This window comes from Rutidosis leptorrhynchoides, chromosome 7 (genome assembly GCF_046630445.1).
Source record: "Rutidosis leptorrhynchoides isolate AG116_Rl617_1_P2 chromosome 7, CSIRO_AGI_Rlap_v1, whole genome shotgun sequence".
Taxonomy (NCBI): Eukaryota; Viridiplantae; Streptophyta; class Magnoliopsida; order Asterales; family Asteraceae; genus Rutidosis; species Rutidosis leptorrhynchoides.
In genome coordinates, this window is record NC_092339.1 from 343,375,321 (window position 1) to 343,447,409 (window position 72,089).

Genomic DNA, 72,089 nt, shown 5'->3' on the forward strand with positions numbered 1-72,089 from the left:
TCTATCCACTTCAATTCCTTCATTTGAAATTTTATGACCAAGAACAATGCCTTCTTTAACCATGAAATGGCATTTCTCCCAATTAAGAACTAGATTTGATTGTTCGCATCTAATTAGCATTCATTCCAGATTAACTAGACATGTTTCAAAAGTATCACCGAAGACTGAAAAGTCATTCATGAAAACTTCCATGCATTCTTCTATCATGTCGTGAAAATCGCCATCATGCATCTTTGAAAGGTTGCAGAGGCGTTGCAAAGTCCAAATGGCATGCATTTATAAGCAAAAGTACCATAAGGGCACGTAAACGTGGTTTTCTCTTGGTCCTCGGGTGCTATTGGAATTTGAAAGTATCCGAAAAAACCGTCAAGAAAACAATAGTAACTATTTCCGGCTAATCTTTCTAACATTTGATCAATGAAAGGTAAGGGAAAGTGATCTTTTCTGGTGGCGTCATTTAATTTTCTATAATCTATACAAACACGCTATCCTGTTACAGTCCTAGTAGGAATAAGTTCATTTTTTTCATTTGTGATGACAGTCATGCCACCCTTCTTAGGTACGCATTGAACTGGGCTTACCCATGGACTATCAGAGATTGGATAAATTAAACCTGCATCGAGCAGTTTAATAATTACTTTCTTAACAACATCTTACAAATTAGGATTTAGTCTTCGTTGGCGTTGCACATATGTTTTATGACCTTCTTCCATCAGGATTTTATGTGTGCAATACGAAGGAATTATTCCTTTAATGTCATGAATCTTCCATGCAATAGCTGGTTTATGAGTTTTTAGCACAGAAATGAGTCAAGATTTTTCATTTTCCGTAAGAGAAGACGATATTATTACAGGTAATTCAGATTCACCATCTAAATAAGCATATTTCAAATGATTTGGAAGTGGCTTTAACTCTAATGTCGGTGGTTCTTTATCGATGATTTGTATCGATATCTGTCTTTTTCTTTTAGCATTTGAAGTTCTTCTGTTGTTGGTTCGTATTCATTAGCCATGAGTGCGGCTAATATTTCAGCTTCATCACTTGGTTCTGTTCCTTCTCCTAAAGAACATTCTCATGTTCCTTGTAATTCTGGAAATTCTTCTAACAATTCTGCATGTGAATCTATAGTTTGAATATAATAACATGTATCATCTGCAGATTGCGGTTGTTGCATGGATCTATCAACAGAAAAGGTAACACTCTCGTCCTCTATACTTAGGGTCAGTTTCTTACCGAACACGTCTATTATTGCTTTAGCCGTGTATAAGAATGGTCTTCCTAATATGAGAGGAACTCGAGAATCTTCTTCCATGTCCAGAATAACAAAATCTACTAGAAATACTAAAGTACCAACTTTAACTAGCATGTTCTCCATTATCCCTCTAGGATATTTTACTGATCGATCGGCTAGTTGTATGCTTATTCGTGTTGGTTTCAATTTTCCAAGGTCTAGTTTAGCGTATAGTGAATACGGCATTAAATTTATACTAGCACCTAAGTCTGCCAATGCTTCTATTGAACTAAGACTACCCAGAAAACATGGAATTGTGAAACTTCCTGGATCAGATAATTTTTCTGGTATCTTATTCAACAGCACTGCAGAACAATTAGCATTCATAGTAACAGCCGAGAGTTCTTCCATTTTCTTTCTATTTGTGATTAGATCTTTAAGAAATTTAGCATATCTAGGCATTCCTGAAATCACATCAATGAAAGGAAGATTTACATTTATTTGTTTACATTGTGAAAAACTGCGTTTGAGATTCAACTAGATTTGACATCATATCTTCTAAATTTGGCTTTTTATCATCGGTTTGTGGTGATTTGTTTTGAAAAATAGGTCTTTGCTGATTGTAAGTATTGTTGGATACTTGTTGATTGATAGGACCTTGTTGGTTGTTGTATGGAACATTTCGGTTATAATTCTGGTTTTGATTATAGATTGGTCTTGGCGGTTGATAATTATTCTGATAATTATTTCTAGGCCTTTGGTTCATGTATGAAACATTCTCTCTTTGTTCCATTGTTTGTTGAATACTGAGACAATCTGTTGTCAAATGTGGTCCGCCACACTGCTCACAACTAATTCGTATTGAGTGAATATCTTTAGTCATCTTTTCCATTCGTCTCTCGACAACATCTATTTTTGTGAAAATGAAATCAAAGTCATGGCTAGAATCGGCTCTAGCTGCTTTAGAAGATCTAACGATATCTTTTTCTTGATGCCACTCATGTGAGTGGGAAGCAGTGTTATCAATAATTTTGTAAGCCTCAGTTGCGGTTTTCTTCATAATGGAACCACCAGCTGCTATATCGATGTCTTTTCTTGTAGTGATGTCGCATCCTTGATAGAATATTTGTACTATTTGATAAGTGTCTAAATCATGTTGCGGACATCCTCTCAATAACTTTCCAAATCTTGTCCACGCCTCATATAGAGTTTCATTTGGCTTTTGTGTGAACGTAACAATTTCTCCTTGAAGTCTTACGGCTTTAGATGCTGGAAAGAATTGTTTAAGAAATTTTTCAACTAAAACATCCCATGTATCAATCGCCCCTTCAGGTAACGATTCTAACCAATCTTTGGCTTCTCCCTTTAAAGTCCAGGGAAATAACATGCGATAAATCTGTTCATCCTCAACTTCTCGGATTTTAAATAGAGTACAAATCCTATTAAAAGTACGAAGATGTTCGTTTGGATCTTCCTTCGGCGCACCACTAAATTGGCATTGATTAGTCACCATGTGTAGGATTTGTCCTTTAATTTCATAATCTGGCGCATTAATGTCTGGTTGAGTAATTGCGTGACCTTGGCCAGTGCGTTTAGCTCTCATTCGGTCTTCCATACTTAGAGGTTCCAGATTTTCCATGATTGAGTTTGTTGAATCTGAATCACTAGAGGATTCTGATTTAATGGTTTGTTCCTCGACAATCTCTGGATGAGTGATTGGTGGTTCCGGAGGAAAGATTAATGGTTCAGGATCTCTGAATTGTCCCTGAATATCCTCCGGATTCTCAATTGTGAGGTCGGGTTTAAAAAATGGATTATCGGAAATTTGAATTGGAGTACTTGGCCGACTTGACGACGATTCTAAAGAAAAATCAACGGCGACAATATTGGCTAGATGTCTTGATCGAGTTACAGGTGGTGAACGTATAAAAGGTGGTGAACGTTTTGCTCGGTGCATTCACTGAATATCCTATTAGTTATAAAAGATAAAAATTATATAAGTTATCAAATTAATAGACTTTTCTGATTTTGCCCACGTTTCGAATAGCCAATAGATGCAGCAGGTAGCCAGGACCCTTTAAATCGGAAGCCCACAACTCGCCACTAACAAATCCAACTATTACTACGAACCAGAAAATTTTGGATGTCTATCAATTTAACCGCTTTAAATAATTTTTCGTCGAAATTTAAAGAAATAGAAAATTCTATATCCTAAAAACTAGAGCGTCGAGAAATAAGAAAGAAAAAGAGCGCGTCGAAAAACGTCGAAAAATAAAAGGTCGAAAAATAATAATAAAAAAAACGTAGTGCGTCGAAACTTAAAAGTCTAAAAACTAAGAATTAAAAGTTGCTTCTAAAGGTATTAAAGCTTAAATAAAATTCTATATCCAAAACGGCAATAACTTAAAAAGTACTAAAATATTAAAAAGGCGTCGCAAAATTCTAAAGCACCTAAATCTTAGTCTAAAGAAAAAGTACTTAAGGGATTTTACGGCAAAGCTTAAAAATCTAAAAATATAAATAACTACGGCAAAAACTATAACTTAAAACTAATTACGAGCGAAAAATATAAATATTACGAATAAACGATTAAAAAGATATAAATATAAAAAGAAACTTAAAGTTATAAAAATACAATTTTTATAAAAATATTATTTTTATATTATTTATTTTATAAAAATAATAAGTTTATATATTTAATAAAACTAATTTTAACTTAAAATACAAATTAATTAAAAACTAAAACTAAATTATTATAATAAATAACCCTAATTAGGGTTTAATAATAATAATAATAATTAATACACCGTAATTAATGCAGTACCAGGTTCAGTTAGACGTGTCAGAACCTCTCATTCGATCGCATGAGGTTTCTTTATTAATTCCATGCGGTCGCATGAATTAGGAAACTGGGCCAGATTATTTGGGCTGCTACAGTGTAGCCCGTTTACAATTTTAATTATATATATATTTTTTCTGTTTTATATTAATATAAAATATTTATATAAAATAAATAAAAACTTAATTTTAAAAAAAACTACTTATTAGTTTTTGTAACTAAAAGAAAATACAAACTTTTTAATTTTTTTATATTTTGAACAACTCTTAAAAATATATATATATTTTTTTTATTTTTATATTTTTGTATTTTTAATATTTAAAACGTATTTTCACAAAAAGAAATTAAAACTTAATAAAAATCTCTTTTATTTTTATATATAGCGTTTTGCTTTCGGCGTTTAAGCAGTCCCCGGTAGCGGTGCCAAAAATACTTGATGTGCGTAGAGGTGTATACGAAATAGTGATATTTTTACAAGGAAATACTATTAAATACGATACAATTTTACACAAGTTATTTAATTATTTATAGATTGGAAATACCTAAACCTTGCTACAACACTTATAGGCAGTGTACCTAATCGTACAGTAGTGTAGTTTTTAGTAAGTCCGGTTCGTTCCATAGGGAGCTAGCCAAGTTTAACGCTATATTTTTAAAACTATATTTGTAAATAAATAAATATATATAAATATAAGTAGTATTATTATTATAAAAGGGGGATTTTACCATTTAATGACCGGTTTGTCGATTTTAAAACTTTAGTCGCAGTTAAAACCTAATGTAAAATATTAAAAATAAAACTTAATTTAAAGCGTAAAGTAAATGACAATAATTAAAGTGAGATAAATAAAAGTGCGATAAATAAAATGATAATAAATAAAATTGCGATAATTAAAAAGTACGATAATTAAAAGTGCAATTAAATAAAATGACAGTAAATAAAAGTGCGATAAAATATGAAATAAAGGAATTATGCTTATTTAAACTTCCGTAATCATGATGTTTGACGTGTTGATTTTAGTATTAACCCTTTGTCCTAAATTATTCAATATGTCCATCTGGTTTTTGTACATAACAGTCCATCAGTCATAAATATAAAGTGCGAGTGTCCTCGTCAAATTATCCTTATATCTGAAGTCAAATATTCCAACTAATTGGGGACTTAAACTATAATTACACCAATTTTTCTTGTATATAATTCACCCCTGTTTTAATAAGTCCATTGACTATTAATCCATTCACGTGTCTGGTTAAATGAACGAATATTAGTATTTATAAATATCCCGCCCATCGTGTCCGATCGAGTGTATGTGGTTATTTATAAATACATCCAATTGTAAATCTTTATATTAAATTAACGAACTATCATTCAATTAAACAAATATAAAGCCCATTAATAGCCCATAGTCTAATTTCCACAAGTGTCGTTCTTTTGTCCAAACCCCAATTATGGTACAAAGCCCAATTACCCAATTTTAATATTTAGCCCAACATCACGATTACTTCGGCTTAAATAAGCATAATAATAACTTAGCTACGAGACATTAATTTAAAAAGGTTGAACATAACTTACAATGATTAATATTAGCGTAGCTTTACACGGACAGAATTTCGACTTACACACTTACAACATTCGCTAACATACCCTTATTATTATTAAATTAAAATTAAAATTAAAATTATAATATATATATATATATATATATATATATATATATATATATATATATATATATATATATATATATATATATATATATATATATTACGTGAGAGATAGAGAGAAAAAGGTGTGTTACATTCGACCAAAATACGCGAAATTTATAGGATGTCAGCTGATACTGTTCACCATGCGATCGCATGGGTTTATAACTGCCAGGCCATGCGATCGCATGGCCCCCTGGGATAGCTCACATTTGCTTATTTTCTTCTTGCCGACGGTTTTAATATATAATATAATATATATTTAATTTTTAAGAATTAATTATATATTATATTATATTCATTTGAATATTTGACTTGTAAGTTTTAGTCCGTTGCGTCGCGCGTTGAGAGTTGACTTTGGTCCCGGTTCCGGATTTTCGAACGCCCTTTCGTACTATTTAATATCTTGTACTTTGCGTTTTGCGTCTTGTACTCTTGTAATTTTGAGACGTTTCTCATCAATAATTTGAACCACTTTGATTGTACTTTGTACTTTTGAGCTTTTTGATAATTTGCGTCTTCAATTCATCGAATCTGTCTTTTGTCTTCACCTTTTATTATTTAAACGAATATCACTTGTAAATAGAACAATTGCAACTAAAAGCTTATCTTTCTTGAGGGATAATGCTATAAAATATATGTTCGTTTTTAGCATTATCATCCACTGACAATGTAAAATTCATGCGAATTGAGATTGTGTCAGATTTGATTGATCGATTAAAGATAGCACAATTAGAATCCTAGAAGGATGAACATTTGAAATCCGAGATATTAGTAAAGCGAAAAGTGGATTTGATTGATGATTTTCGTAGATTAAAGACTTTGAGTAACAGAATTTGGGTTCCTTTGCTCGGAGGATTGAGGGATTTAATCTTAAATGAAGCGTACAAATCGAGATTGTCTATCCATCCTGGAAGTACGAAGATGTATCATGATCTGAAACCTTTATATTGGTGGCCAACAACGAAGAAAGATATCGCGCATTACGTGGAAAAGTGTCATATATGCGCTCAAGTAAAAGCTGAACATCAGAAACCTTACGGGTCATTACATCAACTTGAGATTCCTCAGTGGAAGTGGGAACACATAACGATGGATTTTGTAACAAAGTTACCCCGAACCCAGAAAGGTCATGACATGATTTGGGGGATAGTTGACAGATTGACTAAAAGCGTGCATTTTCTGGCCACAACTAAGATAACTTCACTCAGCAAGTTAGCCCAATTATATGTGAATGAGATTAAAGTTCAACATGGAATACCATTATCTATTGTATCATATGTAACATCCCGCCTTTTTCCATTTACTTTTCCGTTATACTAATATAAAGTCCGTTATATGTTTATAACATCTCCCGTTGATACGCGTTTTAAATTATCTCGTTTAGGTAATTCCCACACCCGAACGAAAGTTGAGGGACTAAACTTGACAAGGGATCAAACCCTTGACTAGGTCAAAGGGTCAAACCCCTTTCACCCATTCATTTCATCTTCATCTCTCTCTCTCTTTCTCTCTAGCAAGAACACACACACCCAAAACCATATTCATTCAATCATCATCTAAATTCGATCTAGGAGGCTTACAACAAAATAAATTACATATTCGTGATCCTCTCTTCATCCTCTTCGTTTTGGTACCAACTTCATCTCATTTGGGTAACTTTCTAAAATCACTAGATTTTGTGTTCTTGATGTTTTTAACTTATAAAAGTGTTAATTAGTGTCTATGGCTCAAGTCTAACATGAATATATGATTTATATGCTCGATCTCGTTGTTTTAGTGTAACTAGCATGAACTTGAATTTTGGTGTGTTGTTCTTGAATTTTGGATGATCATATGTTGTTAGATGTTAAAAGTTGATGTTTTAATTGTGTTACTAGTATCACTAGCTTCTTTTTGATGCGTAGGTTGATTAAGAAAACTTCAAACACATGATTATTGATTTTTGTGAATTTTGGTTAGGGTTTGATAGACTTTGAAATGAACTTTTGTTGCGTTGAATGCTTGTTAATGTTGTTAGTAAGTGTTTAGACACATTGTATGCTTAATTACCTTCGGAACGGCATATCGTATGTGTAAATTGGATTCCCGAATCATAAAATACGTTTTACGAACTTGAAACTTTGAAAATGGACTTTTATTGATCACTTGATGAGATTTCGGCTATTGTAAATGATGTTTGTGATTGATGAATTGTGTTTAGTTGTATTCCTTGTAAAAATACCTTTCCGATGATATAAGATACATGTTCTAATTGTTTGCGGATCATAAAATGTGATTGTTTGCATTTTGGTTCGTGACTTGGACCATTTTTCTGCAAACTGCATGTTTCCCAGGTATTGCGCGCCGCGCATATACCCGCGCGCCGCGCAAAACAGAAATCCCAGATATTTACCCCTTTTGGTTAAGTTCTGACCAGGATTTACACTTGGGTGCGCGCCGCGCAACCCATTGCGCGCCGCGCATATGCCCAGCTCATTTTTGTTTTTATTTTTCCTTTCACGAAATGTTTCCCGCTTAACCGTAACTCCGATTAACATGAAACTTGGCCATTCTGCTCATAAATGATTTCTCATCATGGGAAAATTGTCGGATACCCGACCCGACCCCGTTGACCTTGACTTTGACCAAGTTTGACTTTTAGTCAAACTTAACCAAACAATTATACGATCGTTCTAACATGCTTAGTTACTTGTATCGTGCATGAAACTTGACTAATTGATTCACATGCTATATTAATCGAGTCGTAACGAGCCATAGGACTAATTGAACATCTTTGACCGTTTGTGTTTACCGTTATTGATACAACCTATTTGTTTAGGTCAAGACTAGCATTGTTCTTTGCACACATTTACTTGTTGAAGTACTTTACTACTCGTGCATTCAAGGTGAGATCATAGTCCCACTTTTACTCTTTTTGAACTTATATTGGGATGAGAAAACATAAACGATTCTTTTGAACTAAGTGAACACAAGAACGGGAAAACAAACATTCTACATACGAGTTTAGAACAAAAATCCTCAATTCGATTATCATTAGTTACACTTGCCGGGTGTAAGCGAGAACTTATGTTATATGGCCATATGGGTTGACAACCCTCATCTTTGACGGTTCGCTACCGTCTACGGATGAAATATATTTTCGAGAATCAGTGTTTGTTCTAGCACTAAGTGATGGGGTATACAATGGAAGGAATGTTAAGCTTTGATAATTGGGTGCTCGTGAAACAAACTTTTGGAATGTATTACTATTATTTCATTGATGCAAATCTTGTGGTTCACTTGTACTTACTTACTTAAACCTATGATTTCACCAACGTTTTCGTTGACAGATTTCTATGTTTTTCTCAGGTCCTTGAACGATACATGATACATGTTTCCGCTCATTATTTGATACTTGCATTGGATGTCGAGTATATGTGCATTTCATGGAGCGTCTTTTGACTTTACTTTAAACCGTGTCGCCTAGATTTCATTCGTATTACAACGTTGTAACTTAACTATTGGTTGAACAATTCTTGTAAACTTTGGGAACAATCTTTATTTTGAAATGAAGGCGACATATTTTGGTCAAACTTTGTCTTAAAGACTTATGACCACGTAACGGGACCTAAGTAGACGGCGCCGTCAAACATGATTTGGTCGGGTCGCTACAGATGGTATCAGAGCGTTGGTTGTAGGGATTTAGAGTTCATTAGTGTCAACCCCGAGTCATAGGGTACATTGATGAGTCTAGACTACAACCGGCATATAGACTTGAAGTAGGAATTACTTGACTACTTGTGCATTTATACTCGAACGCTTCTACTCATATCTACTCTTAGTTCATCTTAATCTCACGTTGTTTAATTTGATTGACGCGCCACCTTGACTATATGAAATGATGTCGAATGCACATACGAATCAGGGTAATATAATTTCCGGGATTATATTACGGTGACTCATATGAACGTTCCGACATTATGACATAAAGAATTTAAGGCGAGTCGAGGAAAAACTTCTCTTTATCTTTATTCTATATCACGGTTAGTATTATTGAGAATACTAATCAATGATATTCTTGTGTCTTGAAGGAACAATGGCTCCTCGTCGTGTACGCCGCAATGAAACTCCCGAACAAGCTCTCGAACGGATGATAGCCACCGCCGTAGATGCGGCCATGGCCGGTCACTCATCCAACAACAATAATAATAACAACCACAACAACAACAACAACAACAACAATGGAGCAGGAAACTCAAACGAGGGATGCTCCTATAAAGCTTTCATGGGGTGCAAACCTCACACTTTTGATGGAACCGGGGGACCGGTCGTGCTCACCCAATGGTTTGAGCAAACGGAAGCCGTCTTTAGCATAAGCGGTTGTCGGGACCAAGACAAGGTCAAATACTCCACTCACACTTTCTCCGGAATTGCTCTAACATGGTGGAACACCTATGTTCAATCGGTGGGTACCGATGAAGCTCATGCCCTCTCTTGGGCCGATCTAAAGGAAAAGATGATTGTTGAATATTTTCCGCGCGAAGAAACCCGAAAGCTTGAGGAAGAACTAAGAGCTTTGAAAGCGGTCGGAAACGATCTTAAAGCTTATAATCAACGCTTCGCCGAACTATCCTTGATGTGTCCTAATCTTGTTAACCCCGAATCTCAAAGGATTGAGCTCTACATGCTCGGTCTTCCAAAAAGCATCAAACAAGGGGTGATGTCATCCAAACCCACTACTCATCAAGCCGCTATGAACATGGCTCGCCAACTAATTGAAACGGTTGACGAAATCGTAGTTCCGGCACCTAAGGCCGAGGATAAATCGGGCGGCAACAAAAGAAAGTGGGAACCCTCCCAATCAAGCAACAACAACTTTGCTAAGAAGCCTTACACCTCCGACGGCAAGAAAGGTTATGCCGGGAACCTACCTCTTTGCAACAAATGCAACAAACATCACTTTGGCGAATGTAGTAAGCTAATTTGCCATCGGTGCCAAGGAATTGGTCATAAGGCCAACGATTGTAAAAGTGCCACTCCCGTCGCTCGAAAGTGGCCCAATGCACCAAAGACGGGCACTTGTTACGAATGTGGCCAAACGGGCCATTATAGAAATGCATGTCCGAAGAGGAAAGATAACCCCAATACGCGCGGCCGAGCTTTCAACATCAACACCGAGGAAGCCCGGGATGACACTGAACTAGTCACGGGTACGTTTCTTCTCAACAATTCTTATGTCTCTTGCTTATTCGATTCGGGTGCCGATAAATGCTTTGTATCCAAGACTTTGACTCATTCTTTTAGCACTCCACCTCTTCCATTAGATACCACTTATACCATTGAAGTGGCTAACGGAAAAATATTAAGTGCCGACACATATTACCGGGGGTGTACGTTAAACATTTTGGGTAAGGAATTTGAAATTGACTTGATACCCATGGAACTAGGAAGCTTTGATGTAATAATCGGTATGAATTGGTTAGTCAAAATGAAATCTCACATCCTTTGTGATCTTAACGCAATCCGAATTCCTATCGAGAATGGTGAACCTTTGATTGTTTATGGCGATAAGAGTTGCACCAGACTCAACCTCGTTTCGTGCCTTAAAGTTAGAAAACTACTCCGTAAGGGTTGTTTTGCGATCCTTGCCCACGTTAAGAAAGTCGAGTCCGATGAGAAGCATATCGATGATGTGCCAATTGTTAGTGACTTTTCCGATGTATTTCCCGACGAATTGCCGGGTCTTCCACCTCATCGACCGGTTGAATTCCAAATCGATCTTATTCCGGGAGCCGCACCCGTAGCACGTGCACCATATAGACTCGCTCCATCCGAAATGCAAGAATTGCAAAGTCAAATCCAAGAACTACTTGACTCTGGTTTTATCCAACCTAGCCATTCACCTTGGGGCGCTCCGATTTTGTTTGTTAAAAAGAAAGACGGATCCCTACGAATGTGCATTGATTATCGTGAACTAAATAAATTGACGGTTAAGACCCGATATCCTCTTCCTCGCATCGATGACCTCTTTGATCAACTACAAGGGTCTTGTGTATATTCGAAAATCGATCTCCGCTCGGGTTATCATCAATTAAGGGTTAAGGGGGAAGATGTCTCCAAAACCGCTTTCCGGACTCGTTATGGTAGTTATGAATTCCTTGTCATGCCATTTGGTCTTACTAACGCACCGGCGGTGTTCATGGATCTTATGAACCGCGTGTGCAAACCGTATCTCGATAAATTCGTTATTGTGTTCATCGATGACATATTGATCTATTCTAAAAATGAAGAAGAGCACGAACAACATCTCCGACTTGTGCTTGAACTCTTGAGACAAGAACGACTTTATGCCAAATTCTCCAAGTGTGAATTTTGGTTGAAGGAAGTTCAATTTCTTGGTCATGTTGTAAGTGATCAAGGTATTAAAGTCGATCCCACGAAGATCGAAGCCATTAGTAAATGGGAGACTCCTACTACTCCTACTCACATTCGTCAATTCTTGGGTCTCGCCGGGTACTATCGTAGATTCATCGAAAACTTCTCTTTGGTTGCACGTCCTCTAACCGCATTAACTCACAAGGGAAAGAAATTCATTTGGGCGACCGAGCAAGAATCCGCATTCCAAATCTTGAAAACGAAGCTAACCATCGCTCCTATCTTGTCACTTCCCGAAGGCAATGATGACTTTGTTGTATATTGCGATGCCTCAAAACATGGTTTTGGGTGTGTATTGATGCAACGAACGAAAGTCATTGCTTATGCTTCTCGACAACTCAAAATTCATGAACGAAACTATACGACACATGATCTCGAACTCGGAGCCGTTGTCTTTGCACTTAAAATGTGGAGACACTATCTTTATGGAACCAAGAGTACTATCTTCACCGATCACAAAAGCCTTCAACACATTTTCGATCAAAAGCAACTAAACATGAGACAACGAAGGTGGATTGAAACCTTAAACGATTACGACTGCGAGCTTCGTTACCATCCCGGGAAGGCAAATGTAGTAGCCGATGCCTTAAGTCGAAAAGAAAGAGCGGTGCCTCTCCGTGTCCGAGCTTTAAACATCACCATTCACACCAACCTTAATAGCCAAATTCGGGTAGCCCAAGATGAGGCTCTCAAGGATGAAAACATCTCTCTCGAACACTTGAACGTCCTCACCTCTCGATTCGAAGTTAAAGAAACCGGACTCCGATATTTCGCCGGAAGGATTTGGGTGCCTAGTTATGGGGACCTACGAAGCCTTATTTTAGATGAAGCCCATAAGTCACGATACTCGATTCACCCCGGTGCCAATAAGATGTACCACGACCTTAAACAGCTATATTGGTGGCCGAACATCAAAAGAGACGTAGCTACTTATGTTTCTAAGTGTTTGACATGTTCCAAAGTCAAAGCCGAACACCAAAGACCGTCCGGACTACTTCAACAACCCGAGATCCCGCAATGGAAGTGGGAAAGGATAACGATGGATTTTATCACCAAACTACCAAAAACGACGGGCGGTTATGATACCATTTGGGTTATTGTTGACCGTCTCACCAAATCCGCACACTTCCTGGCCATGAAAGAAACGGACAAAATGGAGAAACTTGCACAACTTTACATTAAGGAGATCGTAGCCCGACACGGTGTACCTTTATCGATTATCTCCGACCGAGATGGCCGTTTCGTTTCTAGATTTTGGCGTACATTGCAAGAAGCGTTGGGAACGCGTTTAGACATGAGCACCGCATATCATCCTCAAACCGATGGACAAAGCGAACGTACAATTCAAACCTTAGAGGACATGTTACGAGCTTGCGTGGTTGATTTCGGAAAAGCTTGGGACAAGCACTTACCTCTCGCCGAGTTCTCTTACAACAATAGTTATCACGCGAGTATTAAAGCCGCACCCTTTGAAGCGCTATATGGCCGCAAATGTCGTTCACCTCTTTGTTGGGCCGAGGTAGGCGACGTGCAAATCACCGGACCCGAACTCATTCACGAAACCACCGAGAAAATCGTTCAAATCCGAGATAGGCTTAGGACGGCCCGAAGTCGTCAAAGGAGCTATACCGACAAACGACGCAACGATCTTGAATTTCAAGTCGGTGATCGAGTAATGTTAAAAGTCGCACCTTGGAAGGGGGTAATCCGTTTTGGGAAACGCGGGAAGCTAAATCCGCGGTATATTGGTCCTTTCGAAATCTTGGAGCGTATTGGAACCGTTGCTTATCGTTTAGATCTTCCGCCTCAATTGAACTCCGTTCATCCTACCTTCCATGTATCTAACTTGAAAAAGTGTCTTGCCGAACCCGATATCGTCATCCCTCTCGAAGAACTTACTATGGATGACAAACTTCATTTTGTGGAGGAACCGGTTGAAATTGTGGACACCTCCGTCAAGACATTGAAACAAAGCCGAATCCCGATTGTCAAGGTTCGTTGGAATGCCAAAAGAGGACCCAAGTTTACTTGGGAAAGACAAGATCAAATGCAAGGGAAGTATCCTCATCTATTCGTGAATTCGGAAACGCAAGATCTCGAGGAAGAAACAACGACTACTACGCCTACTTAAATTTCGGGACGAAATTTCCTTTAAGGAGTAGGTAATGTAACATCCCGCCTTTTTCCATTTACTTTTCCGTTATACTAATATAAAGTCCGTTATATGTTTATAACATCTCCCGTTGATACGCGTTTTAAATTATCTCGTTTAGGTAATTCCCGCACCCGAACGAAAGTTGAGGGACTAAACTTGACAAGGGATCAAACCCTTGACTAGGTCAAAGGGTCAAACCCCTTTCACCCATTCATTTCATCTTCATCTCTCTCTCTCTTTCTCTCTAGCAAGAACACACACACCCAAAACCATATTCATTCAATCATCATCTAAATTCGATCTAGGAGGCTTACAACAAAATAAATTACATATTCGTGATCCTCTCTTCATCCTCTTCGTTTTGGTACCAACTTCATCTCATTTGGGTAACTTTCTAAAATCACTAGATTTTGTGTTCTTGATGTTTTTAACTTATAAAAGTGTTAATTAGTGTCTATGGCTCAAGTCTAACATGAATATATGATTTATATGCTCGATCTCGTTGTTTTAGTGTAACTAGCATGAACTTGAATTTTGGTGTGTTGTTCTTGAATTTTGGATGATCATATGTTGTTAGATGTTAAAAGTTGATGTTTTAATTGTGTTACTAGTATCACTAGCTTCGTTTTGATGCGTAGGTTGATTAAGAAAACTTCAAACACATGATTATTGATTTTTGTGAATTTTGGTTAGGGTTTGATAGACTTTGAAATGAACTTTTGTTGCGTTGAATGCTTGTTAATGTTGTTAGTAAGTGTTTAGACACATTGTATGCTTAATTACCTTCAGAACGGCATATCGTATGTGTAAATTGGATTCCCGAATCATAAAATACGTTTTACGAACTTGAAACTTTGAAAATGGACTTTTATTGATCACTTGATGAGATTTCGGCTATTGTAAATGATGTTTGTGATTGATGAATTGTGTTTAGTTGTATTCCTTGTAAAAATACCTTTCCGATGATATAAGATACATGTTCTAATTGTTTGCGGATCATAAAATGTGATTGTTTGCATTTTGGTTCGTGACTTGGACCATTTTTCTGCAAACTGCATGTTTCCCAGGTATTGCGCGCCGCGCATATACCCGCGCGCCGCGCAAAACAGAAATCCCAGATATTTACCCCTTTTGGTTAAGTTCTGACCAGGATTTACACTTGGGTGCGCGCCGCGCAACCCATTGCGCGCCGCGCATATGCCCAGCTCATTTTTGTTTTTATTTTTCCTTTCACGAAATGTTTCCCGCTTAACCGTAACTCCGATTAACATGAAACTTGGCCATTCTGCTCATAAATGATTTCTCATCATGGGAAAATTGTCGGATACCCGACCCGACCCCGTTGACCTTGACTTTGACCAAGTTTGACTTTTAGTCAAACTTAACCAAACAATTATACGATCGTTCTAACATGCTTAGTTACTTGTATCGTGCATGAAACTTGACTAATTGATTCACATGCTATATTAATCGAGTCGTAACGAGCCATAGGACTAATTGAACATCTTTGACCGTTTGTGTTTACCGTTATTGATACAACCTATTTGTTTAGGTCAAGAGTAGCATTGTTCTTTGCACACATTTACTTGTTGAAGTACTTTACTACTCGTGCATTCAAGGTGAGATCATAGTCCCACTTTTACTCTTTTTGAACTTATATTGGGATGAGAAAACATAAACGATTCTTTTGAACTAAGTGAACACAAGAACGGGAAAACAAACATTCTACATACGAGTTTAGAACAAAAATCCTCAATTCGATTATCATTAGTTACACTTGCCGGGTGTAAGCGAGAACTTATGTTATATGGCCATATGGGTTGACAACCCTCATCTTTGACGGTTCGCTACCGTCTACGGATGAAATATATTTTCGAGAATCAGTGTTTGTTCTAGCACTAAGTGATGGGGTATACAATGGAAGGAATGTTAAGCTTTGATAATTGGGTGCTCGTGAAACAAACTTTTGGAATGTATTACTATTATTTCATTGATGCAAATCTTGTGGTTCACTTGTACTTACTTACTTAAACCTATGATTTCACCAACGTTTTCGTTGACAGATTTCTATGTTTTTCTCAGGTCCTTGAACGATACATGATACATGCTTCCGCTCATTATTTGATACTTGCATTGGATGTCGAGTATATGTGCATTTCATGGAGCGTCTTTTGACTTTACTTTAAACCGTGTCGCCTAGATTTCATTCGTATTACAACGTTGTAACTTAACTATTGGTTGAACAATTCTTGTAAACTTTGGGAACAATCTTTATTTTGAAATGAAGGCGACATATTTTGGTCAAACTTTGTCTTAAAGACTTATGACCACGTAACGGGACCTAAGTAGACGGCGCCGTCAAACATGATTTGGTCGGGTCGCTACATCATATAGGTATTCGAGGTTCGTGTCTAATTTTTGGCAGAGTTTACAGGAGAATTTGGGTACTCGAGTTAATCTCAGCACAGCGTATCATCCTCAATCAGACGGTCAAAGTGAATGTACTATTCAGACTTTAGAGGATATGTTAAGAGCTTGTGTATTAGAGTATGGAGGATCGTGGGTGTGATGACCCGAAAATTTCTGATCAAATTTAAACTTAATCTTTGTATGATTTACATTTCTGACGCGATAAGCAAAGTCTGTAAAACTGAATCTAAAAATTTTTGAACTACTTTTATATATTCAAATACCTTTCGGTTGTTTTCGACGATTCGCGAACAATTATATGTAAATAGATACATATATACTATAACTTGAAAAGGTAACAATGTATTAATTGTTTGATACCGTACATTAAACTTATTGGTTTAAATATCTATTTGAATATATATGATAAGTTGAAATATTTATTATTAAAATTTATTTATAAATAACTTCCAATGTGTATTTAAAAACTGATTTATGTATATTAAAAAGATATATACATATATATAATTTTAAGTTATTTAGTAAACGATAGTAACATTCGTTTATTGATTCGATTGATATTTAGATAAGTTAACTAAAGCATTTAAGATGAACCAGTAAAACACTAATTTGCTACAGTATTTTCAAATTGCTACAGTACCCAAAATGCTACAGTGTTTACGAAAATCACTATTTGCTACAGTGAATTGCTACAGTAAAAACACTATTTCAAAATGTAAATGTATATATTATATATATATTAACAAATAGCGAGATGGTGATTTATAAAAGTAAATGACCAAAACACTCAAATGTATAAGTTATACCTCGAGTGGTATAGTTTATGGATGATTTAAGACTATATTTTGACAAAGGTACGATTCACGAAACGTAAAGTACAAGTTTTCTCAGTATACGAAAGGACGTTCGAAAAACCCGAACCGGGACATAAGTCGAATGACGACGTACGACTTATTGGAACGAAAATTACAAGTCAACTATGCACTTGAATTTAATATAATATATAATTAATTATATATATTATATATAAATATAATATTATGTCGACAAAGATAAAAACAAACGAACCAGGCTGGTGACAGTTGGCCATGCGATCGCATGGCCGTATGCCCATGAAACCATGCGATCGCATGGTGGGTGATGGTGGCTCAAATCTATAAATTCGCTCGATTTTGTTTCAGTTCTTCATTTTTATTTTATATTTATCTCTGTATTATTATTATTATTATTATTATTAATATTATTATTATTATTATTATTATTATTATTATTATTATTATTATATTATTATTATTATTAAGATTATTATTATTATTAATCTTAATATTTTTATTAATATTATACATAAAATATTACGACGAGGTTATGAGCGTGTCACTTTCAAAATGGTTTTCGAGCGGGATAGAGCTAAGGAAACTATGGGTTATTGCCAAGGAGGTTATGGGTAATGTTCAAGGGTATTATTCTCAAGTCAAACCTAGTGTTTATCATCTCTGTTGCGTCTACGTACTTTTCTAAAATATTAAATCACAATATTTATACGTTGAGATCTACGGTTATTTGGTAATCCGAGTTTCGGTCACATTTTGGTGAACGACTTTATATGCTGCTAAGGTGAGTTTCATATGATCCCTTTTACTCTCTACATTTTTGGGCTGAGAATACATGCAAATGCTTTATTAACTGATTTACAATATTTGTATGTGTGAGTTTCATATGATCCCTTTTACTCTCTACATTTTTGGGCTGAGAATACATGCAAATGCTTTATTAACTGATTTACAATATTTATATGTGTGAGTTTCATTTGCTCCCTTTTTAATTGCTTTTGCAATCTATATTTTTGGGCTGAGAATACATGCACTTTATTTTAAACGCAATGGATACAAGTACATACTAAATTCTACACCGAGTTTGAACCGAAAATCCCTTAGCTTTGGTAACTAGTAACTGCCAGTTATAAGAACTGGTGGGCGCGAGTAGTAGTATATGGATCCATAGGGCTTGATATCCCCGTCCGAGCTAGAGCACTAGCCTTTTAACGGACGTATGCTATTTGAGAAGCGTACACGTTGGTTTGCGTGTATTTTTAAGATGATTATACAAAGGGTACAAATTATATATACGTTAAGTTTAGTTACCAGGGTGCTCAATTTCGTAGAATATTTTGATAAACATTTCTGGATGGAACAACTGAAATCTTGTGATCCACTTTTATGTACAGACTATGCAAAACATTAAAACTATGAACTCACCAACCTTTGTGTTGACACTTGTTAGCATGTTTATTCTCAGGTTCCCTAGAAGTCTTCCGCTGTTTTCTTAGATGTTAGACAAGCTATGTGCATGGAGTCTTACATGACTTATTTTTCAAGGAAACGTTGCATTCACCAAATCATCACCATGTATCTTATTTTGACTGCATTGTCAACGGAAGTAATGTTGTAAACTATTATTTATGGTGATTGTCTATATGTAGAAATCATCAGATGTCGAAAACCTTTGATTTAAATATTCATTTATGGTGTGCCTTTTCAAAAGAATGCAATGTTTACAAAACGTATCATATAGAGGTCAAATACCTTGCAATGAAATCAATGAATGACGTGTTCGTCCATATGGATTTAGAGCGATCGTCACAGTGGGATTCTCATCTACCTTTGATTGAATTCGCTTACAACAACTCGTATCACTCTAGTATAGGCATGCCGCCCTATGAAATGCTCTATGGTCATCGCTGTAGAACGCCGACTTATTGGTTAGAAGCTGGAGAGAAACAATTTGCGGGTCCAGAGATTGTACAGTTAACTGCAGAGAAAGTGGCAATTGCACGCGAGAAATTGAAAGCCGCAAGAGATAGACAAAAGATGTACGCCGATCCGCGCAGACGGCCAGTTATTTTCCCCGTAGGTGAGCAGGTATACCTGAAAGTGTCGCCCTGGAAAGGAGTCATTCGTTTTGGTAAAAGAGGCAAGTTAGCTCCGAGGTACATTGGGCCGTTTAGAATACAACAGGTGTTGAATGATCAAACAGTAGTATTAGATCTTCCTGCTGAGTTAGCTGGTATTCATAACATATTCAATGTGTGTTATCTTCGTAAATGCAAAGTAGACGATGGAAGTCAATTCTACCACTGCAAGATTTGAAATTTCATATGAATAAGAAGTTAGTGGAAGAGCATGTAAGAATAGTAGACAAGCAGATTACTAAGTTACGGAATAAGCAGATACCGATGGTATTAGTTGAGTGGATGCACAGCTTAGGTTCAAACCTGACATGGGAGACAGAAGAGTTGATGAGAACTTGTTACCCTTTTTTGTTTGACCTTGACCAGATTCTGAGGGCGGAATCTCCTTTAAGGGGGGTAGATTTGTAACAACCTCACATTGGGCCTATTGGTAATTGTCCTAATTGTCCTTGTGTGTTATCATATGTTATTTTAATAATTATATGTTTATGATTATTTAGTTATATAGTTGAGACCAGTTTGTGGCAATGGTCACAGAACAGGTTTGTTTATTGAATTTGGACCTCGTTTGGACCACTTAATGTGGTGTTTTGTATTTCAGAAATACCCGTGTGTATCACGGAAGAGGTTTCCTCCTCATGAAGAAACCCCTTTGTGCCTTATATGCATCTGCTTCTTTTATTCCCATTTTTGGAAATTTATATACACACACATATACGCTCTTAAATCTCAAAAACCCTAACTTTTGATTCTCGTTTTTGTGTTAAATTGAAGTTGGGAAATCATTCCTTGTGATTTCACGAATCTAACAAGGTAAAATAATCAGATTTTCATAGCCAATTCAGTTTGCAAAATGGGTTTTTGTATAGGATTTGGTAAAAGTGGGTTTTGAATCAAAAAGTGATTTGAATGTGTTGTTTATGTCAAATTGATGTTAGAAAACGTTTGTATATGAGTTATATATGTTTCCTAAGTGATTTGTAGCATCAAAATAGTGCAAAAACGAGATTTGTGGGATGCATCCGTATAGTTACGGGGTGTATCTGGGACATTTTGGGTGCATCCATGCAGTTGCAGGTGCATCCGTACGGTTGCAGGTGCATCCGTATGGTTGCAGGGTGCAACCGCGCGGTTGCAGTCTGGCAGATTTTTGGAAAACTTGTTTTGTCTGTAACTTTCAAATCGTAACTCCGTTTTTAATGAATAAACTACCATTGGAAATGTAATGAGGTGTAGTTTATAATGGTGAAGTTTTGAAACACTAAATCAAAATTTAATTTGGGTCAAAATGATGGGATAGCGCGTATGCCTCGTTCTATACGCGTGGGATAGTTGCAATTGGATGAGAAACCATGTAAACATGTCATATATGAATATATTAGGCTATATGATGTTGTTTAGAGTATGAATTGATGATTTTATTGGTTAGATATGTACTAACTTGAGATATGGTATTCTCAGGTAATAAGGGAACGGAGAAGGCTCAGTAATATAAGACTTCTGAGTTCTTGCTGTTTATCAGGTGAGTGGACTATCTTAACTGTTATATGTATGTAGTAGCGGGTTATGATACTGTTGTCCTGCCATGTTATATCTAATGAGTTAGCATATGATGTTTATGCTTATGTGATGATTATGTGCACTTGGGTATTATCGGCTATGATGTCTAGTTGGTAATCAGCTTTGGGTATAAAGCTGAGCATAAGGTCAACCTTGCTGTCAGGTTGGGTTCAAGAGTTACTATTCGTGTAGTATAGTTTGAATGACGCATCCCCTGCGTCCGGATTACTATGCAAGGGAGACAGTAACAGGAACTTTCGGTAAACTCTAGCTCGATCAACTAGTAGTTACTGGCCCGTACAAGCCGCCGAGCTTAGTGTTACCATTCTGGTTTACCTTGTTGATGCTATGTCATTGTGCTTATCTTGATGTTAGATACCTATGACTGTTAGGATAATTCCACTCACTTAGCTTTATGCTAATCTCCCACAGTTTCTCCCTTGCAGGTTAAGTTTTGCATGCTATTGTTTTGGGAGCGGTTGCTTTTCGATATGTTTGACAGGCTACACTCTGATGTTTATATTTTGATACTCATATGTGTGAAAAATCTTTTTTGATTAACGTAACACCTGGATGACTGTAATAACTATGGTTTAGTTAATTACTACGTATGGTTTGTAAACATCAATATATTATGTTTCCGCTGTGATTAAAAAAAATGTACAGTGTTACAGTATGGAACAAAAAATGGTGTGTGAGGATCACTTCCCTTATAAAAAGGTTACCGATTATCAATTAGTTATAAGTAATTTTATCACCATCGTTTTAGCGGTGGTGGTGATCACTCATAACGTTGCCAATTATATCCAAAAAATTGGTCAAATGCCCCATGTCTCAAAGAGTTTAACAATAGGTTCTCAATTTATTGCAAAAATATCCTCTGACCACGCACCACACACAGTGCACGATGGCTTGTGTGTTGTGCCTATAAATGTGATATTCACCGGAACAACCTATTATCCTCGCAACACGCACCACACACCTTGCGTGGTGCGTATGCAAATCAGAATGTTCGATCTGCGAAATGTGACGTTTATTCAAAGTGATTGAGGGGTTTTATGTACTTGGTAAATTTAACGAATCACAAATTAGAATGTTTTAAAGCAAGTTATGAGCGGTTAAGGTATGTTTAGATGTCAAAATCACGAAAACAACAGTATTGAAAGTCTTCGAGGCCGAATTTTGAAAAAACAATTAGGGCAAACAGTCTACAGAAGATACTAATATGCAGTTAATACTGATGCTATAATTTTACACCAGTTTCAATAGTTTGAAAATGGTTTATAACTTCTGGTTTGTTAGGAAAACTGTTTACTTTTGAAATAAATTTCATTATCCACCTTATCCTTTTATTAATCATTCTATGATCTTTCAATGTTTAGGGCCATATTTCCTTGTGAGATCCATAAGTTCAAATTTTAGTAACGGTCACGGTTTGTTTCGGATAGACCACGTACATCAGAGTTCAAAACACTCACCTTCCCGGATAACCTCATGACATGACAAATAGATGTATTGTACGTATAGCTAAAAAAGGAAATATACTAAAGGTACATATATATAGAAACCTATTGATTGTAAAGGGTAATATCACATAAATTTAGCCTGAAGCATATATCATCATTCATAGTAGTTCCATGGGAAATGACATTCCCGGTATTGTTTCATACAAGTAAATATATTGATCTTCATGTGTAATTGCTCCAAACAGAAACAACTTAATGGAAAAACATACATTATCTAAGAATAACTCCATAAACTGAACGTGAACGTATGATGTGGACATTCAAGTGACCCAACTCAAATCAGTAGCTTCACTAAACTTACGATACCCAAGTTACTCTAGGTTCTTGCCAAAATTGCTACACTAAAAAATGGAGTCGGCACCAAAGTTACTGTTAGTCCTTGCCAATGTTGTTGTATTCAAAAAAGGAGTCGGATGTATCCTCGTTACCTCTCACTATAAGGTCATTGAATACCTGCATCCAATAAGCAAGTCCGCTTTCTTCAGTTGACATCGCATGAATGTCTCCAATGAGACTTCTGAATCTTGAAGCGTCTGCTTTCTCCTATCCATCTTCTTTTCTCAGCTTCTCATTGGTAACTAGTGGTGTTGCTATGGTTTTACAACCATATAGTTTAAAATTTTCTAGGAGATATCCGTATATTTATTTTGGCATATAAATATCCCTTCATTTTCTTGAAATTTTTTATGCCAAGAAAAATAATGCATCAATCCAAGGTCGCTCATCTCGAACGTTTTCATCATGTCTTTTTTAAACTTGTGTATCATTCTCTCATTGTTTCTTGTATATATAAGATCATCGACATACAAAGAAATAATGAGAATGTCAAAGTTACTTGGGGTTTGGATATAGAGTGTGGGTTAACTTTGACTCCTCCTGAATCATGAACTTGTGAAATAACTGTTAATGCAGCTATACCAAGCATGTGGTGCTTGTTTAAGACCATATAAGGCTTTCTTTAGCTTTAGGACTTGATCTTCTTTTCCTTTCTTCATAAACCCTTGTGGTTGCTCAACGTATATTTCTTCTTCTAGAAACCCATTTAGAAAGGCTGATTTCACATCTAGTTGGTGAATCTTCCATCTTCTTTGAGCTGATAATGCCACTAGTGCTCTTACAGTATCCATTCGAGCTAGAGGTGCAAAAGTTACATTGTAGTCGACTCCTGGTTGTTATGAATAGCCTTTAGCTACTAGCCTTGCTTTGTGTTTTTGTATAGAACCATCAGGTTTGAGCTTTGTTTTGTAAACCCACTTAACTCCAATTATTTCTTCATCTTTGAGATGACTGACTAACTTCCATGTGTTGTTCTTCTCGATCATACTGATTTTTTCTTTCATTGCATTCACCCATTTTTCATCTTTGGCTGTAACTTCATAGCTTTCGGGTTCTATACTTGAGAAGTTGCAAGTCTCGTATACCTCTCTTAACACTTTTAATCTTCCAAGTGTTGACTCTGGACTTGACTCGTCTTGCCCTATAGGTAATATTTCCGTCGGAGAAGTTTGCGTAGTAGGGCTAGTTTTTATGGTACTTTCATGACCGGAATTCTCAATTTGTAGTGGCTATTGGTTTGGAGTTCCCATATATCAGCGGCAGATATGTTTGTTTTTCAACTTTTCCTTTCTCCCAAATCCAAGATGTATCTTTGTCAAACTCCACGTCTTGGCTGATCATGATTTTATTGGTCTTCTTGCTATTAACTCGGTAGCCTTTTTACTATATGCTATAACCCAAGAATATTCCATTCTCTGATTTTTTTTAGAGCTTATGACATTTCTCTTTTGGGATATGGATGTAGCAAATACATCCAAATACTCGAAGTTGTTTTGCTGACGATTTCCTTTCATTCCATGCCTCAATTGGTGTCTTCATCGATTTAGTATATATACAACCATGTATACAGCTTTAGCCCAGAAACTGTTGGGAAGGCCTTTTTCATGTATGATTGTTTTGTCCATTTTCATTACTGTTCCGTTTTTACGTTCAAAGACACCATTTTATTCAGGAGCGTAACCAACAGTGAGTTGACGTTTAATAAACTGTGATATATTCTTTTCCTCTCTCGCTCTTTAGTGTTTTTATATAATGGCCACTACTCTTTTCTACGAAGTTCTTGAACTTCTTGAATGTTGTAAATACTTCTGATTTTTCACGCATGAAATAAACTCACGCCATTCTAGAATAACCATCAATTAAGAGAATAAAGTACATGTTTTGGTTAATAGATGGAGTCCTCATTAGTCCACATACGTCAGTATGTACCAGCTCTAGCATACCTTTCGCTCTCCAGGCTTTGTCACGGGGGAAAGCTTTCCGATATTGCTTGCCGATCATACAACTTTCACATGTGTCAGTGATATCTTCTATTTTTGGCAAGTCTCTCATCATATTTTTCTGTTGGAGGATTTTTAGTGCTTGGGAGGATTATTAGTGCGTGAAAGTTAAAGTGGCCAAATCTTCGATGCCAAATCCATGGTTCTTCAAATAGAACTTTCATGGCTGTGTCTCTGATATACAATCAACGAAGCAGAAAATTGTGATTCTCCATTGGTACTTCGGCTATCAGTTTGTAGTTGTTTTTCTTGTCAAGAATAGAACATGAATTATCTTCGAAGAGTAACGAGTAGCCATGTTCCATTTTTTGACCAACACTTAGCAAGTTACTCGCTAATCTTGGTACTCGATGAACATCATTAACAGACGAAGTGTTGTTGTTAGTTTGAAAAGTTATTGTACCTTTATATTTAGTCTCAACAAGCGCTCCGTTCCCTAGTTTGACGTAGGACTTTACTGATTTGTTGATACTATGAAATAACTTCTCATCTTCTGTCATGTGGTTGTTGCACCCACTGTCAATGAACCAAGTACTGTCTTTTAGTTAATTTATGCAGCATGGCAAGCATAAAATAGCTGATTGTTGTTCTCCGGTATATCTTCATTTTCTTCCGTGTAGTTAGCCTGATGATTTCTTTATAAACGACAATCTTTTTCTAGATGTCCAAATCTATTGCAATTGTTGCACAGTGGCTTCCTTTGTGAAAACAATCTTTCTCTAAGTGATTTGTCTTTTTTACAAATACCACATGGAGGGTAGCTTTTCCTTCTCTAGTCGAACCCGATTCTGGGTTTTTCTCCTCCACTCGAGTTTTCTTCAAAATTTCTTTCCCTCTATTGTTAGATTTTTGAGACATATTTCTGAGTTTAGACTGAAACGTACTTTTAACTAAGTTTTTACTACGGCGACTCAGTCTAGCCGTGTATGCTTCAAGAGAGCCAACTAATTCTGTTACTGAAAGAGTCTCGATGTCTTTTGATTCTTCAATAGCGGTAATGACATGATCATATTTTTTTTCATACTGATAAGTATTTTTTCTACGATCCTTTTATCAGTCATATTATCTCCATGAGCTCTCATATGATTTACTATTTCTTTAATCCTAGAATAGTAGTGTTATACGGTCTCGGTCTCTTTCATATATAAATTTCAAAATCTCTTCTTAGAGTTAGTAGTTTCACAGATCTCATACTGACATTTCCTTGATATTCTTCTTGAAGATTATCTACGCCTCTTTAGCTGTCGTAGCTCCCATGATTCGTGAAAAGATAGATGGTGCAAAGGCTTGTTGAATGTAGCTTAGAGCGGCATCATTTCTTACAACATTTTTGTTGTATTTTTCATGTTCTTCCACAGACAGAGTTTCGACGTCTTTTGGAGTTGTAAATCCAACTTCGACAATATTCCACAACCTCTATGCTTGAAAATATGTCTCCATTCGGAAACTCCAAAAATTGTAGTTTTCACCATCAAAGACGGGGATGGAAATATTGTATGCACCAACGGAAGTCATGGTGTACTCGAACTAACGCTCAATACGGCTCTGATACCACTTGTTAGTATTGTTGTATATTTATGATAGTTAAATGTGATTGATTAGTTCACTTAGGAGTATTATAGTGTTTATATCGTTGAGGGGTATGATTGTAGATACAGAGTAAATGGAGAAAACTTTTTTGAATGTAGACTTTTTATTACTGAAATCTGTTTTGTGTTTTGTGTACAATAATTTGGATACAACACTTGCATATTTATAGGCATAAGTATGTCGGTTGTAAGCTTCTAGCATTTTCTGATATCTTTAACTAGTTAAACCATCTTTTAACTTCTAGTTAATACTTCTAAAATATCTACAAATAAATATCTAGTCACTAATTAATCCTAGATAAATCTAGAAATATATTAATAGTTTAACAGTAATTAGTAATATAGTAATGTTTATTGCCTTAAACCCATATACCATCTCATAAACTCTTAGAAAAGAGTATTTGGATACTTTTAATTACCAATAACGTCCAGAATGTTTAAATTATCTTTATGTAGGATTTTTTGAGTAGTTTGTGCAACTATGTCACACATTAACTATGCCATATTTAATTGTGTTAAAATTTCCTTAAACATCTATAGTATCATATAAATCTTTAAAATGATGGTGTCATAAATAAGGATTATCTAAGCTTAAAAAAAATTCAACAATAAAGAAAAAAATTTCATGCTTCTCATGATGATGTCATTAAAATAATTAATTATTTTTAATAAAAATATTAACATGTTAATTGTATAATAGATGAAGTATTATGCACAACCTTATGAAAAAATGCACCAATGACTATATGTATAATATTTAAATAATTATGTACAACCTTATGGTAAAACACCCCCATGATTATATATAAAATATTTGACACATTATGTACAACCTTATGATAAAACACCTACTTGACCATATGTACAAACTTTAAAACAAATTGTACAATCTTTCATAAAATACCCCATAAACACATGTACAAACTTTGAAGCATATTGTACAAACATTATGTACAACCTTATGATAAAACACCTACATGACCATATGTACAAACTTTAAAGCAAATTATACAATGTTTCATAAAATACCCCATAAACACATGTAAAAACTTTGAAGCATATTGTACAACCTTCATATAATAATTGTATTTTAGTTTAAAAAAAATTAAAGAGACATTTGTTATTACTAAGAATTATTATTAAAAATATAAATACTCAAAGTTAGAGCAAACTTTATTATTATTATATTATAATTCAAATATAAGTTCTCTTTACGATATTAATTACGTTACATATATATGTGAAATACATGTCTCAATAAAATATTGTCATGTAGCTTTTATGACAAGAAAAATAATAATTGTGATGACAATTGGAAGAAAGTGGCGTGAGAATAAATGTAGTTCATTTATTCTGACCAAATTAAGTATATCAATATTTTTGTAAAAACAATGACAAGTTTATTAGTCAGAATCTATGATTCCACGTGTCATTAAACTAAATGACTTGAGCATGTACGTTCACTTAATACCTAAAATATATCATTAAACTGTTTCGTTTAAACAAACTCGTGGTTCCACGGGTTATTTCACTAGTTAATATGATATAAAAAAAATGTGTGTATATCATAAATTTTGTTATTTAAGAAAATAATGAATTTATTAAATTCCTTTTAACATGTGTCACTTATGCATATGCATACGTTAACGATATCATTATAAATTAATTTAATTAAAGATTTAACGATATTAATGAAACCAATTATGTAGATAAAAATGCGGCATACCTGAAGTAGTTCGCATAATAATTAGAATCCTTGGGTTTATCCATAACAAACTGGAGCACGCCTTCACGAAGATTGTTAGAATCTACAGGCACAGCAAAAGATGCCCATGTCCTAGGAAAGATAGCATCTTGGCTTGGAACATATATGTGACGACCCGATAATTTTCGACCAAATTTAAACTTAATCTTATTTGATTTCGACGCGATAAGCAAAGTCTGTAATGTGGATCTCAAAAATTTTGAACTATTTTCATATACACAATTATTGACTTCGTACATTATAATATATATAATAAATAGATATTAAATATTCAAAATATTCTATTATATATATATATCATGTAATTATTAAATAATACAAGATTAATAAATTGTAATAATAATATATGTAGATACAAGTAAAAGTTATAGTTATAATTATTAATTAATAAGATAAATTATATTATATAGATAACATATGTACAGTTATACAAAAACAAGAATATATATATATATATATATATATATATATATATATATATATATATATATATATATATATATACTGAATTATATATATAAGGAAATCAGTTTGGAATTTGTACTATATATAGATACGTATTATAAATAGATATATATATATAAATACTGTTAAATACAATATATATATACGAATAAAGACATATTCAGTTTCAAATTGTTATCAAACTGTAATTGATTTGTAAATTCCTGTTTCTAATTTGTCCTTTTTATTTTCTTCTGCTTGTCTTGAAGAATCCTGTCTATATGTCGACACATCATAACAAACTATGGCTGCTATTTCTTATTTTATTAATCTATGTTAAAATTGCACGTTCCTATAACCTAACCATATGAATTATTTAATATACTTTATGATTATTAACAATAATATATATATATATATATATATATATATATATATATATATATATATATATATATATATATATATATATATATATATATATATCCCTTTTGCTACTGCTATTAGTGCTTTCTTCCTACCATCAAGAATCACAAATTAACCCTACCATATATTCCATTTGTTTGTTTTTGTTTTGTACGATGCCCTTATCCTTTTCATGCTACCATCTAGTTTTAATTTACTAATATAATATACATAGTAACATATGAATACAATTACATATAATATATATATATATATATATATATATATATATATATATATATATATATATATATATATATATATATATATATATATATATATATATATATGTATCTTTACTTCAAAACTACTACGACGACTCTTTCTGTTCTCCTTCTGCTCTTTTACTAAACACAACCTCAAAGCAAACATCATGTATTGCTACCTTGCTATTGTTTTCCCGTCTTCTGTTTCCATTCATGATCACACCCAAAAACACCTCTGTATAATGCCATTCGATATTTCTGCTTTCTGTTTTCTATTCGGAAACCAATCAACAACCCACCACCACTTTGCTTGAGCTACTACTTCTGCTAGGGCCGAGACAATCCTCACCATTATTGACAACCACCACAGAACATCACCATTATAACAATACTATGCTCGAACCACCATCACCACAAAACACCCTTGAACACGACCCCCTTCTCAAACTACCACTCAATAACATCACCATGAAAACCCACCATGAACCACCGGTTAACCAACTACCACCTTCGATCACCTTACTCTCTCCTTCTCTCTCTCATATATCTTTCTGGTTGAACTCACTACAAAACCCCATTTAATTGTTGCTGCAACTTATATTTTTCTGTTTCTTTCGAAAAACCACTCAACAAAGAAACAACAAATCTTTTTCCGTTTCTGTTATAAATCATCACCAAGACAACTCGTTTGTTGCTACTTATGTTTTTCTATTTCCTGTTCAAACCGCCCAACCTTTCACCACCATTGACCTCCGCTACTTTGACGACCATCATGAAAAATCACCTTGCACCTACACCACCTTGTTCTTCATTAAACCGACACACAAACAACAAAAACTTCTTTTATTATGTTGAGCTACAACCTTCATCTCATCCAAACCATCAACCGCTATATTTTATTTTCGGTAACAACTACAAGGTGTGATTTTCTTGATTCAAGAACAAACTACTTATGTGAACCTTTATACAAGTGATGGCCGACAAAGGGATCAAATAAGGGGACATGTTTTTTTTTCTTTTTCTTCCTTTATAATTAAGTACTCCACTTGTTAGTATAACAATTGTTAATTTGTGTTTTGTTGGATTGTAAGAAAATCAAACGGACGAGAGTTTTCTCTCTAGGTGGGCCGGAACAATTACTCATCGAGTAAAACTTGGGCCCTATCTAATTATTAATGATAAAAGCAACTAAGTGAGATTGAAAGAAAAAAAGGGTAGTCGATATGCTGTTGGATGTTACTCATTTTTTTAGAAAGAAATGGGTAGGGACGTACGATATGGAGTAAGTCAAGTTGTCCATGAGGGATTTAGTACAAATTGTATAAAGGTGATATTAAGATAAGAGTTAGTTAGTGGCTATGTTCCTAGTCACGTTTTAAAAATTTAAAACCGATCACGATGACTTTATGATTGATGATGGAAAACAGTGAAGAACAATTTTTAACTTATAATGATATCATGATTATTGATGTTATTACACGTTAAATGAGAATGATAATGGTGACCGACGATGATGATCACATGATGATGATGAGGTGACGTCATGGGAGAGTGACGAGTCTGGTTCTTTCTTTTCCAATCAAACAAACAGAAAACTTAAAATTTGTTTTATCATGGGTTAACCTACTGAACTGTTTACTTGATGGACTGCCTATTTTAGGTTTTAAATTCGTGTTTGGGCCGAGAACATGTTATGGTTTATGCTGGTCCGGGATATATTTTTTTCTGTTGAGCCCAAAGTAAACATAGGCCAGATATTAAGGCAGGAATATTCGGGTAAAATATTGTTAGGGTGTTAATAATCTCAAAAAGACGAGATGGATCAGTTGTTTGGGAGTGTGTTGTGGTGAGCGAGAGGTCGCGGGTTCAAACCCGGACTTAGGCATTATTTTTTGGGCTACTTCTTTGAGGTTCGTGAATCCGAGGCCAGCCCTACACTTGTTCAATGACGTCATATGTATTTTTACTACAAAATACAGTATGGTGAGTTTCATTTGCTCCCTTTTTAATTGCTTTGCAAATTTACATTTTTGGGCTGAGAATACATGCGATATTTTATAAATGCTTTACGAAATAGAGACAAGTGATTAAAAATGATATTCTGCGGATTGATGTGCTAGGTAATTTAGTTACATGTTATAAGAGCATGTAAGCGCGAATCCTAAAGATAGATCTATCGGGCTTAACACCCCCATCCTGTAGGCTGCACTAGATATAAGAGCTAGTGGGCGGATGTTTAGTACTTCAAGGATTATTTATACACTTGCGAGTGTACATCCATCTTTGCGAAGATGACTTATTATATTATTGTTAAGGTTGGTTACTGAGGCCTCAACATAAGCAGAACGGTTTATACACTTGCGAGTGTACATATATTTATAAACGGAAATCTTGTGGTCTATTAATATATTGAAATGATTGTTATGATAAACCTATGAACTCACCAACCTTTTGGTTGACACTTTAAAGCATGTTTATTCTCAGGTATGAAAGAAATCTTCCGCTGTGCATTAGCTCATATTAGAGACATTCGATGTAAATGAAAGTTTGTCTTTTAAAAACGAATACAATATTTGTAAAATGTATCATATAGAGGTCAAGTACCTCGCAATGAAATCAACTATTGTGAATCGTTTATAATGTATATGAATGGGTCCTTTCAGTTGGTATCAGAGCGGTGGTCTTAGCGAACCAGGTCTTGCATTAGTGTGTCTAACTGATAGTTGTTTAGATGCATTAGTGAGTCTGGACTTCGACCGTGTCTGCATGTCAAAAGTTTTGCTTATCATTTCGTATCGAAAATTATATGCTTATCATTCTTAGGGAATCACTTGCTTATCATTCTTAGTCTAGACACATCTTACTGCATTGATTGGATGAAAAGTGTATAGACAAGATTCATATCTTAGCGTATCTATTACTGTAAACTTTGCCTGGCATATTCCGTAAATTCCTCCGTAATCTACGAAATCTTTTGTTCTATATATATAGATCTTCTATATAATTAGGATACCACTCGATAGCCGAAAATCATTTCATATCGATAAACCCTTTACTCAATCGTACGAAATGGAACTCGTCACTAGTTCAAGTTCTTCGGAATCTGACAACTATTCCGACATGGTTGTTCACCTAAGCTCCGAAGCAGCGACCCTGTTTGATGCTGAGGTCTGTGGATTTCCAGCTGATTTTCGAGAAAACTTTTCAAGGTTTTTCGTAGACACTACAACTGGTCTGGACGACAACTTCCTGACCTAAATCAAGAAGCGCGTGTCTTTTTCGGAAGACTTTACTTCTTTTAAATGATGGAATTGATTCATCGTGTAGATCCATCTTTCTTTCAAATGTATTACAATTTACCAGGTAAAACAGTTAATTTTGTCCAAAACAAAAGTATCTTCAATTATTTGTACAAAAATATGTGACATATGTTCTAAATAACTTGGTAAATTTTTCCCACACTTGCCTTTTATTTTCCTTTCTTTGCCTTTTTATTTTCCTCTATTCGATTTTAAATAAATTCTAACATTTTGAGTTGTTTCTCAATTTATGTCCTTTCCGAGGTAACAATAATTTCGGTGTTAACACCTAGTTTTATCGTTCATAAATTTGTATAAACATGATTTTGAGTTCATTTAATTGAAAATTTTGAAAAATTTTACTAGAATTGGTAGTCAGTATATAAGACTAGGGCTGTTCTTTATTATCAGAGAGCACTAGATTCTAATACAACTACTGCGTTACTAGTATTTTTAATGGTAACCAAGTGTATAAGTCAAAAGATTTTAAAAATCCGAAAGAATTTAACCCCTTCCCACACTTAAGATCTTGCAATGCCCTCATTTGCAAGAAATCAGTAACAATTTAAATAATTGGGGGTGATTAGCGTAGAAAAATGATTAAATTTTACCAAAGTTTCCAAACATATTGGCGTTTATTTGTTGAATGATAAATGGTGCACATCATTTGTTCATTCCGTCTTATTGTTACATCACATTTGTTTTTCGTTTTGTCGTCAAAATTAGTAGCTTTTGCTGAACTTAATGCCAGTCTTTGAAAGTTCGCTGTTTTACCCTGTTGTGTACAATTGAAAATATACATACATACAAATAATAACATGCATGGTAATTTGAAATGGGACTTAACATCCTACTTTCAAATCAAATATGAAATATTAGTACAACATAATAAAAATGTTAAAACTTACATAAAAGTATCACAATATTATATGTTTAAACATAAATAAATAAAAATAATAAAAGATAAAAATCACCACCGGGAACTATATCAATCTGGATAGGGGTTCTAGTTCATGTCTTCGGGCGGGTTCCACGGTTGGTTATAGGTGTACTGATAGGCTTGGTTAGGGTCGTAGAGAGTAAATGGCGGTCGCAAATCAGGCTGGTGTAGAGGATAGTAAGCAGGTCGGGTCGGTACGTAGTTATTTGGTACCTGAGGTGATAGCTGGCTCATGATCTGATGCTGATGATAGTGTCATCTATCATGCTATCGTTGCCTGGAATGCTCGTACACATTCTCGGCTTGCCACTGCTCGTACCGACTATGTCTATCCTGGTTTGTCATTTCTACCTCATCTATACGCTGGTAGACGTCAGTCATAGCCTCCCTAATGACATCCCTAATGTCATCCGGTTTCTCCATTTCCTCATCTGAACCTCTCTCTACCTGTGGATGATGGCCATCATATGGTACTGCCTGATTGCGTCTGCTCTTTAATACTTAGCACCCTGATAGACCTTCAATCCTAAAGTGTCAACCTGTTCCCTACACACCATCAGTGGACCTCCTTGATCCCTATCTACACCCAAATACTCTCCAATGAGAGTAACAAAAATACCTCCTCCTATTATTCCCCCATCCTGTATTCCTGCTACTATTTTGGACAGATAAAAACCAACACAGTAGGGGATATTAACAAAGCTTCTAGTGTTTCGAATACACTTAAGGTAAAATAAGTCATGTAAGGTCATCTTCTCCTTGTTTTTACCTCTTTGTGTAATCAAATTAGCTAAAAATCTATGTATAATACGTAGCTCTGCTTTGTTAATATCTAAATAGGAGTGTCTTCCTCCCAGCGAAAAAACATTATAATTCGACATATGCCTCCAGACGGCGTCCGTGTCAAAATTCCTATCTACCCGCTCACCATGATAAATCAAATTTGTACAATCGGATAGTAGTAATTCACCAGGAGTGTAAATCTGTAAAGCCCTGGCCATGTCCAACATGGACATCCTGTACATCCTGCGGCCAAGTAAAAAATCTAAGAAAACTTCTATCATCTAACCTAACTACATCCGCATTAAGTGAAATAGTACTCATAAGCTCAACACACCATTCCTTATATACAGGCCTACGAATGGTGAATAAACGTTCCCAATCGGGAAAAGAAGAGCTGCCATACCTTTAGATCAGATGCTGTCTAACTGAGTTAACTAGTTGGACCCTTTCCAAAGGCTCCCAATCAATTACCCTCGGTACTTCTATATTTTTCGTTACCAGTTTGAATTTGTTACTTTGGTATGTCGGGTAATCTCTCCAACTTCGATCAAATCTCAAATTGGGATGCAACTGTTCTTCATGAATCGTTGGGTGTTCTATTATCGGATGAATCGGAAATTGTACGTAGGCATTAACATATTCTAGTTGCGGATCATAATATGGTACGTGTTGATCAGGTTATTGTTGTTGTTCCTGTTGTTGCACCTGTTCAGGTTCTGGTTCATATTGTGGCTTATATTGCATTTCTAGTTCAGGTTCCGGAGCAGGTTGCCTAGATGATGATGATGCACCATTAGTGTCGGTATTTTTCTGCTAAACACATTAAACACAAAATTTGTGCATCCAAATATGCACTAGTGTTAGCAAAATAATAACTTGAAACAATTACAATAACATGTTTAATCAAAATTAAACTTATACACATTTTCACAATTTTAACAATTCTACACTTTTTCAAATAAGCATATATGAAAATGTTTACAAAGTTCATAAGCATTCTACTCAAATAACATATTAAAATAACCATTACTAGCAATTAAACAAGTTTCAAATGGCATTTACATCAATTTAATCAAGTTCATGAATTTTAGACCTAAAAAGTCCACTTTAATTCTCAAAAATCATGTTTAGGATCAAAGTTTGGATCATTTAGCTACCTAAACATGTTACACTACTTAATTTAGCAATAATTCATGACAAAAATTGGCCATAACCTGTTTATATCAAAAAGCCTCAAATTGCTCAAGAACACAAACCCTAGATTTCTAAAAATTTTGAAGTTTTTGGCTTCAAATCATGTTAAATAGCATCAATCTAGGTTATACATGCATAATATACTAACAATTTAACTCTAATTACACTAGAAATTAACAAAATTAAATTAGATAAAATATTTATAAATATCACAAAAATTAAGAAATTTAAGAGTTTAGGGGTGTAATTTTTACCTTCTTGCTAAAAAAATCAGAATCTAGGCATGATTAGAGCGAATTGTAGGACGAAATTTGATTGAATTTGGTGAAAAAATGGCGATTTTAGAGTGATATGTGTGTGTTTGCTCGTGTATGTGTGTGTTGTGTTATGAGACAGAAGCAGATCGACTGGATTTAAGTTCTTGAACAGTTTTTCTTGGCCATGCGATCGCATGGCTTTGTTGTGCAATCCCCATGCGATCGTATGGGGGTCTGGTTTTTTTTTTTATTTTTTATTTTTATAATAGTCTTTTAACTAATAAAATATAAATTAATTGAATTTTAAAAATTTTGTTTTCCTTGTTATTTAGGACGAGGTCGTTTTGGATCGTTGTCCTAGTCCGTCCCTCGACAAAATTTTAAAATTTGTCATTTTTAAGCGTTGTTTTAAAAGCAAAGATTTTTGAGTTTTTTAAATGTTTTTGGCATACTTTAATTCAATAAGATTAAAAATAATGATAATAAAATTTCTCGTCCCGCCCTCGGGTAAAGCAATTTCGGTTCAACTACCTAGTTTTCAACTCACGACGAATTTTAAATATCAAATTTTTAACTTAATGAAATAAAGTAAATTTTGTTTTTAAATTCACACCAAACTTATATTTAAAATGCATAAAATTAAAAATTCATATTATTAAAATTTTTATACATATAAACTTATATTGAAAATATTAATTTTTTAAAAATACTTAAAAACTTAAATATATTGGTTTTAAAAAGTTTACAATATTAATTTAATATTTATATATTAATTTTAAAAACAAGGTAAAAATTAAAATAAAAAATATTTTTTTGGTCTTTTATCCCACTTTAATCAATCAAATATTATCAAAAATATACGTCTCTCTTTTCGGTAAAGTAATTTCGGTTCCATAACCTAGTTTTACTCCTGACGAATTTTTGAAATATTTTGGGTTGATTGATTAAAGATATTTATACCTTAAGAATAAACGGTAAATTTCGCAGTGATGTAATAAATTTTGTATGATATCAATAATTTCGGTTACGCATACCTAATTTTATTGAATACTAATTTAATACTTTATAGCGAACGATTCAGCGTTTATTATCAAAAGGTTAAAAGCAATAAAAATAAAAATAAAAGCTGTACATACTTACCTGTGAGATAGAATTCTCAGAGACCTGCTTTAGCCGACTCATAGAAGAGTCGTGTGATTTGGTTCTCCATAGCTACGTAAGCGTAACCTCGATTCTTCAATATCTTTTCTTCTAAACATATGAACGGTCCTTCTCTGCATAGAGTAACAAATTGGGTATTTGAATATGTTTGATTATTTGAACATTTACCTTCGTGTGACCATTTTCCGCATTTATAACATCTTTCAAGGTGTCGTGCTCTTCTTTTTGTTGCGGACTTTGATTTGCCTTTATCAAAATGTATCTTATGATGATCTTTCCTGAGTTCTTTCCTTACTCCGTCCATTTTGCCTCTTATTACTGACACCAGGTCACTCGGGAGTGTGTCATTATTACGTTTAGTAATCAAAGCGTGTAGCATTAGACCATGGTTCAGATCAAAGGAATTCTTCATCTCGTAAAACCTAAAAAAAATAAAAATTCAGAATGGGGGGAGAAGACTAGTTCTTTAGGGTCTGCTAGGGAAAGACCATTCGGATTCCATTTTGGGAAACTACATGAAAACAGAATATCTAACTCTAACAGAAATACATATTACCCTTAAAAATTCGAACCTTCCCACACTTAGTTAGCTGTTGTGTCGAAATTGTGATTAACTTCATCTTCAACTTCCATCGGACTATCTATGTAATGTTTAACTCTGTGACCATTAACTTTAAATTCAATCCCATTTGAATTTATTAATTCTACAGTTCCGTATGGGAAAACTCTTTTGACTATGAATGGTCCAGACCATCTTGATTTCAATTTTTCAGGAAATAGCTTGAATCGTGAATTGAAAAGAAGAACTCTGTCTCCTTCTTTAAATTCTTTTGAACTTCTGATTCTTTTATCATGCCATTTCTTCGTTCTTTCCTTATGGATTAACGAATTTTCGTATGCTTCATGTCTTAATTCTTCTAATTCGTTTAGTTGACTTAACCGTAGACGTCTGGCTTCATGTAAATCAAGATTACATGTCTTCAAAGCCCAAAATTCTTTATGTTCAATTTCTACTGGAAGATGACATACTTTTCCGTAAACGAGTTTGAAAGGTGTGGTTCTAATTGGAGCTTTGTAGGCTGTTATAAAAGCCCAGAGTGCATCCTTCAATTTCATGGACCATTCCTTTGAATTTGATCCTACGGTTTTCTCTAGAATACGTTTTAAAGCTCGGTTGGTATTTTCAACTTGTCCACTTGTTTGTGGATGATAAGCAGTGGAGATTTTATGAGTTACTCCATATCTTTTGAGAACTTTCTCAAGTTGATTATTACAAAAATGAGTACCCCGATCACTTATTAAAGCTTTCGGTGTTCCGAACCTAGCAAAAAGACGTTTTAAAAAGTTGACTACAACTCGTGCATCGTTAGTTGGGAGAGCTTGTGCTTCCGCCCATTTAGATACATAATCAATGGCAACGAGAATGTAGAGATTATTATGAGATTTTGGAAATGGACCCATAAAGTCAATACCCCAAATGTCAAATACTTCACATACTTGAATGACATTTTGTGGCATTTCATCACGTTGACTTATTTTTTCGGCCCTTTGACAAGCATCACAGGATTTGCAAAGAAGGTGTGCGTCTTTGAAAATTGTAGGCCAATAGAATCCAGCATCGTAAACTTTTCTTGCTGTAAGTTGAGGCCCATAATGCCCTCCTGTTGGTCCTGTGTGACAATGGTTTAAGATTTGATTGGTTTCATCTCCGAATACGCATCGGCGTATTATTCCATCGGGACAACTTTTAAATAAATGTGGATCTTCCCAGAAATAGTGTTTTATATCACTAAAGAATTTCTTTCGTTTTTGGTACGACAACCCTTTTTCAAGGAATCCACATACTAAGTAGTTTGCATAGTCTGCAAACCATGGAATTTCATCATAATCTATCTTCAATAGATATTCATCAGGAAAGTTATCTTGTATGGCCGATTCATTTAGAACTTCTAATTCAGGATTTTCAAGACGAGAAAGATGATCAGCGGCGAGATTTTCTGCTCCCTTTTTGTCTCGGATTTCAATATCGAACTCTTGTAAGAGTAAGATCCAACGGATTAATCGTGGTTTAGCATCTTCTTTTGAAAATAGGTATCTAAGAGCAGAATGGTCGGTATAGACCACCGTTTTAGCTAGAACGAGATATGAACGAAATTTGTCAAAAGCAAAGACAATAGCAAGGAGTACTTTTTCAGTAGTTGTGTAATTTGTTTGTGCTCCTTGTAATGTCTTACTAGCATAATAAATAGGTTGAAATCGTTTTTCAATCCTTTGTCCTAAAACGGCTCCCATTGCAAAATCACTTGCATCGCATATGAGTTCAAATGGTAAATTCCAATTTGGAGTTATCATGATCGGCGCATTAGTGAGTTTTTCTTTAAGAATATTAAAAGATTTGATGCATTCATCTGAAAAGATGAATGGTGCATCTTTTTCTAGGAGTTTATTCATAGGAGTGGCAATTTTAGAAAAATCTTTTATGAAACGTCGGTAAAAACCGGCATGCCCTAGAAAACTCCTAACTCCTCTAACATTGGTGGGATGTGGAAGTTTAGCAATTACATCTACTTCAGCTCTATCCGCTTCAATTCCTTCATTTGAAATTTTATGACCAAGAACAATGCCTTCTTTAACCATGAAATGGCATTTCTCCCAATTAAGAACTAGATTTGATTGTTCGCATCTAATTAGTATTCGTTCAAGATTAACTAGACATGTTTCAAAAGTATCACCGAAGACTGAAAAGTCATTCATGAAAACTTCCATGCATTCTTCTATCATGTCGTGAAAATCACCATCATGCATCTTTGAAAGGTTGCAGGGTTGTTGCAAAGTCCAAATGGCATGCGTTTGTAAGCAAAAGTACCATAAGGGCACGTGAACGTGGGTTTCTCTTGGTCCTCGGGTGCTATTGGAATTTGAAAGTATCCGAAAAAATCGTCAAGAAAACAATAGTAACTATTTCCGGCTAATCTTTCTAACATTTGATCAATGAAAGGTAAGGGAAAGTGATCTTTTCTGGTGGCGTCATTTAATTTTCTATAATCTATACAAACACGCCATCCTGTTACAGTCCTAGTAGGAATAAGTTCATTTTTTTCATTTGTGATGACAGTCATGCCACCCTTCTTAGGTACGCATTGAACTGGGCTTACCCTTGGACTATCAGAGATTGGATAAATTAAACCTGCATCGAGCAGTTTAATAATTACTTTCTTAACAACATCTTACAAATTAGGATTTAGTCTTCGTTGGCGTTGCACATATGTTTTATGACCTTCTTCCATCAGGATTTTATGTGTGCAATACGAAGGAATTATTCCTTTAATGTCATGAATCTTCCATGCAATAGCTGGTTTATGAGCTTTTAGCACAAAAATGAGTCGAGATTTTTCATTTTCTGTAAGAGAAGACGATATTATTACAGGTAATTCAGATTCACCATGTAAATAAGCATATTTCAAATGATTTGGAAGTGGCTTTAACTCTAATGTCGGTGGTTCTTTATCGATGATTTGTATCGATATCTGTCTTTTTCTTTTAGCATTTGAAGTTCTTCTGTTGTTGGTTCGTATTCATTAGCCATGAGTGTGGCTAATATTTCAGCTTCATCAATTGGTTCTGTTCCTTCTCCTAAAGAACATTCTCCTGTTCCTTGTAATTCTGGAAATTCTTCTAACAATTCTGCATGTGAATCTATAGTTTGAATATAATAACACGTATCATCTGCAGATTGCGGTTGTTGCATGGATCTATCAACAGAAAAGGTAACACTCTCGTCCTCTATACTTAGGGGCAGTTTCTTACCGAACACGTCTATTATTGCTTTAGCCGTGTATAAGAATGGTCTTCCTAATATGAGAGGAACTCGAGAATCTTCTTCCATGTCCAGAATAACAAAATCTACTGGAAATACTAAAGTACCAACTTTAACTAGCATGTTCTCCATTATCCCTCTAGGATATTTTACTGATCGATTGGCTAGTTGTATGCTTATTCGTGTTGGTTTCAATTCTCCAAGGTCTAGTTTAGCGTATAGTGAATACGGCATTAAATTTATACTAGCACCTAAGTCTGCCAATGCTTCTATTGAATTAAGACTACCCAGAAAACATGGAATTGTGAAACTTCCTGGATCAGATAATTTTTCTGGTATCTTATTCAACAGCACTGCAGAACAATTAGCATTCATAGTAACAGCCGAGAGTTCTTCCATTTTCTTTCTATTTGTGATTAGATCTTTTAGAAATTTAGCATATCTAGGCATTCCTGAAATCACATCAATGAAAGGAAGATTTACATTTATTTGTTTAAACATATCCAAGAATTTGAATTGCTCGGCTTCAAGTCTTTCTTTTCTCATTTTACTCGGGTAAGGAAGTGGTGGTTGGTATGGTTTAACATAAGGTTTAGCCTTAACTGTGTTATCTTCATTAACCTTTTCAACTACCGGTTATGTTTTCTTATCTTGCTCAGGTTGTGGTTCTTGTGTAGTAGGAATAGCGTCATCAGAAATTACAGGTATTTCAGGTGGTTTAAGTGTAATACCACTTCTTGCGGTAATTGCTTTAGCAGTTTCATTCCGGGGGTTAGCATTTGTATCGCTAGGTAGACTTCCCGGTTTTTTTTCACCTATCAACCTTGCTAGGTTGCTTACTTCTTGTTTCAAATTTTGAATAGAAGCTTGTTGATTTCTAAATGCTTGATCATTTTGTTCATTGGTTTGTTTCTGAGATGTCAAAAACTGCGTTTGAGATTCAACTAGATTTGACATCATATCTTCTAAATTTGGCTTTTTATCATCGGTTTGTGGTGATTTGTTTTGAAAAATAGGTCTTTGCTGATTGTAAGTATTGTTGGATACTTGTTGATTGATAGGACCTTGTTGGTTGTTGTATGGAACATTTCGGTTATAATTCTGGTTTTGATTGTAGATTGGTCTTGGCGGTTGATAATTATTCTGATAATTATTTCTAGGCCTTTGGTTCATGTATGAAACATTCTCTCTTTGTTCCATTGTTTGTTGAATACTGAGACAATCTTTTGTCAAATGTGGTCCGCCACACTGCTCACAACTAATTCGTATTGAGTGAATATCTTTAGTCATCTTTTCCATTCGTCTCTCGACAGCATCTATTTTTGTGAAAATGAAATCAAAGTCATGGCTAGAATCGGCTCTAGCTGCTTTAGATGATCTAACGATATCTTTTTCTTGATGCCACTCATGTGAGTGGGAAGCAGTGTTATCAATAATTTTGTAAGCCTCAGTTGCGGTTTTCTTCATAATGGAACCACCAGCTGCTATATCGATGTCTTTTCTTGTAGTGGTGTCGCATCCTTGGTAGAATATTTGTACTATTTGATAAGTGTCTAAATCATGTTGCGGACATCCTCTCAATAACTTTCCAAATCTTGTCCACGCCTCATATAGAGTTTCATTTGGCTTTTGTGTGAACGTAACAATTTCTCCTTGAAGTCTTACGGCTTTAGATGCTGGAAAGAATTGTTTAAGAAAATTTTCAACTAAAACATCCCATGTATCAATCGCCCCTCCAGGTAACGATTCTAACCAATCTTTGGCTTCTCCCTTTAAAGTCCAGGGAAATAACATGCGATAAATCTGTTCATCCTCAACTTCTCGGATTTTAAATAGAGTACAAATCCTATTAAAAGTACGAAGATGTTCGTTTGGATCTTCCTTCGGCGCACCACTAAATTGGCATTGATTAGTCACCATGTGTAGGATTTGTCCTTTAATTTCATAATCTGGCGCATTAATGTCTGGTTGAGTAATTGCGTGACCTTGGCCAGTGCGTTTAGCTCTCATTCGGTCTTCCATACTTAGAGGTTCCAGATTTTCCATGATTGAGTTTGTTGAATCTGAATCACTAGAGGATTCTGATTTAATGGTTTGTTCCTCGACAATCTCTGGATGAGTGATTGGTGGTTCCGGAGGAAAGATTAATGGTTCAGGATCTCTGAATTGTCCCTGAATATCCTCCGGATTCTCAATTGTGAGGTCGGGTTCAAAAAATGGATTATCGGAAATTTGAATTGGAGTACTTGGTCGACTTGACGACGATTCTAAAGAAAAATCAACGGCGACAATATTGGCTAGATGTCTTGATCGAGTTACAGGTGGTGAACGTATAAAAGGTGGTGAACGTTTTGCTCGGTGCATTCACTGAATATCCTATTAGTTATAAAAGATAAAAATTATATAAGTTATCAAATTAATAGACTTTTCTGATTTTGCCCACGTTTCGAATAGCCAATAGATGCAGCAGGTAGCCAGGACCCTTTAAATCGGAAGCCCACAACTCGCCACTAACAAATCCAACTATTACTACGAACCAGAAAATTTTGGATGTCTATCAATTTAACCGCTTTAAATAATTTTTCGTCGAAATTTAAAGAAATAGAAAATTCTATATCCTAAAAACTAGAGCGTCGAGAAATAAGAAAGAAAAAGAGCGCGTCGAAAAACGTCGAAAAATAAAAGGTCGAAAAATAATAAAAAAAAACGTAGTGCGTCGAAACTTAAAAGTCTAAAAACTAAGAATTAAAAGTTGCTTCTAAAGGTATTAAAGTTTAAATAAAATTCTATATCCAAAACGGCAATAACTTAAAAAGTACTAAAATATTAAAAAGGCGTCACAAAATTCTAAAGCACCTAAACCTTAGTCTAAAGAAAAAGTACTTAAGGGATTTTACGGCAAAGCTTACAAATCTAAAAATATAAATAACTACGGTAAAAACTATAACTTAAAACTAATTACGAGCGAAAAATATAAATATTACGAATAAACGATTAAAAAGATATAAATATAAAAAGAAACTTAAAGTTATAAAAATACAATTTTTATAAAAATATTATTTTTATATTATTTATTTTATAAAAATAATAAGTTTATATATTTAATAAAACTAATTTTAACTTAAAATACAAATTAATTAAAAACTAAAACTAAATTATTATAATAAATAACCCTATTTAGGGTTTAATAATAATAATAATAATTAATACGCCGTAATTAATGCAGTACCAGGTTCAGTTGGACGTGTCAGAACCTCTCATTCGATCGCATGAGGTTTCTTTATTAATTCCATGCGGTCGCATGAATTAGGAAACTGGGCCAGATTATTTGGGCTGCTACAGTGTAGCCCGTTTACAATTTTAATTATATATATTTTTTCTGTTTTATATTAATATAAAATAAATAAAAACTTAATTTTAAAAAAAACTACTTATTAGTTTTTGTAACTAAAAGAAAATACAAATTTTTTAATTTTTTTATATTTTGAACAAATCTTAAAAATATATATATATATTTTTATTTTTTTATTTTTGTATTTTTAATATTTAAAACGTATTTTCACAAAAAGAAATTAAAACTTAATAAAAATCTCTTTTATTTTTATATATAGCGTTTTGCTTTCGGCGTTTAAGCAGTCCCCGGCAGCGGCGCCAAAAATACTTGATGTGCGTAGAGGTGTATACGAAATAGTGATATTTTTACAAGGAAATACTATTAAATACGATACAATTTTACACAAGTTATTTAATTGTTTATAAATTGGAAATACCTAAACCTTGCTACAACACTTATAGGCAGTGTACCTAATCGTACAGTAGTGTAGTTTTTAGTAAGTCCGGTTCGTTCCACAGGGAGCTAGCCAAGTTTAACGCTATATTTTTAAAACTATATTTGTAAATATATAAATATATATAAATATAAGTAGTATTATTATTATAAGAGGGGGATTTCACCGTTTAATGGCCGGTTTGTCGATTTTAAAACTTTAGTCGCAGTTAAAACCTAATGTAAAATATTAAAAATAAAACTTAATTTAAAGCGTAAAGTAAATGACAATAATTAAAGTGCGATAAATAAAAGTGCGATAAATAAAATGACAATAAATAAAATTGCGATAATTAAAAAGTACAATAATTAAAAGTGCAATTAAATAAAATGACAGTAAATAAAAGTGCGATAAAATATGAAATAAAGGAATTATGCTTATTTAAACTTCCGTAATCATGATGTTTGACGTGTTGATTTTAGTTTATTACCATGGGTTAATTGTCCTTTGTCCTAAATTATTCAATATGTCCATCTGGTTTTTGTACATAACAGTCCATCAGTCATAAATATAAAGTGCGAGTGTCCTCATCAAATTATCCTTATATCCGAAGTCAAATATTCCAACTAATTGGGGACTTAAACTATAATTACACCAATTTTTCTTGTATATAATTCACCCCTGTTTTAATAAGTCCATTGACTATTAATCCATTCCCGTGTCCGGTTAAATGAACGATTATTAGTATTTATAAATATCCCGCCCATCGTGTCCGATCGAGTGTATGTGATTATTTATAAATACATCCAATTGTAAATCTTTATATTAAATGAACGAACTATCATTCAATTAAACAAATATAAAGCCCATTAATAGCCCATAGTCTAATTTCCACAAGTGTCGTTCTTTTGTCCAAACCCCAATTATGGTACAAAGCCCAATTACCCAATTTTAATATTTAGCCCAACATCACGATTACTTCGGCTTAAATAAGCATAATAATAACTTAGCTACGAGACATTAATTTAAAAAGGTTGAACATAACTTACAATGATTAATAATAGCGTAGCTTTATACGGACAGAATTTCGACATACACACTTACAACATTCGCTAACATACCCTTATTATTATTAAATTAAAATTAAAATTATAATTAAAATTATAATTATAATATATATATATATATATTACGTGAGAGATAGAGAGAAAAAGGTGTGTTACATTCGACCAAAATACGCGAAATTTATAGGATGTCAGCTGATACTGTTCACCATGCGATCGCATGGGTTTATAACTGCCAGGCCATGCGATCGGATGGCCCCCTGGGACAGCTCACATTTGCTTATTTTCTTCTTGCCGACGGTTTTAATATATAATATAATATATATTTAATTTTTAAGAATTAATTATATATTATATTATATTCATGTGCATAGTTGACTTGTAATTTTTGGTCCGTTGCGTCGAGCGTTGAGAGTTGACTCTGGTCCCGGTTCGGGATTTTCGAACGCCCTTTCGTACTATTTAATATCTTGTACTTTGCGTTTTGCGTCTTGTACTCTTGTAATTTTGAGACGTTTCTCATCAATAATTTGAACCACTTTGATTGTACTTTTTACTTTTGAGCTTTTTGATCATTTGCGTCTTCAATTCATCGAATCTGTCTTTTGTCTTTACCTTTTATTATTTAAACGAATATCACTTGTAAATAGAACAATTGCAACTAAAAGCTTGTCTTTCTTGAGGGATAATGCTATAAAATATATGTTCGTTTTTAGCATTATCATCCACTGACAATGTAAAATTCATGCGAATTGAGATTGTGTCAGATTTGATTGATTGATTAAAGATAGCACAATTAGAAGCCTAGAAGGATGAACATTTGAAATCCGAGATATTAGTAAAGCGAAAAGTGGATTTGATTGATGATTTTCGTAGATTAAAGACTTTGAGTAACAGAATTTGGGTTCCTTTGCTCGGAGGATTGAGGGATTTAATCTTAAATGAAGCGTACAAATCGAGATTGTCTATCCATCCTGGAAGTACGAAGATGTATCATGATCTGAAATCTTTATATTGGTGGCCAACAATGAAGAAAGATATCGCGCATTACGTGGAAAAGTGTCATATATGCGCTCAAGTAAAAGCTGAACATCAGAAACCTTACGGGTCATTACATCAACTTGAGATTCCTCAGTGGAAGTGGGAGCACATAACGATGGATTTGTAACAAAGTTACCCCGAACCCAGAAAGGTCATGACATGATTTGGGGGATAGTTGACAGATTGACTAAAAGCGTGCATTTTCTGGCCACAACTGAGATAACTTCACTCAGCAAGTTAGCCCAACTATATGTGAATGAGATTATAGTTCGACATGGAATACCATTATCTATTGTATCAGATAGGGATTCGAGGTTCGTGTCTAATTTTTGGCAGAGTTTACAGGAGAATTTGGGTACTCGAGTTAATCTCAGCATAGCGTATCATCCTCAAACAGACGGTCAAAGTGAACGTACTATTCAGACGTTAGAGGATATGTTAAGAGCTTATGTATTAGAGTATGGAGGATCGTGGGATTCTCATCTACCTTTGATTGAATTCGCTTACAACAACTCGTATCACTCTAGTATAGGCATGCCGCCCTATGAAATACTCTATGGTCATCGCTGTAGAACGCCGACTTGTTGGTTAGAAGCTGGAGAGAAACAATTTGCGGGTCCAGAGATTGTACAGTTAACTGCAGAGAAAGTGGCAATTGCACGCGAGAAATTGAAAGCCACAAGAGATAGACAAAAGATGTACGCTGATCCGCGCAGATGGCCAGTTATTTTCACCGTAGGTGAGCAGGTATACTTGAAAGTGTCGCCCTGGAAAGGAGTCATTCGTTTTGGTAAAAGAGGCAAGTTAGCTCTGAGGTACATTGGACCGTTTAGAATACAACAGGTGTTGAATGATCAAACAATAGTATTAGATCTTCCTGCTGAGTTAGCTGGTATTCATAACATATTCAATGTGTGTTATCTTCGTAAGTGTAAAGTAGACGATGAAAGTCAGATTCTACCACTGCAAGATTTGAAAGTTGATATGAATAAGAAGTTAGTGGAAGAGCATGTAAGAATAGTAGACAAGAAGATTACTAAGTTACGGCATAAGCAGATACCGATGTTATTAGTTGAGTGGAAGCACAGCTTAGGTTCAAACCTGACATGGGAGACAGAAGAGTTGATGAGAACTTGTTACCCTCGTTTGTTTGACCTTGACCAGATTCTGAGGGCGGAATCTCCTTTAAGGGGGTAGATTTGTAACAACCTCACATTGGGCCTAGTGGTAATTGTCCTAATTGCCCTTGTGTGTTATCATATGTTATTTTAATAATTATATGTTTATGATTATTTAGTTATATAGTTGAGACCAGTTTGTGGCAAGGGTCACAGAACAGGTTTGTTTATTGAATTTGGACCTCGTTTGGACCACTTAATGTGGTGTTTTGTATTTCAGAAATACCCGTGTGTATCACGGAAGAGGTTTCCTCCTCATGAAGAAACCCCTATGTGCCTTATATGCATCTGCTTCTTTTATTTCCATTTTTGGAAATTTATATACACACACACACATACGCTCCTAAATCTCAAAAACCCTAACCTTTGATTCTCGTTTTTGTGTTAAATTGAAGTTGGGAAATCATTCCTTGTGATTTCACGAATCTAACAAGGTAAAATAATCAGATTTTCATAGCCAATTCAGTTTGCAAAATGGGTTTTTGTTTAGGATTTGGTAAAAGTGGGTTTTGAATCAAAAAGTGATTTGAATGTGTTGTTTATGTCAAATTGATGTTAGAAAACGTTTGTATATGAGTTATATATGTTTTCTAAGTGATTTGTAGCGTCAAAATAGTGCAAAAACGAGATTTGCGGGATGCATCCGTATAGTTATGGGGTGTATCTGGGACATTTTGGGTGCATCCATGCAGTTGCAGGTGCATCCGTACGGTTGCAGGTGCATCCATATGGTTGCAGGGTGCAACCGCGCGGTTGCAGTCTGGCAGATTTTTGGAAAACTTGTTTTGTCTGTAACTTTCAAATCGTAACTCCGTTTTTAATGAATAAACTACCGTTGGAAATGTAATGAGGTGTAGTTTATAATGGAGTTTTGAAACACTGAATCAAAATTTAATTTGGGTCAAAATGATGGGATAGCGCGTATTCTTCGTTCTATACGCGTGGGATAGTTGCAATTGGATGAGAAACCATGTAAACATGTCATATATGAATATATTAGGCTATATGATGTTGTTTAGAGTATGAATTGATGATTTTATTGGTTAGATATTGAGACGACCCGACCCAATCCATAGGGACGAATACAATAACATATGATAACATTGCGAGGTACTTGACCTCTGTATGATACATTTTACAAATGATACATTTATTCTTAAAAGGCAAACTATCATTACATCAATATTTGACATTTTCGTCTAACATTTCATAATATCCAAATGACCTAATCTGTCATTTACTTATTTATATTCTCTATTGAACCCCAATGACTCGAATGCAACGTCTTTGTATCATGGCTTAAAAGGTCCCAAGTAGTATCCTTAACATGAGCTAATGCACAGCGGAAGACTTAATTCATACCTGAGAATAACATGCTTTAAAACGTCAACATAAAGTTGGTGAGATATATAGGTTTGATGCTAGCAGCGTTATAACAATGGAACACAAGATTTCATATATAAACATTTTAATAAAAATATTCTAAGTGGTTGAGCACTTGGTAACCATACTTAACATTTAATCACGTCGCATATTCCCTTTATTATGAAATCTTACTACACCGTACCAAGGTGTAGTCACGAAACGAAGTACTGTGCAACCGTTGAATACTGGTCGTCCAGTCCGATTGGGGTTGTCAGGCCCGATAGATCTATCAACAGGATTCGCGTTTACAATACCGCTGTAAATATTAGTTACCAAGCTACAGGGAAGTATGCCAGTGGTACAACTCAACGTAGAATATATTTTTCAGTTACTTGTGTCCATAGCGTAAAACATAAAATACATGTATTCTCATCCCGAAATATTTAGAGTTTAAAAGTGGGACTATATACTCACTTTTGTCTTGAAGATATGTAATTTCGACTTGGTCTCTGATTGATATCACGAACCTATCCATATATAATATATCAATACCTTTTCTTTTTAAACAATCGTCACATATATATACTTATAACACTTTTAATACTTTTAATAATTCCTTAGTCCGTAGTTAGCAGTCCGATGTTAGTAATTCAATTTTAATGGTTCATATTTAGTTGTTTAATAAACCCCCAATGAAATAAATAAAACCCCCATCGTATATGTATTGGTCGAGATTAATCTTGACCCATGGTACCGGTGTTGTCAAATGACGTGTTGCGTACATAAAGTACCGGTGTTGTCAAATGACGTGTTGCGTACAATCATGGGATCTTATGATTAATCTTCTCGTATTGTTTACGGGTGATCCTGAACCATATAAAATTAAATTATGAGTACATATGTATAAAATATCATGTTACTTTAGGAAGATGTGATTTATTTAATTTTCTCCAATTATTTTCGTGGCTAAACTAGTCTTGGATATCCGATTTTGTTTTGGTCATAATTTCTTCGTTACAACTCCGTTTTCGTTGATTCAACTTTCCACTTCCTTGGATCGAGTCCCTCTTTAAGAATATGAACTGTAAATACCTTAGTTTGTATTCGAAATCATAGGTCATAGGTCAAATTTTGGTGAAACTTATGAAGTTAATCATTTTTGTTACAAAAACATCATTTAATGACCATTTTTCTAAAAATACTTATACTATGAATTAAATCATGAAATTTTTATGTGTTAACATATTCATAAGAAATATCATTTTTCCAGAATATAAACCTCCAATTCAAAGTTCAAGATGGTTTTTAATTATCCAACCCAAAACAGCCCCCGGTTGCACTCCGACGTCATAAAAACAGTTTTTTTAAGGTATTCTTTGAAAAACCAAGTTATACCTTGTTAAATTAGCATATATTTAAGTTATATTACAGGTCTTGAAGTATTTTAAAAGTTAAGTTAGAAGGATCTATTTAGTTTGCAAACAAGTTTGAAATCATTCAAACTACGTTTTTGTTGTTAAAATTGTATACCATACAATAAGATAGCTATATATATGAATCGAATAAGGTTATGAATAAAGTTACTACCTCAAGTTACTTGGACAAGATTGCTGTAAAAGAGGAGTAAAAACCTAGAACCAAAAGAGTGATGAAATTGGATGAAAGATTGGAAGCAACTTAAGACATAAACTTGAATTGAAAGTTGTATTTTTGTAGTGTTTTTGTTGATCTTTTTATGGTGGTGTTTAAGGTGATTCTTGAGAGGATTTTTGCTGGAGTTCTTAGAGAGACATGAGGCTAGTAAGTGTGTGTGTTTAGCTAGAGAAATGATGTTCCAAAAATTGAAAATGGATGCATGTATTTATGGTGGTGTAAAAGGTGTATAAATTTGTAATTTTGTGAAAAGATCTTTTAATCATGTGAAATTGTCATACTAAATAACAAAAGTAGTTACCTTATACATAAGGCATGAACAAGGGCTGGTTGGTGGTGATTTGATGTGTATATACAAATAGTAAATATGTATAGAAGCTAGGTATGATACGAGTACATATACTCTAGATATACGTATAGAAATCTTGTGAAAAATGGAATGAGGATTCAAATATAGCTATCTTTTGTGAATATACTTATATTGTTTTATGTATTTAAGTCTTTAAAAGTGATTAAATACATTATATATACGATATATGTATAAACATTATAGGTCGTAAGTATTTATGTCAAATAACGTTACGTATAGTTATCGTTTTGAAAGCTTAAGTTAGTAGTTTCAAAATATACTTATAACTTATTGTTATTAATACAAAATGAGATATTTAAACATCCTTAAATCATGTTAAATATGTATATATACATATATATACACAAACGTATAATTAACATATATTGTATAGTTCGTGATATCATCGGTCAAACTAGACGGTTAAACGTTATGTAAAACTCTTTTCAAAATCATAAATCTCAACAATTTAGATTGCTTATCATGTTGGTAAGTTTTAATTTATGTAAATATTAATCTTATAAGTGTAAAACGATCGGAAAAATCCGGGTCGTTACAGTACCCACCCGTTAAAGAAATTTCGTCCCGAAATTTGGTAGAGGTTGTCATAAATAACAATAGGAATGTTTTCATGATGAATATGAGGTATTAATAGAGTTTTATCATTATTGGAAGATATGGATAAAACGATTCGGTCATGTGAAGCGCACGAGTGAAGCTATCACAAAAGAATGAAATGAGTGAATATAGAATTGTTTTAACCGATGTCGAGATTAGGATTGATTTCCAGAATTTAAGGGATTTAAAGAAAATCTTATGTAATAAGATTTGGTTCTTCGATGATTTAGAAAACAGGATCTCCTTTGATTTAATGCGATAATCTGTTTCGATTTCTTTGTCGGATATTTCACTATAAATCCACCTCCTTCCCTTTCTTACTTCCATACCTCACATCTCTTACTCTTCCTCCTCTAATTCATACCTTAAGGTATCCTTTAAAATGCTTCATCCCGTTCTGATTTTTGTTATACTTCTAACTTTCATATCTTTCATTCTTCTCTTTCATCTACCGCTAGAAGAATCTATTCACTTTTATGATTTTCTTGGAATTATAATGTTTCTAATTCTCCCGTGTCTTTACGTCGCCATACGTATTGATACACACGGTTTGTAGTTTCTGGGTGGTTATTGGGTTTGATATCTTTCCTTATATTTCGATGCTCCTGCTTCTGTTTTCCATAATCATTGTCATCCATAGTTAATACTCTCTCCTATTTGCTGTAATCTATACCCCAATTTCTATTTTGGGACTTTGTCCCTTCGTTTCTTCTTCCCGTCCTTGAGTCAAGCGATCAATAGTTCGAAATTCGTAGGTATAAAATTCGGAATGAACATAGCTAATGCTCTAAGAAAGGAATGGTAATGGCATGATTTTGATTTGTCAAATTACCAGAATATCCAGGAAAATAGAACTATCAAGATGATTTGTTCTTAATATGTTTCGGAATTGGATAGAATGTAAAAGTCGTGTAACATGGCACTTGATGACGGTACTGTGAATCATCATATTCCATTAGAAACTTAACATGACTTACTGTAATATAATGAAGTTGATCAAGTTTCATTATATTATACTAGTTCATGCATCAGTTCCCAACACTGCTTCAGAACATTCCTATTTTAAACTTGAAGGATTTAGAAACTAACACAGTTTCCTTTATATTGTAACGCAGATATTACAGAGAGATAAATGATTTCAGATAAGGATAGTGGTGAAAATATCTTCAGAAATATTGAGGATATTTATAATGAAAGATATGATAATATCTTGGAATTTCTAATGTCGAAGGATGATGATGAAGATTGACCCGTAAGGGTTTAGATTCAGAAGCAAGGTGTTTGCTACAGAATCGTCATAATTCTTTATGTACAAGTTTAGTCCTTGTAACTTGTTCAGAGTCTCCTTCATGGTTTGTTCAATCCGGTTTTCAGTACCAATTTTCTATCGAGCGTTCCTAACACTTCCTTCTTTTATCATCAACATTTGGTCATTAAGACCTTCTACAACATGCTGCTTCGTCAGTATTTTCAAAGTTATCGGATCTGGGTCATTGGTTATCAAACCAAGATGGTTTAAGGAGAATTGTATTTTTAGATGATTAAACGCTGATGGTAATATGATGGAATATAAAAGGTTCTCCGGTAACGATGGCGAAAGAACAACGTATATATATATATCGAGATTGTAATAAGAGTAGTCTTACTGAGATATCGAAGTGGAGCTGTGACAAAATTAGTTAATTGAGAAGGAATCGCGTGATTGTTTTTGCTAATGGATGATAAGGAATTCGATGCGGATACGTTTTAACTATAACTTCGAGTTCAAAAAGTTTTAGGTGCATAACTGTATGCATAAATCTTTATTCCGTAGACGAGGTGCGGCTGGTTGAACTTCTCGATCGAGATGTTTTCAAGAATCATGAAAAGTTGTGAATGCGAATTGTAATCGTCAAGATACAAATGAGGTTTAAAATAGAATCAAGTGGCAAACTTGAAGGATTGTTTAGTTTCATATGTAATAATCATCATTTTAACTCATTTTTAATTGTCCAAAGTTAGCAGTCCAATAGTCCGATTGTCCAATGGTTCAATAAATTCATATATGAACTAAATATATAATATTCGAATTACTTAATACGTATCGTGACCCGTGTACTGGTCTCGGTGTCGATCACAACTCAAAGTATATATATATTTTGGAATCAACTCCGACCCTGTATAGCCAACTCCCACCTTCCCATATAGAGTGTCTATGGTTGTTCCGAAATATATATATAGATGGATCAATATGATAAGTCGAAACCTTGTATACGTGTCCCGTTATTTAAAATGCGTAAAATAAATAAATATATATCATGACCCATTATACAACGTGTTGTCTCAGAATTAATCCGACGTGTTGTTGTACATGTGTCCCGACGGTATGTAAAGTACATAAATTAAAATTGCAAGAATGTAAATTGCGATAAATTAAATATTAATCAGTTAGCTGGGAACAGTTAGCCGGAACAGTTAGCGTGTAATCCTATCACAATTTCAATTAATTAATTCATCTGTTTCTAACAATTTTTATTTTGCCAATGTTTCTTCATTATGCCACTTGTTGGATTCGGATAGGTAAAAATCCAAATATGAAATTTAAATGGAAATGGTTAATCTGGGGTGAACGGATACGTATATCTTTAATTGTAAGTAGGATAATAAATGATCGTTGAGTCAGATTCGAAGAATGTACAGTGTAACTTGTTAATGTGAATTCTAAATATTCCTTGGGTACTACCCACCCGTTAAAATATTTTCATCATTAACAGTTTGTACGAATGAAATTTTTTAATTACAATCTTTATGAAAATATATTTGCATATATATTTTCTTCGGAGGTAACTATGAATTTAATGAATCAATAAAATATTCAACTCATTTGATTTATCGTTATTACTAGATTACATAATCTCCAAAACATTAGAGATTACATAATCGTCATGTCGAACGAAGAACGATACGTAAAGAAGAGGTAATCGGTGTAGAATGATATGTAGAACAAAGATCATATTCGAAGTTCAGATGATGATGTTGAGGTACGTGGTGCGGATGTGATTGTTGGTGGTGGTAATGATACGGTTGGTGTTGATGCTGATGATGTCGTTGACGTCGATGATGCTACTGGTACTGAAGATTGCGAGGTTGATGTTGTTAACGGTACTGGTTATGCTGCTGGTGCTGCTGCTGGTGTTTGTAACCTTTGCACCGTCTTCTCCAAAGCCGTCACACAAGCGCGAAGTTCGTTAATTTCTGCTAGTACACCAGGATGATTGGCGGTTGGAGTGAGCGAATGAACAAGATCCGAAATATGGGATAGGATATAATCGTGACGAGATACTCGAGAAATGAGAGAGAAAATGGTTTCTCGAACAGGTTCGCCGGTAAGTGCTTCAGGTTCGTCGCCAATGGGGCAATTCGGTGGGTGAAAGGGATCACCTTCTTCTTGTCTCCAATAATTTAGTATACTACGAACCCATCCCCAATTCATCCAGAATAGATGATGAGAAATTGGTTGATCCATTCCAGTGACGCTGCATTCGGAGCCCGAATGGAAATCCATATCAGCGTAGCTGTCGGAGTCGGAGGAATTCGAACTGGACGCGGAGTTCATCTTGTACAGTCGGGGAAATGAATTTTTGGTTTGGAATAGATTATAGGAGTTGGGTTTGGTATTCTTCAATACATAATTTACATATGTATTTATAATACTCAAAATCCCGTGAATTACGGAGAATCTTTGAAATTCGTCAGGCAATGTCTATAGCAACAGATACGCTAGGATACGAATTTTGTCTATACACTATCGATGCACCAAATGCAGTAAGACGTGTCTAGACTTAAGAATACTAAGCAGGCAATTCTTAAGGATGATAAGCAGATGATTTTCGACTAGATATGATAAGCAAAACTTTTGACATGTAGACACGGTCAAAGTCCAGACTCACTAATGCATCCTAACAACTACCAGTTAGACACACTAATGCAAGGCCTGGTTCGCTAAGACCAACGCTCTGATACCACATGAGACGACCCGACCCAATCCATAGGGACGAATACAATAACATATGATAACATTGCGAGGTACTTGACCTCTGTATGATACATTTTACAAATGTTACATTTATTCTTAAAAGGCAAACTATCATTACATCAATATTTGACATTTTCGTCTAACATTTCATAATATCCAAATGACCTAATCTGTCATTTACTTATTTATATTCTCTATTGAACCCCAATGACTCGAATGCAACGTCTTTGTATCATGGCTTAAAAGGTCCCAAGTAGTATCCTTAACATGAGCTAATGCACAGCGGAAGACTTAATTCATACCTGAGAATAACATGCTTTAAAACGTCAACATAAAGTTGGTGAGATATATAGGTTTGATGCTAGCAGCGTTATAACAATGGAACACAAGATTTCATATATAAACATTTTAATAAAAATATTCTAAGTGGTTGAGCACTTGGTAACCATACTTAACATTTAATCACGTCGCATATTCCCTTTATTATGAAATCTTACTACACCGTACCAAGGTGTAGTCACGAAACGAAGTACTGTGCAACCGTTGAATACTGGTCGTCCAGTCCGGTTGGGGTTGTCAGGCCCGATAGATCTATCAACAGGATTCGCGTTTACAATACCGCTGTAAATATTAGTTACCAAGCTACAGGGAAGTATGCCAGTGGTACAACTCAACGTAGAATATATTTTTCAGTTACTTGTGTCCATAGCGTAAAACATAAAATACATGTATTCTCATCCCGAAATATTTAGAGTTTAAAAGTGGGACTATATACTCACTTTTGTCTTGAAGATATGTAATTTCGACTTGGTCTCCGATTGATATCACGAACCTATCCATATATAATATATCAATACCTTTTCTTTTTAAACAATCGTTACATATATATACTTATAATACTTTTAATACTTTTAATAATTCCTTAGTCCGTAGTTAGCAGTCCGATGTTAGTAATTCAATTTTAATGGTTCATATTTAGTTGTTTAATAAACCCCCCAATGAAATAAATAAAACCCCCATCATATATGTATTGGTCGAGATTAATCTTGACCCATGGTACCGGTGTTGTCAAATGACGTGTTGCGTACATAAAGTACCGGTGTTGTCAAATGACGTGTTGCGTACAATCATGGGATCTTATGATTAATCTTCTCGTATTGTTTACGGGTGATCCTGAACCATATAAAATTAAATTATGAGTACATATGTATAAAATATCATGTTACTTTAGGAAGATGTGATTTATTTAATTTTCTCCAATTATTTTCGTGGCTAAACTAGTCTTGGATATCCGATTTTGTTTTGGTCATAATTTCTTCGTTACAACTCCGTTTTCGTTGATTCAACTTTCCACTTCCTTGGATCGAGTCCCTCTTTAAGAATATGAACTGTAAATACCTTAGTTTGTATTCGAAATCATAGGTCATAGGTCAAATTTTGGTGAAACTTATGAAGTTAATCATTTTTGTTACAAAAACATCATTTAATGACCATTTTTCTAAAAATACTTATACTATGAATTAAATCATGAAATTTTTATGTGTTAACATATTCATAAGAAATATCATTTTTCCAGAATATAAACCTCCAATTCAAAGTTCAAGATGGTTTTTAATTATCCAACCCAAAACAGCCTCCGGTTGCACTCCGACGTCATAAAAACAGTTTTTTTAAGGTATTCTTTGAAAAACCAAGTTATACCTTGTTAAATTAGCATATATTTAAGTTATATTACAGGTCTTGAAGTATTTTAAAAGTTAAGTTAGAAGGATCTATTTAGTTTGCAAACAAGTTTGAAATCATTCAAACTACGTTTTTGTTGTTAAAATTGTATACCATACAATAAGATAGCTATATATATATGAATCGAATAAGGTTATGAACAAAGTTACTACCTCAAGTTACTTGGACAAGATTGCTGTAAAAGAGGAGTAAAAACCTAGAACCAAAAGAGTGATGAAATTGGATGAAAGATTGGAAGCAACTTAAGACATAAACTTGAATTGAAAGTTGTATTTTTGTAGTGTTTTTGTTGATCTTTTTATGGTGGTGTTTAAGGTGATTCTTGAGAGGATTTTTGCTGGAGTTCTTAGAGAGACATGAGGCTAGTAAGTGTGTGTGTTTAGCTAGAGAAATGATGTTCCAAAAATTGAAAATGGATGCATGTATTTATGGTGGTGTAAAAGGTGTATAAATTTGTAATTTTGTGAAAAGATCTTTTAATCATGTGAAATTGTCATACTAAATAACAAAAGTAGTTACCTTATACATAAGGCATGAACAAGGGCTGGTTGGTGGTGATTTGATGTGTATATACAAATAGTAAATATGTATAGAAGCTAGGTATGATACGAGTACATATACTCTAGATATACGTATAGAAATCTTGTGAAAAATGGAATGAGGATTCAAATATAGCTATCTTTTGTGAATATACTTATATTGTTTTATGTATTTAAGTCTTTAAAAGTGATTAAATACATTATATATACGATATATGTATAAACATTATAGGTCGTAAGTATTTATGTCAAATAACGTTACGTATAGTTATCGTTTTGAAAGCTTAAGTTAGTAGTTTCAAAATATACTTATAACTTATTGTTATTAATACAAAATGAGATATTTAAACATCCTTAAATCATGTTAAATATGTATATATACATATATATACACAAACGTATAATTAACATATATTGTATAGTTCGTGATATCATCGGTCAAACTAGACGGTTAAACGTTATGTAAAACTCTTTTCAAAATCATAAATCTCAACAATTTAGATTGCTTATCATGTTGGTAAGTTTTAATTTATGTAAATATTAATCTTATAAGTGTAAAACGATCGGAAAAATCCGGGTCGTTACAGATATGTACTAACTTGAGATATGGTATTCTCAGGTAATAAGGGAACGGAGAAGGCTCAGTAATATAAGACTTCTGAGTTCCTGCTGTTTATCAGGTGAGTGGACTATCTTAACTGTTATATGTATGTAGTAGCGGGTTATGATACTGTTGTCCTGCCATGTTATATCTAGTGAGTAAGCATATGATGTTTATGCTTATGTGATGATTATGTGCACTTGGGTATTATCAGCTATGATGTCTAGTCGGTAATCAGCTTTGGGTATAAAGCTGAGCATAAGGTCAACCTTGCTGGCAGGTTGGGTTCAAGAGTTACTATTCGTGTAGTATAGTTTGAATGACGCATCCCCTGTGTCCTGATTACTATGCAAGGGAGACAGTAACAGGAACTTTCGGTAAACTCTAGCTCGATCAACTAGTAGTTACTGGCCCGTACAAGCCGCCGAGCTTAGTGTTACCATTCTGGTTTACCTTGTTGATGCTATGTCATTGTGCTTATCTTGATGTTAGATACCTATGACTGTTAGGATAATTCCACTCACTTAGCTTTATGCTAATCCCCCACAGTTTCTCCCTTGCAGGTTAAGTTTTGCATGCTATTGTTTTGGTAGCGGTTGCTTTTCGATATGTTTGACAGGCTACACTCTGATGTTTATATTTTGATACTCATATGTGTGAAAAATCTTTTTTGATTAATGTAACACCTGGATGACTGTAATAACTATGGTTTAGTTAATTACTACGTATGGTTTGTAAACATCAATATATTATGTTTCCGCTGTGATTAAAAAAAATGTACAGTGTTACAGTATGGATCAAAAAATGGTGTGTGAGGATCACTTCCCTTATAAAAAGGTTATCGATTATCAATTAGTTATAAGTAATTTTATCACCATCATTTTAGCGGTGGTGGTGATCACTCATAACGTTGCCAATTATATCCAAAAAATTGGTCAAATGCCCCATGTCTCAAAGAGTTTAACAATAGGTTCTCAATTTATTGCAAAAATATCCTCTGACCACGCACCACACACAATGCACGATGGCTTGTGTGTTGTGCCTGTAAATGAGATATTCACCGAAACAACCTATTATCCTCGCAACACGCACCACACACCTTGCGTGGTGCGTATGCAAATCAGAATGTTCGATCTGCGAAATGTGACGTTTATTCAAAGTGATTGAGGGGTTTTGTGTACTTGGTAAATTTAACGAATCACAAATTAGAATGTTTTAAACAAGTTATGGGCAGTTAAGGTATGTTTAGATGTCAAAATCACGAAAACAACAGTATTGAAAGTCTTCGAGGCCGGATTTTGAAAAAACACTTAGGGAAAACAGTCTACAGAAGATAATAATATGCAGTTAATACTGATGCTATAATTTTACACCAGTTTCAATAGTTTGAAAATGGTTTATAACTTCTGGTTTGTTAGGAAAACTGTTTACTTTTGAAATAAATTTCATTATCCACCTTATCCTTTTATTAATCATTCTATCACCTTATCCTTTTATTAATCATTCTATGATCTTTCAATGTTTAGGGCCATAATTCCTTGTGAGATCCATAAGTTCAAATTTTAGTAACGGTCACGGTTTGTTTATGATAGACCACGTACATCAGAGTTCAAAACACTCACCTTCCCGGATAACCTCATGACATGACAAATAGATGTATTGTACGTATAGCTAAAAAAGGAAATATACTAAAGGTACATATATATAGAAACCTATTGATTGTAAAGGGTAATATCACATAAATTCAGCCTGAAGCATATATCATCATTCATAGTAGTTCCATGGGAAATGACATTCCCGGTATTGTTTCATACATGTAAATATATTGATCTTCATGTGTAATTGCTCCAAACAGAAACAACTTAATGGAAGAACATACATTATCTAAGAATAACTCCATAAACTGAACGTGAACGTACGATGTGGACATTCAAGTGACCCAACTCAAATCAGTAGCTTCACTAAACTTACGATACCCAAGTTACTCTAGGTTCTTGCCAAAATTGCTACACTAAAAAATGGAGTTGGCACCAAAGTTACTGTTAGTCCTTGCCAATGTTGTTGTATTCAGAAAAGGAGTCAGATGTATCCTCGTTACCTCTCACTATAAGGTCATTGAATACCTGCATCCAATAAGCAAGTCCGCTTTCTTCAGTTGACATCGCAGGAATGTCTCCAATGAGACTTCTGAATCTTGAAGCGTCTGCTTTCTCCTATCCATCTTCTTTTCTTAGCTTCTCATTGGTAACTAGTGGTGTTGCAATGGTTTTACAACCATATAGTTTAAATTTTTCCAGGAGATATCCGTATATTTATTTTGGCATATAAATATCCCTTCATTTTCTTGAAATTTTTGATGCCAAGAAAAATAATGCATCAATCCAAGGTCGCTCATCTCGAACGTTTTCATCATGTCTTTTTTAAACTTGTGTATCATTCTCTCATTGTTTCTTGTATATATAAGATCATCGACATACAAAGAAATAATAAGAATGTCAAAGTTACTTGGGGTTTGGATATAGAGTGTGGGTTAACTTTGACTCCTCCTGAATCATGAACTTGTGAAATAACTGTCAATGCAGCTATACCAAGCATGTGGTGCTTGTTTAAGACCATATAAGGCTTTCTTTAGCTTTAGGACTTGATCTTCTTTTCCTTTCTTCATAAACCCTTGTGGTTGCTCAACGTATATTTCTTCTTCTAGAAACCCATTTAGAAAGGTTGATTTCACATCTAGTTGGTGAATCTTCCATCTTCTTTGAGCTGATAATGCCACTAGTGCTCTTACAGTATCCATTCGAGCTAGAGGTGCAAAAGTTTCATTGTAGTCTACTCCTGGTTGTTATGAATAGCCTTTAGCTACTAGCCTTGCTTTGTGTTTTTGTATAGAACCATCAGGTTTGAGCTTTGTTTTGTAAACCCACTTAACTCCAATTATTTCTTCATCTTTGGGATGACTGACTAACTTCCATGTGTTGTTCTTCTCGATCATACTGATTTTTTCTTTCATTGCATTCACCCATTTTTCATCTTTAGCTGCAACTTCATAGCTTTCGGGTTCTATACTTGAGAAGTTGCAAGTCTCGTATACCTCTCTTAACACTTTTAATCTTCCAAGTGTTGACTCTGGACTTGACTCGTCTTGCCCTATAGGTAATATTGCCGTCGGAGAAGTTTGCATAGTAGGGCTAGTTTCTATGGTACTTTCATGACCGGAATTCTCAATTTGTAGTGGCTATTGGTTTGGAGTTCCCATATATCAGCGGCAGATATGTTTGTTTTTCAACTTTTCCTTTCTCCCAAATCCAAGATGTGTCTTTGTCAAACTCCACGTCTTAGCTGATCATGATTTTATTGGTCTTCTTGCTATTGACTCGGTAGCCTTTTTACTATGTACTATAACCCAAGAATATTCCATTCTCTAATTTTTTAGAGCTTATGACATTTCTCTTTTGGGATATGGATGTAGCAAATACATCCAAATACTCGAAGTTGTTTTGCCGACGGTTTCCTTTCATTCCATGCCTCAATTGGTGTCTTCATCGATTTAGTATATATACAACCATGTATAAAGCTTTAGCCCAGAAACTGTTGGGAAGGCCTTTTTCATGTATGATTGTTTTGTCCATTTTCATTACTGTTCCGTTTTTACGTTCAAAGACACCATTTTATTCAGGAGCGTAACCAACAGTGAGTTGACGTTTAATAAACTGTGATATATTCTTTTCCTCTCTCGCTCTTTAGTGTTTTTATATAATGGCCACTACTCTTTTTTATGAGGTTCTTGAACTTCTTGAATATTGTAAATACTTCTGATTTTTCACGCATGAAATAAACTCACGCCATTCTAGAATAACCATCAATTAAGAGAATAAAGTACATGTTTTGGTTAATAGACGGAGTCCTCATTAGTCCACATACGTCAGTATGTACCAGCTCTAGCATACCTTTCGCTCTCCAGGCTTTGTCACGGGGGAAAGCTTTCCGATATTGCTTGCCTATCATACAACTTTCACATGTGTCAGTGATATCTTCTATTTTTGGCAAGTTTCACATCATATTTTTCCGTTGGAGGATTTTTAGTGCTTGGGAGGATTATTAGTGCGTGAAAGTTAAAGTGGCCAAATCTTCGATGCCAAATCCATGGTTCTTCAAATAGAACTTTCATGGCTGTGTCTCTGATATACAGCCAACGAAGCAGAAAATTGTGATTCTCCATTGGTACTTCGGCTATCAGTTTGTAGTTGTTTTTCTTGTCAAGAATAGCACATGAATTATCTTCGAAGAGTAACGAGTAGCCATGTTCCATTTTTTGACCAACACTTAGCAAGTTACTCGCTAATCTTGGTACTCGATGAATATCATTAACAGACGAAGTGTTGTTGTTAGTTTGAAAAGTTATTGTACCTTTATATTTAGTCTCAACTAGCGCTCCGTTCCATAGTTTGACGTGGGACTTTACTGATTTGTTGATACTATGAAATAACTTCTCATCTTCTGTCATGTGATTGTTGCACCCGCTGTCAATGAACCAAGTGCTGTCTTTTAGTTAATTTATGCAGCATGGCAAGCATAAAATAGCTGATTGTTGTTCTCCGGTATATCTTCATTTTCTTCCGTGTAGTTAGCCTGATGATTTCTTTATAAATGACAATCTTTTTCTAGATGTCCAAATCTATTGCAATTATTGCACAGTGGCTTCCTTTGTGAAAACAATCTTTCTCTAAGTGATTTGTCTTTTTTATAAATACCACATGGAGGGTAGCTTTTCCTTCTCTAGTCGAACCCGATTCTGGGTTTTTCTCCTCCACTCGAGTTTTCTTCAAAATTTCTTTCCCTCTATTGTTAGATTTTTGAGACATATTTCTGAGTTTAGACTGAAACGTACTTTTAAGTGAGTTTTTACTACGGCGACTCAGTCTAGCCGTGTATGCTTCAAGAGAGCCAACTAATTCTGTTACTGAAAGAGTCTCGATGTCTTTTGATTCTTCAATAGCGGTAATGACATGATCATATTTTTTTTCATACTGATAAGTATTTTTTCTACGATCCTTTTATCAGTCATATTATCTCCATGAGCTCTCATATGATTTACTATTTCTTTAATCCTAGAATAGTAGTGTTATACGGTCTCGGTCTCTTTCATATATAAATTTCAAAATCTCTTCTTAGAGTTAGTAGTTTCACAGATCTCACACTGACATTTCCTTGATATTCTTCTTGAAGATTATCCACGCCTCTTTAGCTGTCGTAGCTCCCATGATTCGTGAAAAGATAGATGGTGCAAAGGCTTGTTGTATGTAGCTTAGAGCGGCATCATTTCTTACAACATTTTTGTTGTATTTTTCATGTTCTTCCACAGACAGAGTTTCGACGTCTTTTGGAGTTGTAAACCCAACTTCGACAATATTCCACAACCTCTATGCTTGAAAATATGTCTCCATTCGGAAACTCCAAAAATTATAGTTTTCACCATCAAAGATGGGGATGGAAATATTGTATGCACCAACGGAAGTCATGGTGTACTCGAACTAACGCTCAATACGGATCTGATACCACTTGTTAGTATTGTTGTATATTTATGATAGTTAAATGTGATTGATTAGTTCACTTAGGAGTATTATAGTGTTTATATCGTTGAGGGGAATGATTGTAGATACAGAGTAAATGGAGAAAACTTTTTTGAATGTAGACTTTTTATTACTGAAATCTGTTTTGTGTTTTGTGTACAATAATTTGGATACAACACTTGCATATTTATAGGCATAAGTATGTCGGTTGTAAGCTTCTAGCATTTTCTGATATCTTTAACTAGTTAAACCATCTTTTAACTTCTTGTTAATGCTTCTAAAATATCTACAAATAAATATCTAGTCACTAATTAATCCTAGATAAATCTAGAAATATATTAATAGTTTAACAGTAATTAGTAATATAGTAATGTTTATTGCCTTAAACCCATATACCATCTCATAAACTCTTAGAAAAGAGTATTTGGATATTTTAATTACCAATAACATCCAGAATGTTTAAATTATCTTTATGTAGGATTTTTTGAGTAGTTTGCGCAACTATGTCACACATTAACTATGCCATATTTAATTATCTCAAAATTTCCTTAAACATCTATAGTATCATATAAATCTTTAAAATGATGGTGTCATAAATAAGGATTATCTAAGCTTAAAAAAAATTCAACAATAAAGAAAAAAATTTCATGCTTCTCATGATGATGTCATTAAAATAATTAATTATTTTTAATAAAAATATTAACATGTTAATTGTATAATAGATGAAGTATTATGCACAACCTTATGAAAAAATGCACCAATGACTATATGTATAATATTTAAATAATTATGTACAACCTTATGGTAAAACACCCCCATGATTATATATAAAATATTTGAAACATTATGTACAACCTTATGATAAAATACCTACATGACCATATGTACAAACTTTAAAACAAATTGTACAATCTTTCATAAAATACCCCATAAACACATGTACAAACTTTGAAGCATATTGTACAAACATTATGTACAACCTTATGATAAAACACCTACATGGCCATATGTACAAACTTTAAAACAAATTGTACAATGTTTCATAAAATACCCCATAAACACATGTACAAACTTTGAAGCGTATTGTACAACCTTCATATAATAATTGTATTTTAGTTTAAAAAAAATTAAAGAGACATTTGTTATTACTAAGAATTATTATTAAAAATATAAATACTCAAAGTTAGAGCAAACTTTATTATTATTATATTATAATTCAAATATAAGTTCTCTTTACAGTATTAATTACGTTACATATGTATGTGAAATACATGTCTCAATAAAATATTGTCATGTAGCTTTTATGACAAGAAAAATAATAATTGTGATGACAATTGGAAGAAAGTGGCGTGAGAATAAATGTAGTTCATTTATTCTGACCAAATTAAGTATATCAATATTTTTGTAAAAACAATGACAAGTTTATTAGTCGGAATCTATGATTCCACGTGTCATTAAACTAAATGACTTGAGCATGTACGTTCACTTAATACCTAAAATATATCATTAAACTGTTTCGTTTAAACAAACTCGTGGTTCCGCGGGTTATTTCACTAGTTAATATGATATAAAAAAAATGTGTGTATATCATAAATTTTGTTATTTAAGAAAATAACGAATTTATTAAATTCCTTTTAACATGTGTCACATATGCATACGTTAACGATATCATTATAAATTAATTTAATTAAAGATTTAACGATATTAATGAAACCAATTATGTAGATAAAAATGCGGCATACCTGAAATAGTTCGCATAATAATTAGAATCCTTGGGTTTATCCATAACAAACTGAAGCACGACTTCACGAAGATTGTTAGAATCCACAGGCACAGCAAAAGATGCCCATGTCCTAGGAAAGATAGCATCTTGGCTTGGAACATATATGTGACGACCCGATAATTTCCGACCAAATTTAAACTTAATCTTATTTGATTTCGACACGATAAGCAAAGTCTGTAATGTGGATTTCAAAAATTTTGAACTATTTTCATATACACAATTATTGACTTCGTACATTATAATATATATAATAAATAGATATTAAATATTTAAAATATTCTATTATATATATATATATCATGTAATTATTAAATAATACAAGATTAATAAATTGTAATAATAATATATGTAGATACAAGTAAAAGTTATAGTTATAATTATTAATTACTAAGATAAATTATATTATATAGATAACATATGTACAATTATACAAAAACAAGAATATATATATATATATATATATATATATATATATATATATATATATATATATATATATATACTGAATTATATATATAAGGAAATCAGTTTGGAATCTGTACTATATATAGATACGTATTATAAACAGATATATATATATACTGTTAAATACAATATATATATATACGAATAAAGACATATTCAGTTTCAAATTGTTATCAAACTTTAATTGATTTGTAAATTCCTGTATCTAATTTGTCCTTTTTATTTTCTTCTGCTTGTCTTGAAGAATCCTGTCTATATGTTGACACATCATAACAAACTATGGCTGCTATTTCTTATTTTATTAATCTATGTTAAAATTGCACGTTCCTATAACCTAACCATATGAATTATTTAATATACTTTATGATTATTAATATTATAATTATATATATATATATATATATATATATATATATATATATATATATCCCTTTTGCTACTGCTATTAGTGCTTTCTTCCTACCATCAAGAATCACATATTAACCCTACTATATATTCCATTTGTTTGTTTTTGTTTTGTACGATTCCCTTATCCTTTTCATGCTACCATCTAGTTTTAATCTGCTAATATAATATACATAGTAACATATGAATACAATTACATATATATATATATATATATATATATATATATATATATATATATATATATATATATATATATATATATATATATATATATATATCTTTACTTCAAAACTACTACGGCGACTCTTTCTGTTCTCCTTCGGCTCTTTTACTAAACACAACCTCAAAGCAAACATCATGTATTGCTACCTTGCTATTGTTTTCCCGTCTTCTGTTTCCATTCATGATCACACCCAAAAACACCTCTGTATAATGCCATTCGATATTTCTGCTTTCTGTTTTCTATTCGGAAACCAATCAACAACCCACCACCACTTTGCTTGAGCTACTACTTCTGCTAGGGCCGAGACAATCCTAACCATTATTGACAACCGCCACAGAACATCACCATTATAACAATACCATGCTCGAACCACCATCACCACAAAACACCCTTGAACACGACCCCCTTCTCAAACTACCACTCAATAACATCACCAAGAAAACCCACCATGAACCACCGGTTAACCGACTACCACCTTCGATCACCTTACTCTCTCCTTCTCTCTCTCATATATCTTTCTGGTTGAACTCACTACAAAACCCCATTTAATTGTTGCTGCAACTTATATTTTTCTGTTTCTTTCAAAAAACCACTAGACAAAGAAACAACAACTCTTTTTCCGTTTCTGTTATAAATCATCACCAAGACAACTCGTTTGTTGCTACTTATGTTTTTCTATTTCCTGTTCAAACCGCCCAACCTTTCACCACCATTCACCTCCGCTACTTTGACGACCATCATGAAAAATCACCTTGCACCTACACCACCTTGTTCTTCGTTAAACCGACACACAAACAACGAAAACTTCTTTTATTATGTTGAGCTACAACCTTCATCTCATCCAAACCATCAACCGCTATATTTTATTTTCGGTAACAACTACAAGGTGTGATTTTCTTGATTCAAGAACAAACTACTTATGTGAATCTTTATACAAGTGATGGCCGAGAAAGGGATCAAATAAGGGGACATGTTTTTTTTCTTCTTTTTCTTCTTTTATAATTAAGTACTCCACTTGTTAGTATAACAATTGTTAATTTGTGTTTTGTTGGATTGTAAGAAAATCAAACGGACGAGAGTTTTCTCTCTAGGTGGGTCGGAACAATTACTCATCGAGTAAAACTTGGGCCCTTTCTAATTATTAATGAGAAAAGCAACTAAGTGAGATTGAAAGAAAAAAAGGTTAGTCGATATGCTATTGGATGTTACTCATTTTTTTAGAAAGAAATGGGTAGGGACGTACGATATGGAGTAAGTCAAGTTGTCCTTGAGGGATTTAGTACAAATTGTATAAAAGGTGATATTAAGATAAGAGTTAGTTAGTGGCTATGTTCCTAGTCACGTTTTAAAAATTTAAAACCGATCACGATGACTTTACGATTGATGATGGAAAACAGTGAAGAACAATTTTTAACTTATAATGATATCATGATTATTGATGTTATTACACGTTAAATGAGAATGATAATGCTGACCGATGATGATGATCACATGACGATGATGAGGTGACGTCATGGGAGAGTGCCGAGTCTGGTTCTTTCTCTTCTAATCAAACAAACAGAAAACTAAAAATTTGTTTTATCATGGGTTAACCTACTGAACTGTTTACTTGATGGACTGCCTATTTTGGGTTTTAAATTCGTGTTTGGGCCGAGAACATGTTATGGTTTATGCTGGGCCGGGATATATTTTTTTTCTGTTGAGCCCAAAGTAAACAAAGGCCAGATATTAAGGCAGGAATGTTCGGGTTAAATATTGTTAGGGTGTTAATAATCTCAAAAAGACGAGATGGATCAGTTGTTTGGGAGTGTGTTGTGGTGAGCGAGAGGTCGCGGGTTCAAACCCGGACTTGGGAATTATTTTTAGGGCTACTTCTTTGAGGTTCGTGAATCCGAGGCCAGCCCTACACTTGTTCAATGACGTCATATGTATTTTTACTACAAAATACAGTATGGTGAGTTTATTTGCTCCCTTTTTAATTGCTTTGCAAATTTACATTTTTGGGCTGAGAATACATGCGATATTTTATAAATGCTTTACGAAATAGAGACAAGTGATTAAAAATGATATTCTGCGGATTGATGTGCTAGGTAATTTAGTTACATGTTACAAGAGCATGTAAGCGCGAATCCTAAAGATAGATCTATCGGGCTTAACACCCCCATCCTGTAGGCTGCACTAGACATAAGAGCTAGTGGGCGGATGTTTAGTACTTCAAGGATTATTTATACACTTACGAGTGTACATCCATCTTTGCGAAGATGACTTATTATATTATTGTTAAGGTTGGTTACTGAGGCCTCAACATAAGCAGAACGGTTTATACACTTGCGAGTGTACATATATTTATAAACGGAAATCTTGTGGTCTATTAATATATTGAAATGATTGTTATGATAAACCTATGAACTCACCAACCTTTTGGTTGACACTTGAAAGCATGTTTATTCTCAGGTATGAAAGAAATCTTCCGCTGTGCATTAGCTCATATTAGAGACATTACTTGGAGTCATTCATGACATATTTCAAAAGATTGCATTCGAGTCGTCGAGTTCATCAAGATTATAATTAAGTCAATTATAGATGGATATATTATGAAAGGGTATGCACGCCGTCAACTTTCGATGTAAATGAAAGTTTGTCTTTTAAAAACGAATGCAATATTTGTAAAATGTATCATATAGAGGTCAAGTACCTCGCAATGAAATCAACTATTGTGAATCGTTTATAATGTATATGAACGGGTCCTTTCAGTTGGTATCAGAGCGGTGGTCTTAGCGAACCAGGTCTTGCATTAGTGTGTCTAACCGATAGTTGTTTAGATGCATTAGTGAGTCTGGACTTCGACCGTGTCTGCATGTCAAAAGTTTTGCTTATCATTTCGTATCGAAAATTATATGCTTATCATTCTTAGGGAATCACTTGCTTATCATTCTTAGTCTAGACACATCTTACTGCATTGATTGGATGAAAAGTGTATAGACAAGATTCATATCTTAGCGTATCTGTTACTGTAAACTTTGCCTGGCATATTCCGTAAATTCCTCCGTAATCTACGAAATCTTTTGTTCTATATATATAGATCTTCTATATAATTAGGATACCACCCGATAGCCGAAAATCATTTCATATCGATAAACCCTTTACTCAATCGTATGAAATGGAACTCGTCACTAGTTCAAGTTCTTCGGAATCTGACAGCTATTCCGACATGGTTGTTCACCTAAGCTCCGAAGCAGCGTCACCAGAATGAATCAACCAATCAGTCATCATCTATTCTGGATGAATTGGGGATGGGTTCGTAATCGACTTAATCAATGAAGAATAGAAGAAGGCGATCCTTTCCACCAACCGAATTCACCTCTTGGTGAAGAACCTGAAGCACTTACCGGCGAACCTATCCGAAACACCATTTTTAGCCTCATTTCCAGGATAGCTCGTCACGAATATGTGCTATCTAAAATTCTAAACCTTAGATATCTGCTCGTTCCAACCGACAATCATCCTGGAGTAAATAGAAGAAGGCAACACGCTTCGCGCCTGAGTAATCAATTTGGAGAATATGGTGCAAAACTTACCAGCTTCAGCAACATCACCGACACCAGTACCACCAACATCAACACCAGTACCATCAACAACCCAAGTCCCAACATCACACACCTCAACATCACAATCTATACCTCGGGCATAATATTCGTTCTACATATTCGTTCTACATCGAATATCTTCGTTCTACGTATCGTTCTACATCATTATCTTCGTCCTTTCTGGTGATTATGTGATCTCTGATGTTTTAGGGATTATGTTTTCTAATTCTAACGGTAAATCAAATAATCTTAATATCATATTAACTCATTAAATCCATGATTTAATCTGAAGAAAATATATATGTATATATATTTTCATAAAGATTGTAATTAAAAGTTCTTTTGTACAAACTGTTAATGGTGAAAATATTTTAACGGGTAGGTAATACCCGATGAATATTTAGGTTTCATACTAATAAGTTACACTGTACATTCTTCAAATCCGATTCAACAATCATTTACTATCCTACTTACAACCACAGATATACGTATCCGTTCACCAAAGAATAACCATTTTTATTCAAAATTAATTTCATATTCGGATTTTGACCGATCAAAATCCAAGTAAAGATTTAACATAAGACATCACTTTAAGATTCCTACATCTTTCAAAGCCATACTTTGAATTCAAAACTGTGCCAGATCCATTGGCGTGTTATTACCGAAAATAATTTTACAAAACCTTTCTAAAATTTGCCAATTTTGTCACAGCTCCAGCAAATCAACTTCGACTTTCATTCGGATTAGCCTCATTATAACTTTGATATATAAGTTTGCCACTTGATTTCATCCTAAACAATCATTCGTATCTTGACGATTACCATCAGTGTTTAATCATCTAAAAACATAATTCTCTTGAAACCACCTCGGATTGATAACCAATAATTCAGTTATGGTAGCATTAAATGCAAGGGAAACAGCAAAATTGTAGATGGTCTAAATGGCCAAAAGTTTGATGATAAAGAATGGAGTGTTGGGAACGCTCGATAGAAAATTTGGTACTGAAAAACGGATTGAGCTAACCATGAAAGAGA